This window comes from Ambystoma mexicanum, chromosome 4p (assembly GCF_040938575.1).
Source record: "Ambystoma mexicanum isolate Mex_15411 chromosome 4p, UKY_AmexF1_1, whole genome shotgun sequence".
NCBI classification, from domain to species: Eukaryota; Metazoa; Chordata; class Amphibia; order Caudata; family Ambystomatidae; genus Ambystoma; species Ambystoma mexicanum.
This window is the reverse complement of record NC_090927.1, coordinates 665,088,501-665,160,589: the sequence shown is the minus strand read 5'-3', so window position 1 is coordinate 665,160,589 and position 72,089 is coordinate 665,088,501. Positions and strand designations below refer to the sequence as shown.

Here is a 72,089-nt window from a genome sequence, read left to right as displayed (position 1 = left end):
GGGTTAATATTTATTGTTGCTGTTATGCTGTTTGTGTTAAGAGTCGATTTATAGAGGAAGAGCCACGTTTTCAGTAGTTTGCGGAAGGACATGAGGTCTTCGGTTAGTTGGATGTGGGGTGGAAGTGAGTTCCATAGAGTGGGGGCCAGGGCTGAGAATGATGATCCACCTAACCTGACTGAGTTGGTTTATGGTATCATTAGGAGGCGGGCAAAGCTTGATCTTAGAGTGCATGGTGGATGGTAGGGTTTTAGTTTGTCCTGAAGATATTGAGGTCCAGTTTTATTCATGGCTCGGTGAGAGATGCATTAGGTTTTGAAGGTCACTCTTCGGGCAACCGGAAGCCAGTGTAGAGTTTTGAGAGCTAGGGAGATGTGATCTCTTGGGCCAAGTGCTAGTAGCAGTTTGGCTGTGGCATTTTGTGCTCTTTGTAGTTTAGTCAGGTGGTACACATAGACTCCGAGGTAGAGGGGGTTAGCATAGTCCAGTCTTGACATAACAATTGAATGGACTGTGTAGAGTCTGTTGGGAAAGGAGAGGTATGGAAAAATGCGCTTAAGAATTTTGAGGTGGTAGTGGCAGGATTTAGAGACATTGTTGACTTGGAGCGAGAGGGTTAGGTCAGAGTTGAGAGTGCATCCAAGGTTTTTTCCTGAGTTTGAGGCTTTTGGGGAATTGCCCATGGCGGATGGAAGGGGGTGCGGAAGAAGTTCGGTGTTGCCACACACCATGATTTCAGTTTTGGAGGGGTTTAACAGGAGGCGGTTAGGTGTTCATTGGGTGGGCAGGTGGGGGGGGGACTGAAAGAGTGCATCAGCTAGGTCAGGAAGGATTTTTAGTTTCTTCCAGCATGGTGGTCATCCAAAGGTTTTTGTTGAGGCAGGCAGCGAGGTCGGGTTGGCAGTGGGGATTTGAGTTAAGGAGTTTTAGGATTAGTTGGGTGTCATCGGCGTAGTGTAGCACAGGATATTGTGCGAGCGGATTATTCGTGGGAGTGTGGGCATATAGAGGTTGAACAGGAGGGCTGATTGGCATGCTCCTTGTGGAAGTCGCGTATTGACTGGTCGGGCGGGGGAAGCATAGGAGGAGAGTAGGTTTATTTGGTCCCTAATGTTGAGGAAGGATGCCATCCATTTGAGAGCGTTTCCACGGATTCCCAAGGAGTGGAGGCAGTCGAGGAGGATTGAGTGGTTGATTGTGTCAAAGGCGGTGGATAGGTCAAGAAGGATTAATGCGGTGCATTCCGCAGAGTCAGCAGTGTTTTTAATGTCATCCCAGATTGAGGTTAGGGTGGTTTTGGTTCTGTGTCGGGGTCTGAAACCTGATTGAGCGGGGTCTAGGAGATTGTTGGCTTCGACAAAGGCATTTAGTTAGGAGTAGGCTGTTCGGTCAATGAGTTTAGCAAGGAACCTGGTATTTGAGATGGGGCGGTAGTTTTTGGGGTTGAGGGAAGTTTTTTTTAGAAGAGGCTTGACATGGGCAGTTTTGAACGCATCAGGTAAAATTCCTGAGGAGAGGGAGTCGTTTATGATGGTTCTTGCCTGTTCTCCTGCGCAGGTAGATGTAAATATTTCTTTGAGGGTTGTGGCTAGGCAGGGGTCTAGTGGGGAGCTGGATGGTTTGCGGGCAGAGTGAAGTTTGAGGAATTGGTCAGTTGATATTGGAGTGAAAGAGTCGAAGGTCGGGTGGATGGTGGTTGCAGGCGGTGGGATGGCAGGGAGGATGCATGGATTGTGTGGTGGGTGCAAGATGGCCAGATGGTTGGTTAGAGAATTTGTTCTTTTGAGAGCAGCGGCGTTGAATTGGAGTGAGATTGAGTCGCAGAATGATTGTGAGGGGGGTCGATTGGGTGGAGGTAAAAGATGGTTTGGTGAATTCGGAGATGATTTTGTGGAGTTCTTTGCTGGGGTTTTCACAGTTCAGTATTCGGGAGTTGTAATGTTTTTTTTTTGCTTTCTGGATTTCAGCTTTGTAGTGGCGATGGTGTCGGGCCAAGGTGGATCTGCTCAGGGTAGTTTTCTCTTTCCGCCGTTTGCGTTTGAGGGATTTATATAGGTGTTTTGGAGTCTTCAGTTCTGGTGTAAATCATCTAGGAAAAGGGCCATGGCGAGCTGATGGTTTGCAGGTGGGGGTGAGCGGGATTAATGAGGTATTGAGCCATGAGTCAAAGGTGTTGGCGGTTAGGTGTTCATTGGGTGGGCAGGTGGGGGGGACTGAAAGAGTGCATCAGCTAGGTCAGGAAGGATTTTTAGTTTCTTCCAGCATTTGCGTAGATTTGGAGGTTCTGGTTCGGGTACGGGAAGTGGGGTGGGAGAGCGAATGGTGAAAGAGACAATGAAGTGATCGGACCAGATGATGGGGGTTGGGGGGTTTAGATGGATCATGTTGTGGGAGCTGAAGATGGCATCAAGGGTGTATCCTTTATAGTGAGTTGGCCTGTTTATGTGGGTATGGAGGTTAATCGCGTCTAGGCAGTCAATCAGGGAGTGGGTCAAAGGGTTGGTGGGAATGTCAAGCCAGATATTGAAATCTCCTAGAAAGGTGAGGGTGGGATGGTTCAATTGGAGGGTGGCTATCGAGTCGCAGAGGTTGTTTGAGAATTGTCTGTCGTAGCCAGGAGGTCTGTAGATGATTAGGAAGCTGTGGAAGAATAACAGGGGGAGGGATCGTTTTACGAGAAGCAATTCGCAGGAAGGGACGATTGGCTGGTTGGCTTCATTGGTGATGGGGACAAAGTCGTCAGATAACCAGGTTTCCGTGATAAAGACTAGGTGTGGTTTGTCAGACGCGAGGAGGTCAAAGATGCTGTGTCTGTTTTTTGCTACAGATCGGGCATTAAAAAGGATGCATCTTACTTCGGTACAGGGGGATGATGAGGGCGTAGGAGAGGTGGAGGATGAGAGGGGCAGTGAGTCGGAGGGGTGGTGGGGGGTGGGAGGACGGGTGTGAGGGGAGGGAGTGGGAGCTGGGGTGAGAGAGGGTGGTTGGTGGTCGATGGGAAGAGAAGGCTGGCAGTCGTGGTGGTGGGTGTGGGGGGAGGGGTTGGAGGGGTGTGTCGGGTTGGTTGTAATTGGGTTGGGGGCGTGAAGGTGGGGAGTGGGGGGTTAGGAGTTCCAGTTGTGGTTGGTGAGAATTCAAGGGAGGGGGTTCAGGCAGGGTGAGGCAGGGGTGGAGGGTGGGGATGATCGAGATTGGGAGATTGAGGTGGTGGGTTTAGACAGGAGTGGTGAGGAGTACTGAGAGATTGAGGGAGACCAGGTATGTTTCCTCTTCAGGGTTTTTGTTGTGGTTGGTGTGTGACAAAGAGTAGGGGGGTCAGAGGGTGAAAGGGATGTGGCTACTGTTCTTGCCAGGGTGAGGTGTGCAGTTTTTAGGGAGGTGTGCTTGGGAGGCTGGGCAGGCTGTTGTTTGGGACGGCCGGGGGTGCGGGTATGATGATAGTGGGCGGGAGGGTAGAGGGGATGGGAGGAGCTGGGGTCTTAGGATGGTTGGCTCGCCATCGGGCTCCTCTGGCTTGGTGTTTGGATAGGGGATGGGTGGGGGCGAGGGGGGGGGTGGGCTAGATTGGGATGGGAAAGTTCTTCTGGCAAGGGACTTGGATAGGGGATGGGCAGAGGATGAGGTGGGGGGCGGGATGGTTTGGGGGAGCGGGGTATGGGAGTATCGGGTGAGTGAAAGGGGGCAGGTGGGCACGAGTGGGTCTCTTTCGGCATACCGTGGTGGGTTGGGTGGACTCATGGCATTGTTAAGTTCGAACTGCGTTATAATTGGCATAGGTTGATTTTGTTCACACCTTCCAAGTTCAACTATACCATCGGATGTAAATTGTTCACACTTTCTATGTTTACCTGTACTACAGTTAGGGATAGCTTCTAGTTTCAACATAAACCACAGCAAGATATTATTTGCTCTTTCTAAGTTTGCCTATTCCACAGTTATGGACGGTTTCTACATTCAATTGAGCATTGGGAAGATCTTATCCAGACTCTCTATGTTTATCTATACCACATTTGGGGACGTTTCTGGGTTCAGTTGAACTACAGGAGGATATTATTCACACTTTCAGAATTTAACTGTACCGCAGTTAGACACACTTTCTAGTTTGGCAGTAGCACAGGTTGATATTATTTAGAATTTCTAAGTTCAGTTGTGCCACTGGAAAATATTATTCACACATTAAAGGTCAACCATACCACAGGATGATATTATTCACACTTTCTAAGTTTAACTATGCGATAGGATGGGATTATTCAAACTTTCTAAATTAATTGGACCACAGTTACATTCTTAGACACTCTTTCTAAACTGAACTAGACCACAGTTACACTGCTAGGCACACTTTCTAAATTCAAACTTTGACACAGTGAGGCTATTAGGCACACTCTCTAAAATGAACTAGAGCAACAGTTACGCTATTAGGTACTCTCTCTAAGATGAACTAGACCACAATTACGCTATTAGGTACACTCTCTAAATTAAACTAGATCAGTTACGCTATTATGCATTCTTCTAAATTCAGCTTTCACACAGTGGGGCTATTAGCCACACTTTCTAAATTGCACTAGACCACTGTTATGCTATTAGGTACACTCACTAAATTGAACTAGACCATGGTTACGCTATTAGGCGTACTTCTAAATTCGATTTTGCCACAATGTGGTTATTAGGCACACTTTCTAAAATTAACTATACCACAGTCATGCTATTAGGTACACTTTCTAATTGAACTAGACCACAGTTATTGATCGTAGTTTCTAAGTTCAAAAAATCACAGGATTATATTTAACACACTTTATGGGATTAGCTATACCACTGGGTGAGGTTATTCACACCTTCTAAGTTCAACTGTACTGGAGGGTGTGGTTATTCACAATTTGCACAGTTACTCTATTTGGCACACCTTCTATATTCCACTAAACCACAGTTATACTAGTAGGCACTATTTCTAAGTGCAACTAGACCAAAGTTATGCTAATAGGCACACTTTCTAAATGTGACTAAACCACAATTATGCTATTAGGCACACTTTCTAAATACAACTAGACCAGAGTTATGCTATTAGGGACACTTTCTAAATACAACTAGACTAGAGTTATGTTATTAGGCACAATTCTAAATACAGCTAAACCACAGTTATGCTATTTGACACACTTTCTAAATGCAACTAGACCACAGTTATGCTATTGGGTACACGTTCTAATACAACTAGACACTAAACCACAGTTATGCTATTAGGCACACTTTCTAATGCAGCTAGACCACAGCTATGCCATTAAGCACACTTCTAAATGCTAGTAGACTACAGTTATGCTATTAGGCACACTTTCTAAAATCGACTAAACCGCAGTTATGCTATTAGGCACACTTTCTAGAATTGACTAAATCTCAATTATGCTATAGACACACTTTCTAAAATCGACTAAGCCACAGTTATGCTATTAGCCACACTTTCTAAATGCAACTAGAACACAGTTATGCTATTAGGCACACTTAATGCAACTAGACCCCAGTTATGCTATTTGGCACACTTTCTATATTCCACTAAACCACAGTTATACTAATAGGCACTATTTCTAATTGCAACTAGACCACAGTTATGCTAATAGGCATACTTTATAAATGTGTCTAAACCACAATTATGCTATTAGGGACACTTTCTAAATGCAACTAGACCACAGTTATGCTATTAGGCACACTTCTAAATACAGCTAAACCACAGTTATACTATTAGGCACAATTTCTAAATGCAACTAGACCACAGTTACGCTATTGGGCACACTTTCTAAATGCAGCTAGTCCACAGTTATGCTGTTAGGCACACTTTCTAAATGTGACTAAACCACAATTATGCTATTAGGCACACTTCTAAACACAGCAAAACGACAGTTATGCTGTTAGGCACACTTTCTAAATACAACTAGACCACAGTTATGCTATTAGGCAAACTTTCTAATGCAACTAGACCACAGTTATGCTATTAGGGACACTTCTAAATACAACTAAACCACAGTTATACTATTAAGCACACTTTCTAAATGCTACTAGACCACAGTCATGCTATTAGGCACACTTTCTGCTGCAACTACACAGCAGTTGTACTATTAGGGGCACTTTCTAAATGCAACTAGACCACAGTTATGCTATTAGGCACACTTCTAAATACAGCTAAACCACAGTTGTGCTATTAGGCACACTTTCTAAATGCAACTAGACCACAGTTATGCTATTAGGCACACTTCTAAATACAGCTAAACCACAGTTGTGCTATTAGGCACACTTTCTAAATGCAACTAGACCACAGTTATACTATTAGGCACTTTCTAAATACAACTAGACCGCAGTTATGCTATTAGGCACACTTTCTAAATGCAACTAGACCACAGTTATACTATTAGGCACTTTCTAAATGCAACTAGACCGCAGTTATGCTATTAGGCACACTTTCTAAATGCAACTAGACGACAGTTATACTATTAGGCACACTTTCTAAATGCAACTAGACCGCAGTTATGCTATTAGGCACACTTTCTAAATGCAGCTAGTCCACAGTTATGCTATTAGGCACACTTTCTAATAGAACTAGACACTAAACCACAGTTATGCTATTAGGCACAATTTCTAATACAACTAGACACTAAACCACAGTTATGCTATTAGGCACACTTTCAAATGCAACTAGACACTAATCCACAGTTATGCTATTAGGCACACTTTCTAAAGCAACTAGACCACAGTTATACTATTAGGCACTTTCTAAATACAACTAGACCGCAGTTATGCTATTAGGCACTTTCTAAATACAACTAGACCGCAGTTATGCTATTAGGCACACTTTCTAAATGCAACTAGACCACAGTTATACTATTAGGCACTTTCTAAATGCAACTAGACCGCAGTTATGCTATTAGGCACACTTTCTAAATGCAATTAGACCACAGTTTTACTATTAGGCACACTTTCTAAATGCAACTAGACCGCAGTTATGCTATTAGGCACACTTTCTATTACAACTAGACACTAAACCACGGTTATGCTATTAGGCACACTTTCTAATACAACTAGACACTAAACCACATTTATGCTATTAGGCACACTTTCAAACGCAACTAGACACTAATCCACAGTTATGCTATTAGGCACACTTTCTAAAGCAACTAGACCACAGTTATGCTATTAGGCACACTTTCTAATGCAACTAGACACTAATCCACAGTTATGTTATTAGGCACACTTTGTAATGCAACTAGACCACCGTTATACTGTTAAGCATACTTCTAAACACAGGTTTGTGCAGACTATCTAGAGGTGAGATTCAGCTCAATGGAATGAATCAGGTGCACACAATGATGTTATGAGTACAATTTAGATGCTGGAGTTTACAGCAGTTGGGCTTGTAGGATTGAGTGGTAGGGTAGTATGGCGTGAAGTAATTGCTTCAGTCCCCGCCCTTGCCACACTTACCTGTTGGTGGCTTCTTGCTTCTCCTGTGGATACCTGCAGATACGATCAGGAGCCGTCTCTTTGAAGCCGTCCTTTGCCTCGGGGTCCTTAGCTAATGGGGCTGTACGGGCAAAGGCTGCCCTGGGAGGACCAGTTAAGACCAGCAGGGATGGACCAATGGGAGGGGTGGAGGGCGGTACTGGAGGTTGGAAGGCCGCAGAAATCAGGAAGAGGGTGCAGGGAGGGAATAGGAAGCAATGGGGCTAGTAAAGGACTCGGGCCAACACAAAGGCTAAAACAGTCGGCAAATTAACATCTTAATGCGCATAGCACTCACCAAGCTCCAGGATGGACAATGGAGCCGGTGGATGCACGCGAGTTGATAGACTAGCAATACTACGTGGGTGGACCAATGGAAGGGGTGGAGGAGCGGGGTATGGGAGTATCGGGTGAGTGAAAGGGGGCAGGTGGGCACGAGTGGGTCTCTTTCGGCATACCGTGGTGGGTTGGGTGGACTCATGGCATTGTTAAGTTCGAACTGCGTTATAATTGGCATAGGTTGATTTTGTTCACACCTTCCAAGTTCAACTATACCATCGGATGTAAATTGTTCACACTTTCTATGTTTACCTGTACTACAGTTAGGGATAGTTTCTAGTTTCAACATAAACCACAGCAAGATATTATTTGCTCTTTCTAAGTTTGCCTATTCCACAGTTATGGACGGTTTCTACATTCAATTGAGCATTGGGAAGATCTTATCCAGACTCTCTATGTTTATCTATACCACATTTGGGGACGGTTCCTGGGTTCAGTTGAACTACAGGAGGATATTATTCACACTTTCAGAATTTAACTGTACCGCAGTTAGGCACACTTTCTAGTTTGGCAGTAGCACAGGTTGATATTATTTAGAATTTCTAAGTTCAGTTGTGCCACTGGAAAATATTATTCACACATTAAAGGTCAACCATACCACAGGATGATATTATTCACACTTTCTAAGTTTAACTATGCGATAGGATGGGATTATTCAAACTTTCTAAATTAATTGGACCACAGTTACGTTCTTAGACACTCTTTCTAAATTGAACTAGACCACAGTTGCACTGCTAGACACACTTTCTAAATTCAAACTTTGACACAGTGAGGCTATTAGGCACACTCTCTAAAATGAACTAGAGCAACAGTTACGCTATTAGGTACTCTCTCTAAGATGAACTAGACCACAATTATGCTATTAGGTACACTCTCTTAATTAAACTAGATCAGTTACGCTATTATGCATTCTTCTAAATTCAGCTTTCACACAGTGGGGCTATTAGCCACACTTTCTAAATTGCACTAGACCACTGTTATGCTATTAGGTACACTCACTAAATTGAACTAGACCATGGTTACGCTATTAGGCATACTTCTAAATTCGATTTTGCCACAATGTGGTTATTAGGCACACTTTCTAAAATTAACTATACCACAGTCATGCTATTAGGTACACTTTCTAATTGAACTAGACCACAGTTATTGATCGTAGTTTCTAAGTTCAAAAAATCACAGGATTATATTTAACACACTTTATGGGATTAGCTATACCACTGGGTGAGGTTATTCACACCTTCTAAGTTCAACTGTACTGGAGGGTGTGGTTATTCACAATTTGCACAGTTACTCTATTTGGCACACCTTCTATATTCCACTAAACCACAGTTATACTAGTAGGCACTATTTCTAAGTGCAACTAGACCAAAGTTATGCTAATAGGCACACTTTCTAAATGTGACTAAACCACAATTATGCTATTAGGCACACTTTCTAAATACAACTAGACCAGAGTTATGCTATTAGGGACACTTTCTAAATACAACTAGACTACAGTTATGTTATTAGGCACGATTCTAAATACAGCTAAACCTCAGTTATGCTATTAGACACACTTTCTAAATGCAACTAGACTACAGTTATGCTATTAGGCACAATTCTAAATACAGCTAAACCACAGTTATGCTATTAGGCACACTTTCTAAATGCAACTAGACCGCAGTTATGCTATTGGGTACACGTTCTAATACAACTAGACACTAAACCACAGTTATGCTATTAGGCACACTTTCTAATGCAGCTAGACCACAGCTATGCCATTAGGCACACTTCTAAATGCTAGTAGACTACAGTTATGCTATTAGGCACACTTTTTTAATGCAACTAGACCACAGTTATGCTATTAGGGACACTTTCTAAAATCGACTAAACCGCAGTTATGCTATTAGGCACACTTTCTAGAATTGACTAAATCTCATTTATGCTATTAGACGCACTTTCTAAAATCGACTAAGCCACAGTTATGCTATTAGGCACACTTTCTAAATGCAACTAGAACACAGTTATGCTATTAGGCACACTTAATGCAACTAGACCCCAGTTATGCTATTTGGCACACTTTCTATATTCCACTAAACCACAGTTATACTAATAGGCACTATTTCTAATTGCAACTAGACCACAGTTATGCTAATAGGCATACTTTATAAATGTGACTAAACCACAATTATGCTATTAGGGACACTTTCTAAATGCAACTAGACCACAGTTATGCTATTAGGCACACTTCTAAATACAGCTAAACCACAGTTATACTATTAGGCACACTTTCTAAATGCAACTAGACCACAGTTACGCTATTGGGCACACTTTCTAAATGCAGCTAGTCCACAGTTATGCTGTTAGGCACACTTTCTAAATGTGACTAAACCACAATTATGCTATTAGGCACACTTCTAAACACAGCTAAACCACAGTTATACTATAAGGCACACTTTCTAAATGCAACTAGACCACAATTACGCTATTGGGCACACTTTCTAAATGCAGCTAGTCCACAGTTATGCTGTTAGGCACACTTTCTAAATGCAACTAGACCACAGTTATGCTATTAGGCAAACTTTCTAATGCAACTAGACCACAGTTATGCTATTAGGGACACTTCTAAATACAGCTAAACCACAGTTATACTATTAAGCACACTTTCCAAATGCTACTAGACCACAGTCATGCTATTAGGCACACTTTCTACTGCAACTAGACAGCAGTTGTACTATTAGGGGCACTTTCTAAATGCAACTAGACCACAGTTATGCTATTAGGCACACTTCTAAATACAGCTAAACTGAAGTTATACTATTAGGCACAATTTCTAAATGCAACTAGACCATAGTTATGCTATTAGGCACACTTCTAAATACAGCTAAACCGCAGTTATTTTATTAGGCACACTTTCTAAATGCAACTAGACCACAGTTATGCTATTAGGCACACTTCTAAATACAGCTAAACCACAGTTGTGCTATTAGGCACACTTTCTAAATGCAACTAGACCACAGTTATACTATTAGGCACTTTCTAAATACAACTAGACCACAGTTACGCTATTTGGCACACTTTCTAAATGCAGCTAGTCCACAGTTATGCTGTTAGGCACACTTTCTAAATGTGACTAAACCACAATTATGCTATTAGGCACACTTCTAAACACAGCAAAACGACAGTTATGCTGTTAGGCACACTTTCTAAATGCAACTAGACCACAGTTATGCTATTAGGCAAACTTTCTAATGCAACTAGACCACAGTTATGCTATTAGGGACACTTCTAAATACAGCTAAACCACAGTTATACTATTAAGCACACTTTCTAAATGCTACTAGACCACAGTCATGCTATTAGGCACACTTTCTACTGCAACTAGACAGCAGTTGTACTATTAGGGGCACTTTCTAAATGCAACTAGACCACAGTTATGCTATTAGGCACACTTCTAAATACAGCTAAACTACAGTTATACTATTAGGCACAATTTCTAAATGCAACTAGACCACAGTTATGCTATTAGGCACACTTCTAAATACAGCTAAACTGCAGTTATACTATTAAGCACACTTTCTAAATGCTACTAGACCACAGTCATGCTATTAGGCACACTTTCTACTGCAACTAGACAGCAGTTGTACTATTAGGGGCACTTTCTAAATGCAACTAGACCACAGTTATGCTATTAGGCACACTTCTAAATACAGCTAAACTGAAGTTATACTATTAGGCACAATTTCTAAATGCAACTAGACCACAGTTATGCTATTAGGCACACTTCTAAATACAGCTAAACCGCAGTTATACTATTAGGCACACTTTCTAAATGCAACTAGACCACAGTTATGCTATTAGGCACACTTCTAAATACAGCTAAACCACAGTTGTGCTATTAGGCACACTTTCTAAATGCAACTAGACCACAGTTATACTATTAGGCACTTTCTAAATACAACTAGACCGCAGTTATGTTATTAGGCACACTTTCTAAATGCAACTAGACCACAGTTATACTATTAGGCACTTTCTAAATGCAACTAGACCGCAGTTATGCTATTAGGCACACTTTCTAAATGCAACTAGACCACAGTTATACTATTAGGCACACTTTCTAAATGCAACTAGACCACAGTTATGCTATTAGGCACACTTTCTAAATGCAGCTAGTCCACAGTTATGCTATTAGGCACACTTTCTAATAGAACTAGACACTAAACCACAGTTATGCTATTAGGCACACTTTCTAATACAACTAGACACTAAACCACAGTTATGCTATTAGGCACACTTTCAAATGCAACTAGACACTAAACCACAGTTATGCTATTAGGCACACTTTCTAAAGTAACTAGACCACAGTTATGCTATTAGGCACACTTTCTAATGCAACTAGACACTAATCCACAGTTATGTTATTAGGCACACTTTGTAATGCAACTAGACCACCGTTATGCTGTTAGGCATACTTATAAACACAGGTTTGTGCAGAAAATCTAGAGGTGAGATTCAGCTCAATGGAATGAATCGGGTGCACACAATGATGTTATGAGTACAATTTAGATGCTGGAGTTTACAGCAGTTGGGCTTGTAGGATTGAGTGGTAGGGTAGTATGGCGTGAAGTAATTGCTTCAGTCCCCGCCCTTGCCACACTTACTTGTTGGTGGCTTCTTGCTTTTCCTGCGGATACCTGCAGATATGATCAGGAGCCGTCTCTTTGAAGCCGTCCTTTGCCTCGGGGTCCTTAGCTAATGGGGCTGTACGGGCAAAGGCTGCCCTGGGAGGACCAGTTAAGACCAGCAGGGATGGACCAATGGGAGGGGTGGAGGGCGGTACTGGAGGTTGGAAGGCCGCAGAAATCAGGAAGAGGGTGCAGGGAGGGAATAGGAAGCAAGGGGGCTAGTAAAGGACTCGGGCCAACACAAAGGCTAAAACAGTCGGCAAATTAACAACTTAATGCCCATAGCACTCACCAAGCTCCAGGATGGACAATGGAGCCGGTGGATGCACGCGAGTTGATAGACTTGCAATACTACGTGGGTGGACCAATGGAAGGGGTGGAGGGCGGGACTGGAGTTGGGGGGGCTGCGGAAATCAGGTAGAGGGTCTGGGGAGGGAATAGGAAGCAAGGGGACTAGTAAAGAACTCTGGGCCAACACAAAATGCTAAAACAGGCGGCAAACTAACAACTTAATGCGCACAGCACTCAGAAAGCTCCAAGGTGGACAATCAATGCCTTGATCAGTGATGTTAAATCCTAGAAACCTCACTTCCGTGGTGCGAAACACTTTTTGTGGCTTTTGTATACAGACAATGGTCTCTCAGTCTCTGTAAAATGTTAGAAACATGTTTAACGTGTTCTGCCACAGAGGCTGAGTAAACAAGTATGTCGTCGAGGTACACCACAACATACTGGTCTTGTATGTCATGAAAAACATCGTTCATGAAATCCTGAAAGGTGGCTGGTGCATTACAAAGTCCGAACGGCATCACTAAGTATTCAAACAGGCCAAAACGTGTCTTGAAAGCAGTTTGCCACTCGTCACCGTCCTTGATGCAAACGAGATTTTAAGCCTCCCTGAGGTGCAGTTTGGTGAAGACTCTAAAATTGTCCAACTGATCAATGAGGGTCGAAATTAAAGGCAAAGGATACTGGTTCTTCACCGTCACTCGTTGAGTGCTCTCTAATTGATACAGGGGCACAAATCCCCTTCTTTTTTGGGGGCAAAAAACAGAGGTGATGCGGCCGTTTATTTGGAAGGCCGAATGAACCCAGTAGCAAGAGTCTTGTCCAGGTACTCCTTCAAAACCTGGTCCTCCTTGAGGGACAGTGAATAAACACGTCCCGATGGGATTTTAGACCCTGGTACCAAGTCTATCAGGCAGTCGTACACACGGTGAGGTGGCAGAGTCTCAGCCATCCCCTTATCGAATACATTGAGAAACTGTGAGTATTATGAAGGAAAAGGATTGCTAGATGTAGCTGTGACTGCTCTGATACAGGAAGGTAGTCCAGACAAGACCCGACTCTGGTTATCATCCACAATCCCCAGTGAAGATAGACAAGAGTAGTTACAGAAGATGGAAGGAAAATGAACCAGGCCTAAGGACCAATCGATTAAAGGATTGTGCAGCCTAAGCCAAGGAATGCCCAAGATTACTCTGTAGGCCGGGGCTTGTATAACATCAAAAATAATGTCCTCAGTATGTCCTTCTATTGTGGTCATGTAATCGGGATGGTTTGTTGAGTTACAAGTCCAGAGAAAAGTGCTGACCCATCAACAGCACTTACTGTTTCGGGGTGCGGTTTTGCCATCAAGGTTATCCCTCTGGTTTTGGAAAAGTGTTGGTCTATGTAGTTCCCATTAGCCCCGGAATCAATCACCACAGAAACTGGAAAAGGAGTTTTTAAGGCTGAAAAGGTAACCGTTAGCTAGAACAACGCTGTCTGGATTTCACAAGGGGAGTCCAGAGCTAGGTTTCCCGATGTAAGGACTCCTTTCACTGTCGACATCTGGCATTTCCTGCCTTTTTCTTTGTTTTTTTTGGTGCATTCAGGTAGAAAGTGTTCCGAGGAACCACAATACATGCATAAATTGTGGCTATGACGATATTCACGTTGAGCAGTTGTCAAAGGAACCCGAATTGCTCCTATCTGCATAGGCTCTGGGGTAGAGACCCCTGCTGTCGGGAGGTCTGGGACAGATAGCGGCATACTAGGTTGTTTCTCTCCTTTGCGTTCTGCCCTGCCTGCGTCAAATTGGAGAACCATATCCAATAGTTCACTGAAAACGGTAGGTACTACAGGCACCGTAGAAAGTGTGTCTTTTATTCCTCAGAAAGTCTTTGGTAAAAGACTGCTGATTTTTTTCTCTTCGGGCCAATCTGTTTCAGCCGCGAGTTGGTTGAACCGTGCCAAATAAAACCTTGGAAAACCTGTATCAGGAGCGGATGCCCCGGACGCTTCCTCATGCATGGGAGGAGCAGCTATCACGGATTGTATTTCGTTTATCCGTTGTTGAAAGTCGTCTTTCATGGAAGACATTTCCATCCTCAACTCTGCTATGTGTCGTAGGATCTCTGCCATGGTTTCAGATGGTTCCAGGGTCACCTCTTTCTAGGCTTCTAATTCTGTTACTCACCACTAGGCGAACAGGTCGGGCATTGCTCAACCTTAGGACACCAGAGGAGAGGGAGCTGCTCCGGTAAGTGTTCAGTCTAAGCTGGGATTGTTCAGTTTGAGGAACGTTCCAGAACCAGACCTCCTCAACCTGAGGAACTCTTTAATGCAATACACTCCTTTGTCATTATAGAAATACAATCAAAGGAATTGGTTACCCAAAAGAGCGGGGATACCCACACCGCCAGACCAAAGCTGTAAGGAATAAATGAAACACAGTTTTAGCATGTGGAATGTTAAACAACAGAAATATTTTAGCAAGATAGTGGAGTACATGAAATAAGCCTGATGGAGTGCAAGTATACCAAGATTGGATTCGGGACCACAAGACTGGGAAGAAGGAGAAGGAAGGTTAATCCCTAGGATACCTGTCTAAAACCCCAAAATAGTACAACAATGTTAAAGGCTTACACTAATAAGAGAGTGGCAGAGAGTAAAGGATTCACAACGACAGGATAAAATAACAAACAGGAAGTTAGTACAGGAGGCTACCCCGAACGACACAAGGGACGCCGCTAGTTTCGGGGTGGTGCACTGATTCAGGATAGCTTTCAGGAGTGCACTTTAGTTGCCGTGGAGCGGTAGTCCAAGATATCCAAGAATAATAGTGCAGTTCAAATTGGAGATCAGAGGAATTCTCATGAGAAAATCAATTTAGGTCTCAAATGGTATAGAGTGAAAGATTTGAATGAATGTTAGTGTTCTTTAAGCAATTTTAACAGGATAAGGTGAAAAAGGCTTACCCTTCCAAGGAAAACGGAAAGGATCACTGGTGCGGCACAGGGACGCCAATGGCAGCTTCCGCAGTGAGGTTAAACTGCTTCAAGAACGTTGGAGCCTGGTAGTTGCACAGAGATGATAGTAAGTGGCTCGTGGAACGTTGAAAGCAGGTTGCTTGTACGGCGGTGAAGGGAGACTGTACACTGATGCTGGCGGCTGTTGGGATTACCGCGGCATCTGTGAGAAAAAAACAGCGCTTTCGAAATGCAGCCGAGATAGAATGCCGAAATGGAGTAAAGGTTCGGCAGGCAGGCTGAACTGCTGCTGAACAGTTGGTTCAACAAATCCAAAGAGTATAGCGATAAGAGTAGTCAGGGGACGTTCCGTGGTCAGGAGTAAATAGCAATAAGAATAGGCAATACGGTAAGTAAACGCTAATTAGAAGCAGCGTTCTGCTCTATACAAGCTTATTTAAACCACTCGTCTGTGCGTGGGGGCGGGGCCTACCCTGCAGTAGCTGTGACTGATAGGCCACATGACCTCCATGATCTCGGGAGGCTGAGATTTCACGTCTCCACGGCAACCGCCAGCGTTGCCATAACGGAGAGGCAGAAAACCGAGCGAAATGGCCGGGAGATTAAACGGAGGGTTTTCATAACAGGTGATCTTAATAAATGAACTCAGGCGTTCTCACTCGGACTTTGATCAGGCTGCAATTATGTCATACACCTACCATCAGCCTCTACAATCTCCAAGTTCTCCATGTCTCTCTCACTCACAGGACATGCAGATCTTGTTCCCTCCTGCTGTCGCAGCTGGAACTTACTTCTCAGTGCATAGTTGGACTCATCTTCTTCACAGCTTGAATTGATTTTTTTATTTATAACGTGCATATTTAATTATTTTATTAATTTATATAGCGCTCCTAAACTGAAGGTATCTTGGCGTGAGTTTTACAAGTTGCAAGTGAAATACAAGAAGTTTAATTTACATTTGGCAAAGTCCATACAATGATGAAGCGAAGCATATTATAGTAATATAATCCAAAGTGGGAGGATGCAGCTTCCCTGTTAAAGCTGCTCAGCTCTGGAACTCCCTACCCCTCTCCCCGAGAGCAGACCAAACCTACTAGCACTTTAGACATAACATCATCAACTGGATTAAAGAAAACGACTGCTAACCTGTAGTACGTCACTCCGTTTAGCTTGCATTGTATATAACTCTATATTTGTGATTTTACTGTTTAGACTGCCGTAAAATGCTTGTATATAATATCCTAGATTGTTTTACTCCTCAACGGTACTTGTACAAATTACTCTTACTGTATCATGTTGTGTATATATAGCTTGTTGTATATATTTGTACTGCTCTGTAACCTAAGCTTAAACTGTCCTGTTTCATCTGTGCCCTGATACCCTCGGGTCTGGCGCGCATTATAAATAATAAAACAAACAAACAACAAAATAATGCAGCTACAGGGAAGGAGATACAATTATAGTACAAAGCATAACACAGTTACAGGGAGGGGGTTCATTCAGTTCCCTACATATGTCAATGATGTGGTACCCTAATCGATTATAAGGTGCAAAGCAGCATCATTACTGTTCCTGTGCAACAGCCATGTTTTTAGTTTTTTTCTTTTTCGGAAGGCCCAGAAGGCTGGCTCAGCTCTTAGGTCTAACAGCAGGGCATTCCAGAGTTTGGAGGCTAGGACTGGAAAACTCTTACCCCCGTTTTGTTCTAGTTTGTATCTGGGTATCATTGGTTGGTTGACCTGAGAGGCTCTGGTAGGTCTGTTGGATTGGTTCTTGGTGAATTCGCAATTTAGGTATTATTTCGAAAGGCATTTGTGGGTTATTGATAACATTTTGAAGGCAATTCTGTTCTTCAATGGAAGCCAATTAACCTTTTGTCTGGCAGTAGTGATGTGGTTAGCTCTTGGAATGTTAAGTGCTGCTCTTAACGCGTTGTTCTGTAGCACTTGTAATTTGTTACATATATATATATATATATATATATATATATATATATATATATATATATATATATATATATATATATATATATATATATATATATGGCATTGCAGTAGTCCAATCGCAATAATATGAGGGTTCTAGCCAAGGTGATGCAACTGTCAGGAGAGAGGAGTGGCCCACATGTGGTAATGAGTTTCGCCGTATGGGCCACCGTGGAGGCTGTAGCTTTGATTTGTTTGGTTAGTGAGAGTGTCGAGTTAAGGTACATCCCTAGAGTTTTAACCTCTTTAGCAACTTTGATGGTAATGTTATCAAAAACAAAAGATTTAAATAGTTCAGGCAATTTGTTTAACCGGTTTTGGCAGCCAATAAATAGTATGTATTTTGTCATAATTCAGACAGAGGCCATGAATAGCCATCCATGCCTGTATAACTTGATATAATTACAGAAACAAACAGGAACCTGCATCTTGGCGCAGATGTTCAATTCCAATGTCTGCTTAAACCACTACCAGAGAGAAAAACAGGAAAAATTACTGAAAGGGATGTGTCTTCAATTTTTTTAGAAAGAGGACAATAGAGGTCAGAGTCCGTAATTCAGCTGGCAGTGCATTCCAGAGGCAAGGCCCCCTGATGGAAAAACATCGGTCACCAGGAGAAACAAAATGAGAGGGAGGGACAACCAATACATTTTTTTCCAGTCGAGCAAAGTGAACGGGATGGATGATTAAGCCTGATTTTAGGGACCAGATTGCTGGGTGCACAACTTGTATACATGTATGTATCAGGCACAGTAGTCTAAATTCAATCCACTTCCACATAGGCAGCCAATGCAACTTCCTCTTATACCTGGAAATTGGTATCTTTTTTGACAGATTAGAAACCAGTCTAATGGTGGCATTCTGGGCCACCTGGAGCCGATGTAGCTGTCTCTCTGGTGCTCCAGTAAGAAGGACACCACAATAATCAAATCTGGAATTTACCATGGTTCCCAAAACCACAGCACGATCGGGTTCATAGACATATGGCAAGATGGCTTTTAACAGCCTAAATTGATAGAAAATGGACCAAACGACTTGCCATACACAGCCTAAATTTATGACCTTACATTAAAAGGAGAATGCAGCATGGAACATGGCAGGGCAGGGAGTAATCGCATGGAAGTCTCTTAATACATTTTCTAGGCTGAACACTATGACCTCGGTCTTGGATGGATTAAATTGGTGCTTACTATCAAGCATACCATTTTTTTGCACAGGCTAAAATGTGTTGTGTGGCTTCCGGTGCAGATTTTGGTACTCCACATATCAAAACAAAAACTTCCAAGTTTAACTACTTGGGTCCCATCTTTTAGGAAGGAAGAAAACCACTTCAACATGTCCTCCGAATCCTGAGCCACCTCAGAGAGTCTAGCCAGCAGTTGGCTGAAATTGACTGTATCATAGGCTGCTGATAGGTCGAGCATAACCAGCATGCTCATATTTTTTCATCAGCGGCCCTGAGGATGTCATAACACAGCCACCAGAGAGGTCTCTGCCCCATGACCACGTCTGAGCCCAGACTGGAATATTATAAATTCACATTAAAAGCTGAGAATCATAACATAAACATAACATAAACTACACATGAAACTCTATAAAATGACACTTAATGGTCCAGCAGTAACTCCTCATGATCAGTGGCATATACCAATAAAAAAGGACACTGCAACAGTTTGACTTAGTAAAGTTCACAATTTGCATTAAAAGAAGGGTAACATAGGATACCATAAAACTCTATAATAATATTTTGTTATTTGTATAGTGCTTTGGCAATACAACAGTACAAAGAACGTTTTATGTAGAGCCACTATTTCCAAAACAAAGTAGGTACTGTGATTAATCTAGCAATGTCATAATTCCCTCACTGGGGATATTCTCATCCCATATGACCAGGGAAGGGAAGCCGCTACCTGATCTCAAACCTTGGGGTGGCTGCCTGAGGGAGGACCATATGTGGGGACACAACCCTCATGGGAGAGAAGGAGATCTTTTGTTTTGCTATAGATCCAATCCAACCACTTTATACTAACAACAGAGCTCTTTCTAACTCTTTCTACAAAAGCACTGAGATGAGGAAGAGCACGAGAGTAATACAGAGCACTAAACCTGCAAAGTTAGAATCACAATATAGTGGTCGGGAGGATCTGATAGGTGCTGAGATAATTAAAACCCCTGCTCCGCGAAGAAGAGGGAGTTCCACTTTACCAGATGCAGGCCAGGAAGCGAGAAGGAAGCCAGTGACAGCAGAGAGCAAAGGTGCTTCTGCTGGCACCATCATGAGAAGCAGAAGCAAAGAAAGTATACTGTATGAAGGCCTACTGCAGGAGATGCTGCGAATAGGAGGCACAGGCACATTGAATACCAAAGTGCAAACAGGACACCAGCAGAAAGAGGGAGTGCTATGCTGAATAGACCCAAGACAGCAGAGAACGCTGTAGCAGCCCAATGCCATTGGTGAGCACAAAGCAGTGAATTGGGACACGAGGGCACTTCACAGCATATACCACTTGCCGAGCAAAGGCAGAGATATTGCAGGGTGTACCTCGGCAAGGGAGCTGGGATGCTGAATATACTTGGGAAAGAGATACATGAAAAGGGGTCGGAGACCCAGTACCTGAGTGAATTGAATTGTTGGATGAGGAGAAAGCCCTGGCAGGTGAGTATACCAAGAAACCTGTTGCGAGTCTCGGTCCCACACCCAAACATAAAGTGAACACTGTGAATGTCCTGGTAGGAGAGTATACCAGGCAATGTGATTACGAGTATGGCAAACGCACCCAATTACAAATAAACTTTGAAATTCAAGAAGAGGAAAGAGTGCCTCTTGAAAGAGTGAACGCTAGGGGAAGGGAACCATACCCACAGGGTTTAAAAGGTGAACACATTGTAGAAATCAAAGTCAAAGGTGACTGTTGTGAAAATCCTGGCAGAAGAGTATACCAAATAAAAACTTGAGGGCATCCCCAACTCTGGCCGGGGTAGTATGAACAAAATACAAAGAAAAATGTCCCACCAGGGAATATTTAAATCATCAGAAATTCATTAGTGTTACTTTTCAAATGTGGTGGAGGCAGGGGCACTTAATGACACTCTGCTTAGTAATGCCGTAGTGAATTACGGGCAAACTGACTCCAAAGACTTTCTTTAATATTCAAAAGATCACAATTAGTCACAATGTGATTGCAAGTCTGGGACCCGCACCCAATTACAAATAGGCAGTGAAATTCAAGAAGAGGAAGAGCAGCTTCTTGGAGGTATGAAACCCAGGGGAAGGGAACCAGACCACCCCACCCCTCATGGGCTGGACATTTGAGTACATTGGAGAAAACAAGGAGAGGAGCAAAACTCCTTTAGTGTGTGAGGCCAGTGGAAGAGAGCCATACCCCCCGGACTAGAAAAGGTGCATAATTCTGGGAAAGAGAATTTTGATTGTGAGTTGAAAATCAAGGAGAGAAAGAGAAAGCATTAAGTGTGTGAAATCCAGGGGAAAAGGTAACAATACCCTATGGATGAGGAAATGGCATACTGTGGCAAAACAACAAAGGGGAGGACCATATACTTTTAACTGTTGTGATGATAAACTGTAAAGTGCCAAGATTGCAATAGAAGAGAAATATCTTCCCGAGAATTGTGAAAGGCATTTGAAAGGAGGCTGGGAAACTCTGGGGAAAGGGAACCCCCTTAGAATTGTGGAACTTTAATCATTTGTTTATTTTTGCACCTTTGGAACTTTGTGTTAGAACATTGGAACTGCAGATGGCCCTAGACTATATTCCTTTTCACATGATTTTGTGTTTAGCATGTAAGGGTCCGGTTAGGATTATGGACACAGGATGGAGAACTCTTTATTTTTGGACAATCTGACACCCCTTAGTTTTGTTGAGGCAGGGAAACCCCTAGTAATGATAGGTTGAGATAGGTCTATTTTCAACCCTCTTTTACTTTAGTAAAAGTCTATAACAATCACCCGAACCACCCCTGTGTCCGAGTCTTACACTGATTCATCACAGTACACATTTCTCCGACCTTCGAAGGATGAAAGGCTGAGTTGGCCCTGTCTGGTTTGAACCTGCGACCTGCAGGTCAAACTCAGATCTCTGTAGCAGTGTACCCAGTGAGTTATCTTACCTATAGGAGAACATTTGAAATGCCCAAAAGTAGCATTGACAGAGTATACCGGCAAGTGAGGTCACCTTGAAAGTGGGATTCAGAGAAGTTTGAAATTCACCTTTAAAGCTGAATAATGTAACGTAAACATATCATAATCAGCACATAAAACTCTATAATATGACATTCTGAAATGTGGTATGTTGTTCTTCAGGTCCAGAGCTGCTCGGTGGGCATTCTTTTGAATGACCTCAGGCTTATTCAGGTTCTTGTCTGAAATCCTACAAAGTCAGTCATTGCGATAATCCAGTTTGGACAACACCAGAGCGCGGGCGATCGTGAAGTGGTTGGTAGTAGATATGAAAGGTCAGCTTGCTCTCATATGTTTTGTGGTGTAAGCTGCTGTAGAGGCAATGTTATTAGTTTGGAGAGACATGTTGAGTGAGGCATCCAAATAAATGCCCAGTGTTCAGACAGAGGTGGAGATAGGGATATTGTGACTGTCTATGGTAAAGAGGCAGTATGCTGGGTCAAGTGGAGCAGTCTTGATCATAAGTGCCTGACAAGGGGATGAGTATTTGTGTATCATCCATGTAGTTAGTGAAGGAAATTCCCATGGCATCAAGGTGGTTGAGCCGTGGCTTAGTGTAGATATTGTAAGGAGTTGAGGAGATACAGGATCCCTGTGGGACATCACAGGACATAGGTGTGGGCTGGGCTGCAGCTTCACCAGTGAAGACTTGTGAGGCTTTTTTTTCAAGGAAGGAGGTAACCCAATTGGCCGCTTCTGGTGAGAACTGTGCTACCGATGTCAGATGGCGCAGGGTTTTAAGGTCCACAAGATTGAATGTAGCAGAGAGATCACGTAACATCAGGAGGGAGATTTTACCTGCGTCATTGACGTCATCCAGTTTATTCTTTAGGTCGGGGAGGGTGGGTTCTGTTCCATGACGAGGACAGAAGCCTGATTGGTGGGGGGCTGAGGATGAAGTATTCTTCCAGGAAGGCCCGAATTTGGAGGTAGGCGATCCTATCTAGGATTATTAATAGGAACTGGGACAGTGGTGATAGGCCGATAGTTGGTGTGTATGGTTGGGTCAAGTGAGGTTTTTTATAGTAGGGGATGACCCAGGATTCTTTGAGGCTGGAGGGGATGGTGTTAGAGGGGAAGGGAGCATTGATAGTGGCTGTGAGAAGGGGGGTGGGTGGTTCCAGGCACTGTCTGATCAAGGTGGCTGGGCAAATGTCTCCTCTGCTCGTACAGAGTGGAGTTGTACGGTGAGCCATGTGTTTAGGTGGTTGGAATTCTTTTCTTTGCATGGAGTGGAGCTAGGGACTCCACTGGTTTGGATAGTAGGGAGTTATACTGTTATGCTGAGGAATTGATGTTGTAGTTCATTGGTAACTCTGGGGTGAGCAGTGGTAGTAGCCGATCACTTGTGCGGTTCCGTGTTCTGCGAACTAGTGTAGGGGGTAGGCGGCAGGTTGGGATACTATTTTTCTGTAGCGTAAGTAAGGAGAAGATTACACAGTGGTGGTCAGTCCAAGGGCAGGCAACATTGGTGTTGACTGATGTGTTGCAGTTGTGGTCAAGTAACCACCCTAAATTGCGGCCTTGGGTGTGTGTGGGGTCTAGTATCTGTTCAGATCAGCCAAGGGTGGAGCTGGCTTTTGCTAAGGCTGAGTCGTGGCTGTCTAACGGATCCTTAAATGCGAGGTTGAAGTCTCCCAGGACTAAAAGCTGTTTATTGAGCTTGCGGTAGGCAGTTAGTTTGGATAAGATCATCCTCGAAGGTGTTAGGGGGCCTGGAGGTCAGTAGAGTAGGAACAGTGAGATTGAACAGTTTGGTGAGCTTAGTGGTGAAAGTTTTGCATTTAGGGAAAATCGCAGTGATGGTCTGGCTAAGTGGGATAGTGGGATACAGGCCTGGTACATAAAGGCCACTCTGTCACTTTTGCTGTCTATCTTGTCTTCTCTAAGTATAACGTACCCTGAAGGGATAGCAATGGAGAGTGCTGGACCGGCTGCAGGGTTGAGGCAGGTTTCAGTGATGGCTAAAATGTTGATATCTTTAGAGATTATCAGATCATGGATGTCAGGTGCATGAGCAGCGACAGATCTAGCATTGATCAGGGCGCATATCAAAGGTGGTGGGTGGAGGTTGTTCTGAACAGTGCTCTGTGCTGCAGCAGGTGTCTTGCAGGTCCTGGGTTTGGCATGAGGATTGCGCGTTAGGGTACAGAGATGCAGGAATGTGTTGTGTGTGCTGATGTTGGGGTGGTAATGACTAGTAAGCAGGGACGTCTCTATGGGAGGGCAAATGGGGCACGTGCCCCGGACCTCCATCCTGGAGGCCCTGGAGGGGGGCCCCCAGGGATCCTTGGGGGTGGGCCACATGTTAATTTGTTGGACCGTTGGGCTGGCTTAGCTGTGCATGACGACATGCGCTAACAGACAGTGAGAGTATGAACACACGTGCCTGCAGCAGGAGGCCACACGGCCCTGCTGAGCTCCACACACACTCCTCGCCTCCCAAAGTTCATGAAAGTTAAACAACATCATTGAGGAGCAATTCGGATTCTGCTGCTTTGCCTGTGTGCCCCCACCCCCACAGGCATCTGTGCACTGTTCAGGACTAATGCCCCGGCCAGAGCCGGACTATCCAGTCCAGTTCATCATCCAAGAACCGTCGCTGGTTGCTTTGCTTTGGACTTCCTGTCCTGCATTCGGCCAGGTACCCCGACACTACTTTAGGTTTATGACGGGACAGAATTAATCAATATTACCAACCTTAACTGGGTAAAGGGCTGACCGCTCCATAGCGACCTGCTCCTGTATCTTCCCTACAGCTACTGCGTTAACCCATCGAGCTATCTCCCAGACAGGTTCTCACTTATGCGATATAGAATGGCTTACCCAGGATTGGTTCAGCCACATCAAATCCCAGCCTGAAAACAGACAGAATAAATGAGATGAGGAAATATTACTTGGTATTAGATGGGGATTGTGGCCCTCTGACCGATTTTCTCTCTAGGAACGGGGAGAGGGGCGGGGGGGGGTTGGTCGTGGTTTAAATTACTGGACTCTGCATTTGACAAATGTGTGATCCTGGACCAAAACATAAAAATAAATCTGCACTTGGGCGTTCCCAAATATACCAACCACATTGCAGTGTATTTCAGTAACACAAGAAGCTTCACATTTCAAACTTGCATCGGCATTGCTCTAGTGCCTACTGTGACAGACGTAGTGGTTCGAAGTTGTGGAAGTGACAGATAGTGCTATGTGCACACATGAGCAGTGAAACGAGCGCACCGGCACTTTTCTTTACAGATTTGTGCAGCAGGACATACAGAACAATGATGGGTGCAATAATTTAAACTGAGTTGGACAGTATTTATTTAGCTCCTATTAACAATCTTCAAGAACAGCCTTCTTCTAAGATGGTACTTCTCCATATCTTTAACCCCCACTACACACTATCCGAGAAACTCACCCGAGCTGGAACCCAAGCGCCTAGAGGCGCATCAGCTGACAGCACAACTGCTGCCATCCGAGAGTTATAGAGCCTTGACACTATGCCAGAAGAAAGAACAGCTCTAAATCACCATCGTAGCATGCAAACATAGTAAGGCATGTCACAGTGCCTAGAGGTCGTGTGTGCTGCAAGAGACCCCCAGCAAATGTGTTTACTCACTCAGAGCATGGCATAACATAAGCTAGCAATGCAGAACTAGACAACTTACCATACATACCACACAACCCATACCTAGCATAGCACAAAAGTGCTATTAAACAACAGAGAACAGCATAAAGATAGCCTAGCAAAGCATCATCACATTGCATATCATAGCACAGCATAATGTAAGCTCATGTGTAGTAAGATGTGACAACACAATGCATAGCAACACAACACAGTACTGAGTGTACAATACAAAAACAGCACAGCTTCCCATAGGGAAACAACATAACATGACATCTTTTAATTGCTTCAATCCTACATCCTTACGCTGTAAAACGATTTGCATTGCTTTGAAGTGGACGAGTAGTGGACCAGGCGCTATTGAAAGAGCACAGTAACTTATGGATTGCTCGTTTAAAGCTCATGAAGAAAACAACGGTGACCTGATGAGATCGAAGACCAAGTGCTGGGTGGCAGCTGTGAATCTTCTGCGGCGGCGGGGACTGCCTGGAGCAGCAGCAGCAGACAAGCACACAACGCCTTAGGGCATGTGCCAGTTCCGTGGCCTGGGGCAGCTGCCTTTAGACCTGCGCGCAGTGCAGCGCGCCAAGAGCAGCCATGAATTACTGGGATGTAGCAGGAGCTGCTTTGGCCACTATTAGTGGTGCTGTTGTGTTGACCTTCAAGTCGTGGAACTAGAGGTGGTGGATTTGCAGGTGGGGGTGTAACAGGCAGTTCTGCTGTCATTTGCTCAGGCAGTAGTACCACCACGGCTGATGGTGTTACAGGTGGCTTTACAGGTGATGTGGCACTGGCAGGTCCTGCTGGCTGCCAGGTAGCGGTGCTGCAGTTGGTCCTCGCACATGGTAACCCTCATTACCCACGGCCCGCCAGCACGACCATACCCTTCCGAAATTCAGTCCACTGCACTGGCCTGGAAACAAAAGAAGTGGAACCCCACTAGCCCCACAGTATGGCCATAACCTCCCTTCTGAATAACCACGCTCTTATTCATGCTGTGGTGCACGCGTTGGCCACAAGAAGGCTAAGACACTATGGGCCTCATTACACGGATGGCGGTATTAGCAGATGGACCATGGCGCTATTACCGGCACCGCCTTGGTGGAAAGGGGAATTACCACCCCATTCCAAGGTTGGCGGGGCGGTAATTCCCCCTTCCACCACTGCCCTTCCCCATTCCCATTTTTGCCCCATAGGGCATAATGGGAATGGGAAATGTGCTAATTACGGCACCGCAATTTTGCGGTGCCGTAATTAGCACCAAGGTCCCTTACCGGGTTGGTTTTTAACGCCTGCAAAAAGCAGGCGTTAAAGCACCAACCCGCTAAGGGACCTCGTAGTAAGGCGGTAATGGTTAACGGTCACCGTTACCATTAACGGTGACCGTTAACCATTACCGCCATCCGTGTAATGAGGCCCTATAACTACCTGACCATCCCAGTAATTGCGGTGCACGTTTACATTGGATAACACACGGCGTTCTCCTTTGTTGCATACATTTCAACCTTTTGCTCAATTAAACACGTTGCAGTCCAGATCTTACAGAAATGCGGATTGCATTTTACTATCCAGATATCTTTTCTGGTACTGGCAAATCACTCACCCAGTTCAAAGCCCTGAAGCCACGAGGCTGCTAACACCCTAGGCACACACCCCGATGTCGTGTCCCACACGAAAGGCAATGCGCGCCACTCCCTTGAACGCAAACCACAACACCCACAATGAACCGGAAAACATACCCTGGCCCTTCTCGAATGCCCACCCCTCTCCTTCACGCGCCCTGCAAGCACTTCCCCATATAAGCATCGTAGTGCGATACATTAGTTATTCTACACTTTAGCTGAAATGCACGCAAATACAACTGAATTACTTAATTATCAGTATGCTGATCGCCTAACAATTGTATTACCCAGCACGGGCCCCACAAAATGTTGTTATTTGTAGTCTGGGCCATTTAGGCCATAACAGCGCTGCAAATGGTACTGAAAATGTTGGCCTCACTCTCAGCCCTTCCTCCAGACCAGGGCTGTCAGAAGATGTGGTGAGGCCCGGGGCGAAACATTTGGTGAGGCCCCCTTACAATTGTTTGCACTCAGCCAGTGGCGGCACCTCCGCAAACAGGAGACTCGAGAAATCTCCCTTTGAATTTGTCTGCAGGATCCCAAATATGGTTTATTAATACAGCTCCAAATCAACTACAGCAAAGTTTGATTTCTCTACTGAAGAAAGGCTTATGCCGGACTAACTTTTTTATCATATGCATAAATATATATAGGATGGCATGAGCTCTCCACTCCTCCACCTCCAACTCTCTGAGAGTCTGTCACTTTTCCAAGAAAAGAGTTGAGGGCATGAGAGCAGATTTTTGTTCGGCTGGGGCCTCCCTCTGAAAGCAGCCTCCCTGCCTCTCTGAAACTTGAGCAGAACCATCTCTGGTTCCGGAAGCAACTCAAGGCCTGTCTCTTTGCTTCTGCCCTCTCTCTTCCTCTCCCTTGCTGATCACCTGCCTGATCCATGCACTGGTCACCTGGTCAAGCTCTGAATTCTAACCCAAGTGGAATCAAGTGGCCTGGCTGTTTGGCTGGGCTGTATGCATCGCTGCACTTCTGCTGCAGTGAACGCTGTCTGCAAGAGGAATCCTGCTTTCCACCTTATCAGCAGAAACACAGACTTTCACTTACTCACGGACTACATTTCCCTTGCGCCCCTGCGAGCTTGGCCCTGCCCCCCTTGTTCATTATAAATATGTCATTTTCTCGCATCAACGAGATCACAGATAAACACGCAACTACACTTGCATTTGATGCGGAAGAAGCTAAACGCATATTAGCTCTCATCAAGGATACAGACCAATCTTTACAGAGTAAAGTCAGCCCAGACAAAATAATCTTTCAATTAGAAAAACTCATTAGACGCGAGATATCGCAGAAATTACATGCCAGTACCCTAGTGGAATATTACAAATCACAGAGAATCCCTAGAGGATTGAGGGTATATTTGAGACCTACACTCTGCAGCGAGAGCAAAGCATTTGTTGCTAAATGGGATCAAATTCTGAACAAGTGTTCACTTGACTTGATCTTACTTACGATTGAGGAACTTTCCAAGTCATTGACATCCATCGACAAAGACATAGAAGCACTGACAATACAGCTTTCAGAATTCAAGTCAAAAGAGGATCTGACACAACTTTTGGAAGATATCAATTCCAAATTGAGCAATTACAAAGCAGACATAGAACAAAGGAAACTTCGTAAGTTTAAACGCGATACGTTCGATTATTTGAACGATATCGTGTATACCTGGCAGGAGTTTTACCATCACAGAAACGCCAGCAGAAGTCGAGCTAATAATCTTAACAACTCCAACTCAGGGAGTGATAGTAGTAGTAGCAGTGTGGGAGAACCAATACCGAAAGACCAGTCACAAGAACAAATTCCACAGCAAGTACCAACACCTGGGACCACAATTCCCCACCTTACACCATCTCAATCTGGGACAGTTGCTAGTACCACAGGTGTTTTTTTAGGCCTGAGAGACAGACAAAAAGAAAAAGAAAAACACGACGAGGCAAGAAAAACACAAAAAGGAAGATACAAATAAGTGAAAATCTAGTCATCAACCTATCAAGCAAAAACCTGACGAGTGGCCAACTTGATATCTTAAACCGTGGTCTTTCCTTTGTTCCTACTTGCAACACATCACTATTTGAAGAAAAAATCTGTCTTCACAGATTGTTGAGGAAATTAAGATTGAAGATGTTTTTCGAATCCGATTTGGATACAGAATCACAGGCCCTAGAGGATGACATCCTACAGATGCGCCCCAAGAGTACTTTCGACCCTCAGATTCAAAATTCGATCTTGGATCTCTTCGAGAAGAGTGTCATTAATGACCTCAAAAGAATTAATTACCATAGCACTAAACCAGTTAATATTAAGAATAGCCAACTTGAACATGTTGAACAGCTGGCTAAAGATGAAGATTTAACTATCAAACCTGCGGATAAGGGTGGGGCAATCGTGATCATGGATTCATCCTACTACACACGGAGATGTCTGGAACTACTTAACGACACCGTTACTTACACAAAACTTGATAATGATCCACTACTTAGAATCAAAGCCATCATCCAGAAAGCTATTGACAATGCTTTGGAAAACAACTGGATTGATTCAAAAACAAGTCAGTTCCTTATAAACAAATATCCAATCACGCCTGTGTTCTATGGCTTACCAAAGGTTCATAAAGACAACATTAATCCGCCACTCAGACCAATAGTTGCGGGAACTGATAGCATATTTGACCCATTGGCCATCTATGTGGATCGTTTACTTCAACCTCTAATCCAGGAAATACCAACCTACCTGAAGGACACTACAGACTTCCTCAACTGTCTACAAGAAATCATAGCCCTGGACACTAGCTGCATTCTCTTTAGTATGGATGTATGCAGCCTTTACACCTCTATTCCCCACATCGAAGGGGTTGATGCTGTACTCTGGCTCCTGTTGAATCATGAACATATAAGAGGGAACAAAGAATTTATTGTGGAATTACTGGAAATAATTCTTCACAACAGTTACTTTAGATTTCAGGGCCAATACTATGTACAATCATCAGGTACTTCAATGGGGTCGGCCATGGCTCCGGTTTATGCTAACACCTACATGTATAAATTTGAAAAAGAAAACGTGTTGGATCACCCATTTTGGTCATTTAAAATCTTGACCTGGAAACGTTATATAGATGATATCTTCGGTATCTGGTGTGGTACACGAGATGAATTGGATCTTTTTTTGGAACATCTGAATTCAGTGAACAACACAATCAAATTCACAATGGAAGTAGGGGACCCTTCATTACATTTTTTGGATGTGAGCTTACAGATCAAAGAGGGTCACATCGACACCACGGTGTACCATAAACCAACAGACGTGAATAATCTTTTACATTTCAGCAGTTTCCATCCTAAACCCATGCTCAAAAGCCTACCATTCAGTCAAATGTTAAGATTGAAGAGAATTATCTCAGACCCAGCAGGCCTTGACTCAGAATGTTCATTTCTAGTTGAACGATTTGGATCTAGGGGGTATCCAGATACTATCACAGGAGAAGCCCGCAACAGATCAGAGACCTTCACGAAGGAACAACTACGCATCCCTAAAGTCAAGGACAAGTCCACACCGCTACTCTACATTTCAAAGTACTCACGACAGAGTTTCCAAATCAGCAAAACTCTGCGTAAAAATTGGACCATACTACACAATGATCCCTCTCTCCTGAAATTATTTCCCAAAGCACCAATGATGGCCTTTAAACGTGGACATAATCTCAAAGATAAACTAGTGAGAGCGGAAAGACCTCCTAAAGACAAACAACTTGTACTGAGTACCATAAAGAAGGGTACCTTTCCCTGCTTGAACTGTACGAACTGTAACAATGTTATAAAAGGTGAAACGATATCTCACCCACAAACTGGGAAGAAATTCAAGATCAGAGACTTTTCCACCTGCCTCTCCGCAGGTGTCATCTACTCATTGAAATGTCCCTGTGGTAAATTATACATAGGACAAACCACAAGACCCGTCAAAGAAAGATGGTCAGAACACAAATCCACCATCAGATGTAAGAATCTCAGATCCCCAGTGGCAAGGCACTTCATCGAATTCCAACATACGATTGCACAAATTAAATTTCAAGTCATAGAAATTGTCAAACGTCCACACAGAGGTGGCAATTACCAATCCCTGTTGTCACAGCGAGAGAAGTACTGGATCCACACACTTGACACTTTGCAACCTAAGGGTCTGAATGATGAATTCTCTTTGAGTTGCTTTCTATAGTGAATTGTGAAACTCACATGTTACATCGCCAACTACTATACACAAGTGTCAGTATCCCGGACCTTAAAAAAAATTTTTTTTCTTTGTCATTACAAGTGTTGTGACTTTGATGTTTTCTTCAAGGGAACTGTATTTTCCTATGTTTGACTTGCCTATATTCACTTAAATGTTTGCACCTGTTCACGAATGACCAATTGAACCATCTCTCCATTCGTTCGAACCTTGTATGAGTAATAGGCTACATCGCAATCTTTTATCCCCTTGCCATTGAATTATACTTGTCTCACTATATAATGAGTAGCCTCATGACTCTACATGATTTGTTTTGGACTATTAAGAGTAAACTGCATGTACCATTTGTGTTATCTATCATGACTGTAACGATTATTGTACTATTCACAAATTTCTGTTCCATTAGAACCAAAATTATAAAATGCGTTGCGATGGTGAACACCAGAATTCTTATGTTTCATTATGGAACATATTAACTCTACTTTTCTTATTTATCCTGATCTCTGGTCAGTCCCTATGAGTACGCTTGCACTATGCGCCATTGCATGATGGCCTCCATATTCCTCACTCACCGGCTTCTATGCCCTTTTCTATGTTTATCATTTAGTTTCCTTTCTACGTCTGACGGCGTGTCCCCAGCACAGCTCGTTCCCTAGGTTACGACCGCGCGGAGCCACTGCCTGCCGGTTTCAGTTTCCACTAACAGTGTTCCCCGCACTGTACAGGTAAGCTACCGCTACTTGGGTCCCTTTGCCCGGTTGGGAGACCCCAGGTTCATTTCTCTCCAGTATAACAGAAATGTATATGTCCCCACTTAGGTGCCAGCAGTACGTGTCTCTTTGCAGATGCCCTGCATCGTATAATTGTTTCGAATACTTGTTGACCACACGGATGCCCCTGTTGCCTTGGCTACTCGTCCCGCAACTCGAGTGAGTGCATTCTTCAAAACCAATTCCGGTTTATTTTAAGTATTATTTATTTTATTCAGTAGCGCTCTTTTGGAGTTATTCTTTCTCCGTCCACAGGAGGGGTATGGTTTTTTCTTAAACACGCTCCCCATATTGACTCAGCTTTTTCACTATTCAAGGGTGGTCCTTGTTATTTAGAACCCACTACCGCTTTTGGCTTATCTCGATCTGTCTGACTCTTCATCACGCCATTTTCTAGATCCCACCATGTAGGTGGATCTCACACAATACATCTCCTTTGTTATGTGTTTAGCTATTAGTATAGAGTGTTTCTCTTTGATCTGTTAGTTCACTCTTTTCACCATACTAGATCTCCAGTATTCTGCTCTTCACCATCTCGCTAGCATCCCGAGTTATGTACAGCTTGTCAGTCAGTCCTTGACTGTTATGGAAATAAAATAAAAGATTTTACTTTTTGTCTCCTTGAAATGTTGTCAACAGTTCAATTGGGCCCTTATGAAGAAGAGGTTACCCTCGAAACGCGTCGGCCACTCCACAATTGGACAGCATCACCTCTCCATCATTTATTGCTTCTTCGCAATTTGTTTTAATATGTTAAACGTCACGAATTACTTTGTACAACAGAATGTGCCTTTTGGCAAATTTTGTTTTCCTCTTTGCCAAATAAATTGTTATATGCTCAACTAACAAACTGCTGTTATATATCTATATCCATATATTTGAAGGCCCTATGTGGCATCAGTAAACAGTGTGCAGGGGACGGGAGGGCCCCACTTTTTGGGTCCTCTTCTATTTTCCCCTGCCCCCTCTGAGCCCTGCAGCCTTTCAAAACAGCCTCCACTAGCGCACCTGCGCGCGCACCAAGTGGAATCAAGTGGCCTGGCTGTTTGGCTGTTCGGCTGGGCGGCGTAGGCTGGGGCGCTGTTTCCCAGGTCCCATACAGGTACTCTTTGGGGATGAGATTCGTTTTTGGCGTATGGATAAACTGCTGCCAGGCTGGTAGAGCTGATTGTTAACTGAGCATAGAAACATTCACTAGAGGACTGTTGTCAGCGCATTGACCTACTTAAATTGATATTCCTAGGGCGTGAGGTGCAGGGGGTCCGCAATTTGATATGCCATGTTTTGTCTTTTTGGGCTACAAAATGAGGTTTGGAGGGTATGAGACCAACACGAGATATATAGGGGCCAAGAAGCTGTAAAGGGATACTTGTGGATGTCTGGGTACCGAGCAAAACAGTGACCCGGATTCCAAGTAATACCTAGAGGGGCTCCTTGGGGGTTTTTGCACTTAGTGTAATACGCAAGCCCAGTACTTTATACCTGGATTCATACTCTTCCCCTATTTCTATGTAGCTACAATTCACTGCATGAGTTGAATGTGATGCCTTTCCCTGGAATAATCAAGAACTTCTTTTTTTGAAGGTTTTGCCGGAGCATGGTCGTCATTCTCCGTAATGGTAAGACAGTTCGTCCCACACAGCGAGTAAAGAAATTATATTCACTGGCCAAACCGGTGTTTGTGTTCAACATGGACAGTATGCAGAAAGGAGCTCATTCTGCTGAACTTGATGTATCAAGTAACGTTAAAGTAATACATGATCAATTTCCACCAGGGAAGGACAACATGAATGACTTAGGACTGCTTTGTATACCTCAGGGGCGATTGAATACGGGGGATAGAGCCACAATCACAGATGCAACCTCGGGCCCCTCTCTGGAAAGCATACTAAGTGTACAAGAAAATCATGGTAGCTCTGTTACAGAACAAACAGGGGAGGGAGCAAGAAGGAAAATAGGGGCAGATACCTCTCCCCTTTCACCTGTGGTATTTGCTGAATTGAATAGAAGGGTGTGCTTATCAACTGGGCCATCGACTCCAGCCAGACCCAGAGCAGGTGGTTTTGACAACGTTCACCTGTATGAAGCAACCGATGAAGTAACCCCCTCCTTTCCACTTAACCCCACATCGGATGTTCAACCCTCTGTTATCAATTCTGGAGCAGGGGAAAAAGGCCCTCTGAATAGGGATAGAGAGGGGCTGGATAGCCAGGCCATCAACCCCTTTAAAACTCCCAGCCCCCCCTCCTTCCTCATCCCCCATACAATACCAGTCCTTTGGGCAAATGATCCGTTTACGGGTCCGGTTTTTGAAGGTATCAATCAGGAGGACATGGTTTCAACATATGCCACTTTTCCTGCGTTGACAAGGATTCTTAATCTCCTGGATAAGAGTCATGAACGAACTCACCTAGATATCCAGGAACTTAGATCCTTGATAATAGTTAACTCAGAGAAAACGTGTAAATTGGAGGGTTACCTTATGGCCATGGATAAATTCACAGCGGCAGAGGTACAAGGTAAAGCGCAATCCAAAATGTTCTACCACGATCAGAACTTGCAAACTGAGTTGTGCCCAAAATCATATGCAGAGATTCTCTCTTAAGGGAATAATGCATCCGACCTGCCGGCTATCCTGAGCTGTCTGTCTGAATTGAAACTTATGGTGTCCCTAAACGGCACACAGATTAAAAATCTAGATGAGAACATCGGAATAGTGCAAACTAACCTCACACGATTAGAAGAGAAGCTGGTTATTAGTGACAGTTTCTTTGAGGATCCGCAGATAGACACCAATTCAGACAGCCCATCAACACTCTTGAGGGTGCTGGAGGAAGGAGGCGTTCCCAAGGGGGAAGAAATGGGATCTAGGGCAGTGGACTCGTCTGTAGAGTGTACAAATAGCACTTACCTCCCTATCTCCCGTAGGGAGAAAAAAATGAGGGCTAGGGCCATCAGGCGAAGAGCTGCCAGGACGCAAGCGTCCATCAAAAACCCGGCAAAAAAAAGCAAGAATCTCCCCGCATGTAAAATTGCCAACACTTACACCAACAAAAAAGACATATGTGGTCTTTCAAAAAAAGGTGGCATAGATCTTTCACAATTAGATGATGAAAGCAAAAAAGCCTTGGAATTGAAAGAACAGGGTACACCAAAAAAAAATTAACTTGCCCCTTGATAAGGATATTAACATTCCTCCATCAGTATGTAGTGAACAGAAGGAGGGTGATTATGGGGACGCCGCTGACACACTGGTGGAGGCCATGAGTCACAAGGGCTGCACACAAACATTTAAACTCATAAAAAAGAAACTGCACAAAAGAAAGCCCTGATCAGAGAAGAAGGCAACATGGGGAGTAAACATCTGCAGAGTGTAAAAGAAGACAATGAAGTCAAATCCGTGAAAAAAAACACCACAAACAAAATAAAAAATAACAAAAAAATTCTTAGGTCGAGTGACAACACGGATATTAAGCTTTTTTTTACACCTAAATTAACACATAATCGAGGTAGTGGAGAGGAAACCAATGGTGACCCACACCTCACACCGCCGGCTAAGGTGTTGAGAAACAACACCCCAGTATCTCAGGAGAAGGCTGAGCTAGTAGAGCTCCCCTTGGGAGGTGAACGTACACTAAATAGGGGGGAAGCTACTAATGCAGGGGAACTCAACAACAAAGAAGCGCCCAAGGGAAGGAGGAGGGAGGTGGATGGGTTATTGCCAGCGGTCTCCACTGTGATCCCCAGTGAAGATATCAAAATTATTGTAAAACAAGCAGTGGAGAACTTGTCAGAAAACTCTTACAGGCAGAGTGCCAGTTTACCCGGCACTTTTAATTGGACAGAAACCGGATACTATCCCAAAGATAATAGTGAAGAGCCCTCCAATGCCATACAAAAACTTTGGCTCCCACAAGACTGTGCTGGGATCGAAATATCTCAAACTGATTTGCCATCTAGGTTGAGACTAGACTATGATACTCCAAATAGCCTTCATCATCTCCCAAGTCAGGGGGGCATCAGTATAGATCCTCCTCCTGTGCCTAATAACAAAACACATCTTGGGGATGGACCTGAAGCAGGTCTTAAGCTTCAGTGCCCTGATCCTCTGAAGTACAAGTTAAATGCGATGACTGAACAACAAGACATGAGAGACACTGTTGAAAGAATCACTTATCCCCAACCGTTTAAACAATGGGAGAAACTGGCACAAGCTGTGCACTCAAGGGAAGTGGAAAACCCTAAAGTGTACAGGGCCGAGGTAAGGGCTTGTGGCCACTTTCTTCAGAGTAAAGATGAGTTTAACGAAGATCCAGTACACCAAACAGGGGGAGAGAAATGTAACTCTTACAGAACACAGAATTATATATCATATCAAATTGATTGGAGAACACCCCACTTAACTGATTTTCCGAGTGTTATGTTACATTACATGCTTCCTCAGGGCGGTCCAGCCTCATTAAGTCGCCCAATAGTGTTATCTCTTTTTAGTGAAATTCCTAGACTCTCAATGATTGCATCGGGTGACATTAAATTGGTGGACTTTATCCATCCTTTGAGGTTTGATTGTGTTAGACTTGTATTTTACTCTCACGCCATCATGGAACTAGTAGTCTCTGAAATAGATTCTCTCCATTACTTCGGCTTTAACTTAGAGCCATTCAACAACAGATTGATTAGCTGTGGGGTTGAGGCAGAAGGGAATAGCCTTTTTGATGCCTCCTCTCATGTACTCTCAAAAAAGGCTGAGGAGGCGAGCACAAAGACCTCAAGCTCAGAAACTGATTTAAGGTTGTTGGTGCAATCATTGAGTGAATTTGTAGCCAAAATTCAAGCTCTTAATGTAAAATCATAGACCTCCTCAATTTTCACAGTGGTGACGTGGAACTCTCGTGGAAATAATTCTCTTAGATTGGCGTCTGACAGCGCCATCCACCTACTTGAAGCAAGTATTTTTTGCCTCCAGAAGACATGGGCACTATCTCCCCTAATGCTGGATGGGTACTATATTCACCAAGTACCTGCAGTTAAAAAAGCTAGAGGGAGACCGGCGGGAGGTTTGCTTACAGCCATCAGAAATTCATTGCCATTTAAGTGTCTTAAGCATTTTTCCCTGGATAAGGGCTGTATTGCCATGTTGGTGCATTTCTCTCACCCAATTCCATTTGGTCATCTGTTGGTTGTCAATGTTTATTGGAGTCCGGAACTTGACCTAAGTAAATTTATTGATCTAATTGATGGTATCATACAGGAATGCCAGTTGTTGAGCAAAGTTTTGAACATAATGATCATGGGTGACTTCAACTCTGAAGCAGGTCTGTGCTGAAAGGGGTTACCGGGAGAGGAGACGCGTGTCCCAATTATCCTGGTTCCTATAGAAAACAAGTACAAGGATTACAGTGGAATCACTTTCTGAGGAGTTGGGGATTAAGCTGTGTAAATAATTCCCTGAGTAAGGAAGCTATAAGTTACACCTGGACAAATGGTACTGAACTCTCAACCATAGATTATATATTTGTAAATACGTACTAGTTAAATTGCACTGCTGACTTCACCATAATACCTTCGGCGGTCAGCGATCACAATGTTCTCAAATTGTCCCTTCAGTTCCCGTCAGTGGCAGTTTCTAGGGAGACATATCCACTGACGATGGAACCCAATATCGCAGGAAATAGAATTAATTGCCATTGTGATAATGTTGAAAAAATAAACAAGGTTTTTTTTTCCAGGATTACGAAATTAATGGTTGTGAAAAAAAAATTACTAGCATGTATACTCATGGGGATTTTAATAATTACGTTAAGGGTGTCATTTTAGGGCCCAAAGGGATCAGGAGGACTAAGACACAAGGTCCCGCCCATACACATACTTTTGACCCAACTATGCATCAACTCAAAAAAGAGAGGAATCGAGAAATTTGGCGTTTAGCAAAACAGCCTTACACTCCGAATATAGTGGAAGCGTTAAAAAAAACAAAAAATAAGTGGAAAATAAAAGTTTGAACACTAAAAGCAAAAATATGGCAGCAGGATGCCGAAAGTATACTGAGGTTTTAGTTAAAACTAATATGAGAAATATTTGGTCTCTGGTTAATGGGAGAAGTGAAAATCAAAATAGAGAACAAGGTGGGTGCATATCATCAGCTGTCTGGGAAGGGCATTTTGGCTTGCTATATAGCCAACCTTCTACAAACTGGCCAGTGCCGGCACACCTTTTGACATGCAACCGGTGTTTCCCTTTTACAACCCTGACAATTTGAATTTGGCGCATTGTATCTGCAGACACAATTATTGACCAGGTAACACCGAGTATTTGAGAAATGCCTGGGAAATTGTCTAGCTGCTTTAGGGCATTATTCCGCAGCGATAGACAATCTTTGGAATTTAGCCGTCCGGCACCACAGGAGGGGTCACCGGCATGTACTATGTACTGTAAGCATGGCATTGGAAGTGTAGTATTTAATAAAATTTGGCACAGACAAACCAGACATGCCTCCGAACTTCAGTGGCCAGTCAATGGTAGTTTTGAGATCCCTCGTATTGAATATTTAGAGTCAGTCTTGTTAAAAAAGAAGGCCAGACCTGCAGCATTTGATGTTTTGCAAAATTGGAAAAGAGAAGCGTTGCAGCAGCTTAAAGGTAGGGAAAAACATGTGCGCCGTCATAAAACAAATGCTGAAAAGGCGTTGTTATATGATCAGGACAAACAGTCTGAGTCGGTTAGGAATATGGACAGGGCTTTCTCACTCGGTATTCAGAAAATCTATCCTTCTAAAGATCTTCATGTTTCTGATGAGTTTATCGACAAATTGTTAAATGAACGAAGGCCTGGTGCCTCTGCACCACCTCCGTATGATCCACTTCCTCCTGCTGTACCTCTTCCTGCTGTTATTCCTGCTCTTCCTGCTCAACCTGTTGTTCCTATTCCTCTGGTTGTTGTTCCTCCACATGCTCCTCTGCCTCTTCCCATTGCACCAGTAATAGTACCTCCATTGAATTTGCCTGCACCCTCACTCCCAAGTAGTTCTGTACCGCTTGTAGTTGATCAGGGTACGGGGTCGAGGATTGTTACTCGTAATACTGTTCCTACAGAAAAGAAACAGGATTTGTTTGCATGGGCTAAGCATTGTATGGAGAGAGATGATGTTCGAGCTAATGTTCTTGCCACACTATCTAATATGGATAATTTTCCTGAGAAAAATGTTTTCATTGAAGGTTTAGGGATTCATTTATGTGTAATGTGGGATAAATTAAATAATGCAGACCTCCCACAAGGGTTGAGGGACCTGAATACTTTAGCGTTTTCAAGAGACACTGTGGAGAAGGTACATGAGCATGTTGAGAGGATATTTGAGTATAGAAAGGAGTTGGAAAGGTTACGGAATGAGGAAGACGAAGAAGAAAGTATGTATGTACAGAAACGATTTCTTCCGTGTCGTAAATCGACATCTGAGGAGGCACGAATTTGTACAAAAGATGCGATTAGATGGATTTCAGACATATCGATAACTCCAGTTGAGGTATATGACACATACAGTCAATATACGCTAGAAATGCAGAGGAAAGTGATACAGGTAATGGTAGAGTACCTGCAGGATGAATGTTTAAAGAGAAAGGTTAGTTGTCCTACAGAGTTATTGAGCATTTATAAGAGAGCTTTTTCACTTGACACTTCTTCAACTGCTTTAGCGCTCGACTTAGCTCTGTTGCTTAGTAAGCGTTCGGAGTTGCCTACATCTCAGTTGCCTATGAGAGAGGTTCCTCCGACATTTGTCCCAAAGGTTGAGATTCCTGCTAATGCTGCAGCAGGTGCACCTGCTGTGGACATTCCTGCACATTATGTATCGCAGTTTGTTCACATCCCGTTTTCACGACAGGAAGTGAATACTATTAGACAAACTATTCCTGACATTAGGAAAAATCCAACAGGGTTCTATAAAGAGATAGAGTCCGTTTTGCAGTCCTCAGTGTTTACCCTAGGGGACATTGATTTGCTATTCCCTGTGCTCCTGCCTGTAGATTTGTGGAAACAAGTTAGAACTATAGACGATGTACCAGGGTTGGGAGATACATGGGCTAACATAGTTAGGCTTGATGGGGAAAGGCCAGCTGGTGAGAGACCACCTCAGGTGATACTAACTTTGCCTGACAGAATCATTGCAAAACTGAAAACTATAATCCCCGAAAAGAGAATTATTTGGGACAAGTTTACGGCCTGTGTCCAAGGAAAATCTGAGGGTGCTACCGAGTTCTTTAATCGGTTCGAACAGGTATTCTCGGATTTCAGTGGACAAGACTTAGGCACAGAGTCTGGGAAAAGATTATTTGTGGACAAATTTGTACGTGGATTGCTGCCTGACATCCAGTCACAAATTATGTCTTCTGAGAGCGCTTGGCAGGCGAAATCCCAATCAGAAGTACTGCACATGGCTCAGTACTACGAGAACCGTGTCAATAATGAAAAAGATAGAGTCGAGAAGAGAAAAGGTGATTTGAAGACTAAAGTATTGTTACAGCAAATTGTTAGAGGCCCCAGAGGGGGTAGTTCGCAGATTAGAGGTCAGTATGTTCCACAAGGGAATGTGCCCTTAGGTCCTGTGAATATTAACCAGTGTGCCTATTGTCGCCAGGAGGGTCATTGGCGTGCACAATGCCCCGTCCTTCGACAGAGGTCGAATAACACATTTGGAAATATGGGTAGACGATCCAGAGGTCGCCCGGGTGTAGGGGGCCCTGGTAGAGGCCAGTTTTCGCAGGATCCCCAACAAACCTTTTTCACAGGATAATCAGACTTCAAGTGTGGATACTAGAAACATATTTGATCATCCTTCTGCTGCATATCTATCTGAAGAGCTTCCTTTTGATCATATTTTGTTTCGTTAGGATTGCCCGAAGCAGAGTTTAGAACCTACACCTATTCCCGTTAATCAGAAAGGTCCCTACGTTGAAATGGTAGTGGGAAATAGGAAACATCAATTTTTGATAGACACTGGAGCACAGAAGTGCTCCATTGATCATTCTCGGGTTCCAAATATTCCACTGTCAGGGCAAACCAATGTTTCTGTAGGGTTTTCTGGCATACCAGTTGTTTGTCCGGTTTCTTCACCGGTACCTATTTCTTTGGGTCCCTTTACGGACCACTGTCCATTTCTCTTGACTTCAAATTGTGGAGAGAATTTGCTGGGGTTGAATCTGTTGAAGGAATTAAATGCGGTAATTCATTGTTCTTCTGATGGAGTGCGTTTGACGATTTCATCACAGCAAGGTTCTGTTTCGCAATTCTTGACTAGACCTTTGCCGCCAGAATTCAGTAATGTACCAGAGTGTTTGTGGGCAGTTGATGACAATGATGTCGGTGTTTTGCAGATTGAGCCTGTTAAAATAGTTTTGAAACATGGAATTAAGCTGCCGCATATTCCACAGTATAAGATCTCAGTTGAAGGCGAGCGAGCTTTGAAGAGCATTGTTTCCGATTTTGTGCATCGTGGGGTGATTGAGGAGATTGCAGGAAGTTTGTGCAATAGTCCGATTTTACCTGTGTACAAAAAAGGTGATAATGCAATTCCATTTCGTTTTATAATTGATTTACGTGCCATTAATAAAGTCGTCGCTCCGCAATTTCCAATTGTGCCTGATGTGACGACAATATTAACCATGATTCCAGCTACGGCTACTCACTTCAGTGTTGTGGACCTAAAGAATGCTTTCTTCAGTATTCCTATACATGAGGATAGTAGATACTTGTTCGCGTTCACCTTAGGGGGACGCTCATTCACATTTACTCGTGCACCTCAAGGTTATACTGAGAGTCCTAGTATTTATAGTAGGGCTTTGAAAGAGCAGCTTGATACCCTTGGATTGCCCCCTACTTGTACGTTGCTTCAATATGTTGATGATTTGCTTTTGGCCGCTGACTCTGAGAGCTCTTGTAAAGAGGGCACTGTGTTGTTGCTCATCCATCTAGCTAAGCATGGTCACAAAGCTTCGCTTAAAAAAGTTTCAATATTCTTGCCAGGAGGTCGCCTATTTAGGCTATCTCCTGTCAAAGGAGGGAAGAAGATTGACACCTGAAAGAATAAAACACATTTCTGGCATGTCTGTCCCAAATACACAAAAGGAAGTTAGAGCCTTGATAGGTATGGCTTCTTACTGTAGGTTATGGATCCCAAACTTCTCACTAGTGATAAAACCGATGTTGGCCTTGCCGAAGAAGGGTATTTCTTCGCCATTGCCATGGAATACGAAGCATCAACATTCATTCGAGTTGCTCAAGACTGCATTATGTTCGGCGCCAGTTTTGGGCAAACCGAACTATGAGAAGGCCTTTGTGTTGTTTGTGCATGAGTGTGATGGATGTGCTTTGGCTGTATTAACGCAGGAACATGGAGGGAAGAATAGGCCATGCGGTTACTACTCTTCCGCCCTTGATCCTGTTGCATGCGCTTTGCCAAGATGTTTGCGCGCTGTCGCTGCTGCTGCTGCATCTGTAAAACAGAGTGAGGGAATGGTCCTAGGCCATGATTTAACCCTGATGGTGCCTCACTCTGTAGATATTCTATTGAACAAAACCCAAACGCAACACCTCACCTCCGCACGACTGACAAGATATGAATTAATCTTGTTTGCTCCCCACATTCAAATTAGGAGGTGCTGCGTTCTTAATCCGGCTGAACTCCCACCTTTCCCGCAAAATACTGTTTGCGGTGACGAAGAGTCACATGACTGCCTGTATACTACTCAACAAGATACAAAAGGCAGAGTTGATTTGAGGGACACTCCTTTGGATAACCCACAAGGTAGTTTGATAGAGATTATAGCATTGACTCGAGCTTGTGAGCTTTCCGAAGGGCTAACAGTAAAAATATATACTGATAGCCAGTAGGCCTTTGGGGTGGCTCACAACTTTGGGAGACTTTGGTCAGAGAGAGGGTTTTTAACTTCGCATGGCACCAAGATCCAACATGGCTCCCTGATAGTACAATTGCTTTCAGCACTTGTGCTCCCTAGTCAGTTAGCAATCATTAAGAGCGCAGCACATCGCAAGCTTATAGATGATGTAGGGAAAGGTAATGCTTTCGCTAATCAAATGGCTAGACAAACTGCCTCTGATCTCTTCACAGAGATGTATGTTTCAAGGGAGACTGTAGATGCCTATGCAATGGATGAGGGTGTTGGGTCTGTACGGGATATCCAAGCCGATGCCACATTAGAAGAATCCAAGAGGTGGGCTGAGGGCTTGGGGAAACTCGATGCTGATGGGTGTTGGGTGGACATGGTTGAAGGGAAATGGTTGCTTCCTAATGCCTATATAGTAATGATGGTTACCATGGCACACAGTCCCACACATGTGTGCGCTCAACAGATCACAAGAATGTTAGAGAAAGTCTGGATAAATGATAAGATTTCAAAAATTGCCCAGCATTATGTCCAAAATTGCATGATTTGCCTACAACACAATGTGGGAAAGGGGACAGCAACTCCAAGAGGTAGCTTTGGGCCTCCTTCTGTCCCGTTTGAAGTGATTCACTTTGACTTTATTGAGATGGAACGGTGTAACAATCTTAAATATGTTCTTGTAATTATTTGTGCCTTCAGTAAATGGGTCGAGGCTTTCCCTGTTAAAGACGCTACAGCCATGACCACTGCAAAGACCATGTTAAAGGAATTCTTCCCACGGTTCGGTTTGCCGAGAGTTATCTGGTTGGATAATGGTCCGCATTTTATCACTGCTGTAATTCTACAGATATGTACGGCATTGCAAATTGACAAATGATTCCATTCGGCCAGACATGCTCAGAGCGCCGGATTAGTGGAAAGACACAATGGTACCATAAAAAACAAGCTCGCTAAGACATGTGCCGGCACCAAACTAAAATGTTAGTCTCAAACTAAGACTGGGCTCTCTCCCTTTGAGGTGGTAATGGGGAGACCTGCTAATATTTGGGGTTTGCCTAAAAGCTGCGCATTGCGCATTGTAGAAAATGTACTTCTCTCCGACTATTGCAACCAATTGACTAAAAACCTGTTTTCAATTTATCACCAGGTGTGAGAGGCATTGCCATTGAGGTACGAGGGCCCCGGTCACAGTCTACGACCAGGGGATTGGATCCTCGTTAAATCCTTCGATAGAGCATCTTGCCTCGCACCACGTTGGAGGGGCCCCTACCAGGTGCTCCTGGTCACTGAGACTGCGATGCGGGTAGGAGGACGTCGCCACTGGATCCACGGCAGCCACACCAAACGGATCCCACACCCAGTGCTATACGATACAGAAGACCCAGAACCCCTTTCCGACATTGAAACCAACGTACCCATGACGGCAGACGGTGGAGAGAGAGTATCGGAGGCCGTTCCGGAAGTTGTAAGGCCCGACAAAACGGCCATCTTGCCTCCTTGCTCTCCCACTGCATCGTTTGTGGATCATCCATCTTCTGATCCAACTTCCGTTCACTCGCCACCTCCTGTGGGAAGTGACGACATCCTGTCTGCTGATTATTTTGCACCGGAAACTGTGAAGTATAATGTCGGCCCAAGGAGATAGGTTTGCAATACGGCTCTTGCTGTACAATTGAAAGAATTTGAGGGCTTGCCTTTTTTTGGCCCAATTGCATAAAGGGTTCTGCTGGCTAAGGGTTGTGGGAAAAGACATTAAGAAGACGCGCGACCGGAGTCGCCAGCAAACGAACAATTGGTGTTTCTCAATTGAAGACGACAATGCCCGCATCCGCTACCATTCGTACTGAACTTTTGGACAAAAATGTGACTAGGAGAGACAATGAGCAGATATGTACGGAGGCCCCGAAAACGTTTTGTTGTCTACTGGTGATAATCACGGGACTTTTAGTAACTGTTGGTTTTGGGTTTTGGTATTTGGAGAGAATGTACCCTTTTGAATGATTTCCTACCTGTTGAAAATATAACTGTTGTTCCCACTCCTTCTGTGCAACTACATACCTTGTCACCTAGAGATCTTTTGCATAGACGGAATTATCAAAATAACACTCTACTTCTAATTATGAATGCTACCCATGCAATCTTTAACAGAACCAATTGTTGGATCTGCTCGCATTTACCGCAACATGGGGATAAGGGGCTAGGTTGGTATATTCACCCTTTACCTTTGACAACTGCTTGTTATGCTTCACTTAGAGCACTGTTCTTTGGCCGATGGAACGATAGCATCTCGGGGAACTTTGATTGCACTAATTTGAATAATTTTGAGAAACGTGCTCTGACTCCCCTGGGATGCTCGCTTTTCGCAAATAGGAGTAAGCTCAATATTGCTTCTATTAGGCCTTCTGATAGACTGTCTCGTCCTTTCCAATCTTTGATTTCCTTTAAAATGGCTCCGATAGGCAATAAGGATGCCGTGCCTCCTTCTTATACTGTTAACCATAGCCCCGATTCAGTTTCTTTCTGCATACAGAGGAATGGCACCCGGTCAATGGGAGATTTTAAAGGTTGTGCCAACGTTGCAAATTTGACTGGGGAAGACAGACCTTTGTATGTAGGCGAACCCATCTATTTTGTTTGCGGTAATGTAGCATTTCCATGGTTGCCCAGGGATTGGCAGGGAACTTGTTATCTAGGAATCCCGTTACCTGTTACCTGGGGTGTTTATAGCAAGTACTGTAGAAGTTTCGAAGGCTCGTCCACGGCGGGACGAGAATGGCAACACTCCAGCACAGGTTTTAGGAGATGTAGCGAAATCATTCCTTCCATTCTTTGGGCAGATAGCGAATTCCGAGGATATCAGGAAACTAGCGAGAGTACTGGAGAGAACCATCAACCGGACCACAGATATACTCTATAATATGACTTTAGAGCAGAAAGCAATCAGATTGGTAGCGCTTCAGAACCGGATGGCATTAGATGTCATTCTGGCTGAACGTGGTGGAGTATGTAAACTAGTGGGGTCCGTTTGCTGTGTTTTCGTACCGGATTCCTCCCCAACTATTTTTAAGGCAATACAGAATCTGCACATGCTTAGTTCAGAAGTGCATGTTCCCGAGGGAAATTGGGATCTTCTTGCGGTCTTGGGGTTGGGAAGTGCTTTCAGGCTTGCTGATTATTTTAGGAATTCTGCTATTTCTTTGTTGTTGTATCCAATGTCTACCAAGTATATGTTCAAAGCTAGGGGGATGTTGCGCTCAGGCGATAGGTACAATAGGACATAAAGTGTATGCCCCGGATAAAACCTCTAAGGTGTATGTACTGAAAGAGATCTTAGTAAAAGATCTAATGGCGATAGATATTTCTGACAGCTATTCAGGGTGTATGGACGATGACACATGGAGTTATTTGCAGGGAGATCAGAAGTAGTCTAGCACTTGGCATAGGCCAAAAGGTGGGTTTTTATATCGGTTTTATAACTAGAAATTATATTGTGCCTCCTATTGCTATGAATATATGTATATTGGCCTACGCCAAGCTGCTAACAAGCTGCTTATAAACTACATGTGAATAAACTTACATTGCAAGGTCCTGACCATAGAAACCATGTAAGCTGTCATTTTGGGTCAAGCCGCCATTTTAGGTTTCCTTGCTCTATAAAGTCACCATGTGAGCTAAAATGGTAGCCTATGTTATTCAGAACAGAACTTGATTGTCATGACCTCTGTACAGCTAATGTATAACTTGCCTGCAGGCCACTTGTTAGGGTCATGAGCTGAGACCTTGTCCTTCTGCTGACCTGTGTGCAATGGATTACCTGTATCACCGAAACTGATCTATAATTGAATGAGAACACCTGCTTAACTATATTGTATAAATTAAGTCCCGCATTGTAATGTTAGGCCTAGAGCATACATTATTACCATTTCTTCTTGTTAATGTATAAACCTAAGATGAACTAGATTTGACCTGGCAAGGGACCCTAGAGCAGTAACTTATTTATGGAATGGTTAACCCAAAAGAGGGCTGAACAGCAGGCTTGAAATGTATAAAAGCCTGACTGTTTCAATGAATTTTTGCACTCACTGAGCACACCGAACCACGCCGGAGTTCGCTGTGTTGTACTGAGGGTCAACAGCTATCTGAATTTTGTTCTGTTCTTTTGTAACTGGATTCAGTATAAAATAAAGTGCTTTGTATGTTCCTTTGTAACCTGTGTTTGGTGTGTTTCCTTTTTGGTTACCGTGCCTCATATTATTTCCTTGTTTTCACACACCAGGGCCAAATTTGTTGGCTAACGTAGTGTTCAAGGGGAATTTGTTTTTGTGGGCCAAGATCTTGTATCTGTTATTTAAGGATATCGTTATATCTAGGGTCCTCCCAACAAGCTGGCATCTGTCATATGTGGTACCAATCTATAAAAAGGGCGAAAGGTCCGTACCTTCCAGTTACAGACCTATCACTCTCCTGGACGCAGACTCGAAAATCTTTGCGTCCGTGGTCCTGGAACATATTCATTCCTGGATGGATAAAGAGGCAATATTATCTCCCCAGCAATTCGGTTTTAGGAAAACGGTGGGCACCGATGCTGGGGGACTGCTATTATCCATTATGCAGCGCCAGACCAGGCCTATAAACAGCCAACCTATATACTTGGCATCAATAGATTTGAGTTTGGCTTTTGATTTAGTAAATAGAGCTACACTGTGGTCCAAACTGTATGCCCTTGACATGCCTGCCCAGCTTCTATCTATTATTTACCATCTTCATGTGGAAACTAAGATTAGGGTTTGCTTAAACATGGAAGGTACACTATCAGAAGAAATCATTACATCAAATGGCCTACGTCAGGGATGTATATTCACTCCAACCATTTTTAACTTGTATTTATCGGATGTGGGTCCTGTTCTGGAGGAAGCATCATTTGCTGCGCCCAAAGTTGAGGGGACTAAAATTGTGTGGACCGCTTATGCCGATGATGTATTACTCTTTGACCTGACTCTCATTGGTTTGCAGCGTGTGATCTCCGCTTTTAAGAAATATACGGGTGAAAACTCATTGGCTGTTAATCATGCAAAAACTTTCATCATGAGACTAAGCGACAAGAAAAGTTCAATCAGATTCTTTTGGTTCTTAGATCATGCTAAACTTGTTATATGTCATGCTCTCCATTACGTAGGATACCCCATTTTTGAGTCTGTAACCAGTACAAATCTATGTTCCTTCCTGGATCAGAAGATTGGGCCACTTAGTGCGCAACTGCGTAAAATTGACAATAAATACGGAAAATTTGCCATGTTGCCGTGTTTAAAAGTGTACCGCAATAAGACCGTGGCCCAGCTATGCTACGGAATGGAATTGGTCCCCCTCTGGTTTAAAAATGAATTTCCAAGTATGAGGCGCGTCTGTTGAGGTCCCTGGTCTGGTTCCTCCCCAAATGTGTCCCATTAGCAGCTATACGCTATGAGCTTGGGCTTTTCTCATTATCCAGTATAATACTTTGGCGGAGAATATCACTGTACAGGAGAATACTTATGGGTAAGATGTCCACCCTCTATGGAATTATCTGAAGATCGCTGGTTGTAGGCGAGGGGTTATCCATAGTTCTGCATGAACTGGAAAGGGAGGCTAAGGAAGCACTTACAGAAGTAGGGGTCTCCAAAGATTCACTTATCAACAATCCTCTGGAAGTTAAGATGCTCTTGCAGCATGCGGATTGGAATCTGACGGTTGGTGTAATATCTAGTAAAAAACTGTATGCACATCTTGTAAAGGAAAAAAAAAAAATGGCCACTATGGAATTATATCTCATTAAATTCCCTTGCAAGTTGCTTAGACAGGGATTCATGAGATTCCGTTTTAATGTACTGGTCACGGGTCAAATCATGAGCATAAGGCAAGGTACGCAAGTGGTAGGGTCGAAATGCAGATTTTGTCATTTGGATTCTAGGGATGTTACACTAGAGCACCTTCTGACCCAATGCGTGGGATTTAGACCAGCACGCATTGAATACTTTCTGAAATATGTCCCCAACCCAGAATGTGTTAACCTGGAAACTCTCTGGATGGAAATGCTTCACGGGTCGAGTGTTAAACTGCAACTGGCGTTGCTGCGTTTTAAAAAAAACAAATGTCAATTACTTGGCTGAGGTATGATTATTATATATGTAAGATATGTGTAAGAATTGTGATGTATTTGCGACAGGTGTTGATTGGGTTAAAGAAATGTAGAACGAAACATCATGGGTTGAGGAAAAATCATGTCTTAAATTTCAAATGTACCATCGTGTCAAAAAACAACAACTCAAGGACAAAGATGCTAAGACTGTAGCAACATTTTGCAATTTTTTTTTTGGGGGAAAATGAAAAGTGCCCGAGGAAGAAAATGTTATGTTACTTGTATTTGTTTTTAATCCATTGAAATTCTATGTATTTTTACTAAGATGTTTATTTTTTGTAAAGGTTACTGTGTAGCCAAAACAAATAAAAAAGAAAAATAAAAAAAAAAGAATTCGAGCCCAGGTCCCTGTCTGTCCTGTTGCAATCTTGCACTGCCTCTTGGCTCCCCTGCACCTGTGGTCTGTGTCTGTAACCCTACAGTCTCTCTCTTGCACTTATTCTCCAACCGTTGGCTGCACTTAGGAGTACCAACACTTGCCACCCGTTGGCTGCACTCTTGTTTCTCCTTTGTTCCTGCACTTCTGCATCCTACCCCATCCTCCGCACTTCTCCCCTCCCCCTTTCCCTGTTCTTGTGCGATCTGAATGGCACAAGGCCTAGTAAGATCTGTGTTTTGTCCTACTCTTTTGTTTCCCCATCCTTGCCTTGTCGTGCCTAGAAACACTTGTGTACAGGCACGTTATAAATGCCATATCATTAAGGAGCACCCTGCCCCTGTGTGCGTATTTGCAAAATTGGGAAGAAAGCCATTCAGTTTGCAATTGGTTGTGTATGGAAGAACATGGAAAATCCCAATAGTTGCAAATCACAAACTGTGCACAGGAACATTTTTTAATACATTTCATGCTGCCTTTCCGCGCAAGATATGCTACTATAAAAATATATTCATGCTGGTTGTTCTCATGTATGTCCATGCAGGCTGCATCAATATATGCCATTGTTACCATGAACGGACTCCCAGCCAGTAAAAATGCCCTGCCACAGAAAGTATATCCAGGCTGACTGTGTACCATAAGTGTTATTACAGACTAGATTGGCCTACATTCAATGTGGGCCAATTTAGCCAAGTAGTATGTTTGCTTTAACCTTGATGCATGGGGTAAAGCAAAAAGAGCATTGGCAATTCTAACAGTTTGTGTAGGCATGGAAAGACACTTCTGTATTGGTATTAGCTGGCCATTGATAGTGCCGGTGCAAAATGGTTTGAGTACCTGAGCAGCTAATAGCAGTGCCTGGCAAATGCTGGATACTTATACACAAGCCAAAACTGTTGGCTTTGCCAATGCATGTTTTTAAATCGAGTGTCCAAAGGCAGACCTGATTAAGACATTTTTATTGCACCAGTTCCATGTTTACAACTCCAATGAAGTCATGAACTCTCAGAAGACTCCTTTGAGAAAACACTTGTAGGCACATTGAGGGCAAAGTTTGATGGCAAGGTGTGTTTAAAGCTAGCTCAAAGAGTTCCAGTGAGGAGGTGTTTTGGGTGGGGAGGGCAGGAACTGGGTGAGAATTGCCTTAGGGATTAGCATGGCCATGAGAAGTCAATGGGTGGGCAAATAACTAAACAACATCTACAAGTCCCTCCTCATATTGCATTTCTTCCTTTCTGTACTCAATGCTATCATTGGGATGGATCTTCCCAGACCCAGGATCTGACAAATAATTACTCACCAGATTGGAACTACAGCTCCTCAATCTGGGAAATCTGTGCACTATGTTTGTTTTAGAATGCTCTGGTGTGTTCATGCTTTAAACTATGTTGGGCAGGAATTTAAACCGTGACTGCTAGGTTCCAAAGTGAGACACTTCCCCACAAGACCACTTGAGGGTCTGAGCAGGAGCCCTGTGAAATCCCTTGTCAATGTTGCACTGTACTGAAAATATTGATGTGCATTTTGTAGGTTTAAAAGGGGTGCAGATTTTGAACTTTGCTGACGATAAATCCTTTGAGTGGAAGAGGCAAATGTTCATGGGGCGACTAAAATACCTGCCCTATACCCTTCTTATCCTCCTGTCGCTGGGCCCAGCCTCTTTCACTGCGGTAGGAGGGATGCCCCAGAAAAAAAGTCTATTTCCACCGCTGTCTGTTCGCTAAAGCAATAGTTTTGGCTTATTGGTGGAACACCTAATAACCCAAACAAAAAGAATGCCATGCAGTGGGGCAACACCATTGAGCATATCGGGATCAAGCCCCTTCCTGAAATGTTGGGCTTTGTTGACTCAACCTGGCACCATGGGCGGTGCCAGCCCCTGGCCACTTTGAGGCAGAAGGCCTCTTTCGATGTGTCGCCAGCCCGTAGCACTCGTTAAGGAGCAGCATCATCATCAAACACGCAGGGTACAAAAACCTATCCATGTGATATCAACAGACTCACTTTGATAAAGCCAGTCTTAACTTCTGGTCTCAGCTTTTGGATGGCCCACCTCTCCAGAGATTAGCATAGCACTCTGAATTGGGGTGTAAGGTACGACTGGTGGCCAAAGGGAAGGTGAAATAACTTTTCAGCTTCTTAGCTGGGCTCAGGGAATTCAGAGGGAAATGGGAGCAGGGCTGGCTAAAGATGTGTCAGGGCTGCTGGGCCCCATTTCTTTTTGATGTTTGGGGCAACCCTTACTGATTGGAACAATGGTCCAAGGCACCTGTGGATTGCTTACATCAATAATGAAGTCAAAATAATGCAGCAAGGAGGTTCAAAGCTGCAGATTATCAGTAGGTTTCTTTGTCATAAGACTGCCAACATGGGGGCAGATACTTGGGGGGGTCCATTTCAACTGTAAAAGGTGAAAGGCCCGTATGCCATCCCTCAGGGGGGAGACCGAAAGTGCAATGGGTTTATTGGCCCCACTCACTATCCGCTTTCAAAACGGTCATCCAGCCCCTGCCGGGTTGACTGACAGAGCCATGGTCAGACCAAACAGGACACAAATGTTAAATGGTGCCTTGGCTTCGCTGTTAACTAAGGCCCTGCAATTACTAACCTAAAACATTTTACTGTTAGCACCTGCATTCATATGCATATATTTTTAGGTAATTGAAATCGTGATGTGGGGTTAGCACTTGCATGCTAGGGGAGTGATTAGAAAGGAAGTGGTGACATGCAACATCTCATTCTTACAGCAGTCCTTAAGTGTGACATTTCAGAAATGAAGGTGAGAGGTAGCTGCTTGTAACATTGAAGCTTCACCAGAATAGTCTCATTCGGATGTGAAAAGATGTTAGATGCCCCCACACAAGGAAGTTTGCCCCTCCCTCACAGCCTCTGATGTTAGCGCCTCTCCCAACATTTGAAGTGTTAGTCCCCAACCCCCATCACCCTCCTGACATTTTAGCCTACGAGCACCTCTGATGGCATCAACCCATCCCTTATTGAAGTGGCCCCCAGGGCGGCTAAATTTAGGGGTGGTGCTGAACACACATTCACATAAAAACGCTTTCATCTATGCATTCATCCACCAGTTACACAACTCCATACATGCATGCATACATAAAACAAAACAAACACAGCATTGACACAAACACCAACATGCATTCATACATACACACTCATTTAATTTAAATACACATATATACACATTTAATTTAAAATAAAAAACACGTACCTTACCTCCATTCACCCTTCAAAAGCATCCACGCAGCCGACATGTAGACAAGAGAGAACTCCTCTCCCATCAGTCAGCGTGGTCACGCTGAGCAACGTGAACAAACTGACTGACAGGAGAGGAGTCCTCTCTTGTCATTCAGCATGTCCACGTTGTCAGCTGAATAACAGGAGGCAGCAGAGCTCACTTCTGAGCCCTGCTGTCTCCCATTATTTTGCAGTTTGTTGCGGAGCCAAACGGCTTTGCAACAAACAACAAAATCTTTGCAGGGGCAGAGAGCAGACAGCACAGTCCCCCGTGTGAATAAAGGACACGGGAGACTGTGCTGCCTTCTCCTTAGGAGAGGGGGCTACGAGGACCCGCGCAAGTGCGAGGCCCAGGGCAGTTTGCCCCCCCTGCACCTCCCCTTGTGATGGCTCTGCTCCAGACTAGGAACAGGGGCGGGCAAGCAGGTATGCAGCACACTACCAAGTGAATATTTAAACGTTGCCCTTAACGTGGCGCAGAACCCCTGACCATCGCCCCAATGCACACATGCTAAACTATATTCTCCCATAACATTGCAAATGACGCAACCCTTGGACCGCATGCACTTGGGGTATCGAACATTGCGCAGCGACCTGCCCCAACATTGATAGGTGCAGTGTTCAGTGCTGCAAGTGGTGCTGTGGCCTGTGTGGGTGGGATTGTTATTACTACAGGTGCTTCTGCCAGTGGTGGTGTGACAGGGGCAGGTATTGTTGTCAGTGCTGCAGGTTGTATTTTACAGAGGCAGTGCTCTGCAGCAGCAGTAGCACACATGCAGTTCTCTAGTAGAGGTAGCAGTGCTGCAGGCATGTGCTATACTCTAGTGCACTTGTTAGTGCTGCAGGTGGTGTTTTACAGATGCAGTGCTACATAGTGGTGCTCTAGTGTAAGCGGAAGAAGTGCAGTGGTTTTCCGCAGATGTCAATGCTGAAAGTACTGTGCTCTAGTGTAGTTGGTGTGTCTGGTGTTGTTCTTCAAGGAAATAGTTGTGCTTCAAGAAATGCTGTTGCATGCGGTACTGTTGCAGGTAACACAGCGTTGCTCTGCTGGATGCAGCAGTGCTCCAGGCACACTGCTCTACTGCAGGTGTCAGTGATGCAGCAGATGCAGACAGTTTTCCAGGAGTGGTGCTCCGCTGTATATGGCTCGATGGTGATCTCTGGGCACAGCGCTCTGCTGCTGGTGTTCGTAGTGTGTATGTGCGGTGCTCTACTATATGCCATTGCTGCAGGTGCACCACACCCCTACAGGTGTCATTGGCGATACGTTTTCTGCTACAGGTGGCAGTGGACATGTGCCATTACTGTAAGTGCAGCACCCTCTTGCCAGTGATGTAGGTTCAGCGCCCTGCTGCGGGTGTCAGTTATGGTCTAACTGCAACTTTCTTTTCCAAGTGCTGCAGTTGCTGTATGCTGCATTGTCAAGACTGCGTGTCGGTCAGTGCTTCAGGTGCCTCACGCACCAGCTGTGGCTACTGTCAGGACACGCGCTCACCTGTCAGAGGTAGTTTAGAAAGTTGCCAGGTTGGGCTGTACCACTGGGGTCAACTCCCATACCTATCTAAGATGGTGTGGGCTTCAGTGGGAGTCTCTGGAGATATATGGGTGCTGCAGGTGAAAGAGCCACCATCTATGATATAGCAAGTGAAACGGGTGACATCTCACAAGCAACTGAAAGGGGTGACACAGCAGGTGAAAGCCACCATCTCCGAGATGGCGGGCAAGTGTAAGGGGTGGCATCTCTCGAACAGCTGAAAGCGGAGACATCTGAGGTGGGGCAGGTGAAATTGTGGCTTTCATTAACTGTGTCGCTCTTCACTTTGGGGCTGGGGCTTGTGTGGCTCTACTTATTCTGAAACACACGTTGTAATTTTGACCTCCATTTTACATGCAGGGACAGGGTGCACGTTTCCCAGAACGATTTCAAAACATGCTGATGGTGAAATTAAGTGAAATGTCCTAAATAAAGCATTCTCTTGGGGAAACAGATCACAGAGATGTATAATGTTTATATTTTATTAACAACTAGATAATCCAATTAAAGCTTAGAGGGGTATCTGTTGAATTGGACTCGAGATATAGAATCCCTTCATTTTTCACATTGGGAGGGGGCATGGATTTCAGGGGGGAAGCGAGGAGGGGGGAATGGGTTTGGAGGGGGTGGTAGTAGAACATGGATTTCGGGAGGGGGCCCCAAGGCTTTCTGTGCCCCGGGCCCCCAAAACTGTTAGGATGGCCCTGCTAGTAAGCGTGTTAAGGGTCGTTGATGTCTGTCTATTACAGTGACTAATGCATTCTGGGTTGGAGTGAGGCATAGTAGTAGATGCGTCGCGGACATGGTCAGACTTGCGAGTGGTTTTGGATGTAGGTGTGGTGGTGGTATGTTTTTGTGGTGCATATGTAATTGCAGGGTGTTTTTTGGGCATTGATTAGGCCTTTGGGCACAGGTAGGGTAGCATTGCAGGCTTTTGTCACAGGATTGGCACAGGCTTCACTCTTGGGCACAAGGCTGGGACAGGCGTGACGCTTGGGCACAGGTACTCTAATGTTGCAGGCTTTGGGCCCAGGATTGGCTCAGGAGTGACCTTTGGGCACAGGTAAGCTCATATTGCAGGCTTTGGGTGCAGGATTGGCTCAGGAGTGACTTTTGGGTGGTGGTAGGCTAACAATGCAGGCTTTGGTTGGGCACAGGATTGACGCGAGCGTTACCTTTGGGCATAGGTGAGGTCCCGTTAATGAAATTCTGGGTGAAGCATGATGCAGGCAGAAATAATGTGGGTGGTGGGTCCGTTTTGGCTCCCAGCAACTGTAATGTTAGTGCAGCAGCGTTGGTTGGAGTGGTCGTTGAGGGCATTCGGTGTTTTGTCAGTTGATCGGGTAGCAGGTATGTGCTGTGAGCATGGTGGGGGCATGTTTGCGTGGCTCTATTGCACCACTTAGTTATTTGGAGGCAAGATCGTGCTTGGAGCATTGCATGGAGGTGTGTGCTGCTGCAAAGCGGTGCCTTGTTCAGCGGGCATAGGAGTGGGGGGCAGGCAGGTGGTAGTGCGGAGCGGTGCTAATCGGTGAGGCCTGGAGTAATGCATTGGCACACGGGAACGGTTGCTATCGCAGTCAAAGGGGGCATTACGACCCTGGCGCTAAGGGGTTAACGGCGCCGTAAAAGGCTGCAGCACCGTTAACCCCTTGGCGCCTAATTACGAGGTCCCTTTGTGGGACCCGACCTGAACGGCTGGTCTGGACCAGCCGTTAAAGTAGGGACCCGCAAATGGACTTCCGAGGTAAGTACGGTACTGCAATTTGCAGTACCGTAATTACCACCTTCCCCAGTCCCATTGAGCCCTATGGGGCAAACATGGGAATGGGGAAGGGCCAATGTTCAATGGGGAATTACCGCCCCGCCAACCTTGGAATGAGGTGGTGATTCCCCATTGAACGTTGGCGGACTCGTTACAACACTGGCAGCAACCATGTTGCTAATAGTGCCATGGGATTACCGCCAGTGTTGTAATGAGGGCCAAACTTTTTTGGTGATATATGCGGTGCTGGCTGAGCGCGAGAAATAGTAGTGGGGTAGATCAGTGCAGGCAGGAAAGGGGTGGGAGAGCTTGTGGGAGAGCACTATTAGATAATTTAACGTATGGCAACAGGGCGGGCTGCAAAGAGGTTAGACTCTTCTCACCTGTACCTGCAGGAGAGGTGGCTGTCGGGTATCTGAGGGTGAGACTGTGATCAATTTGGCTTCCAGCGTGATCCGGCGATGTATGCTCAGGGGGAGGCGTCAGGTGGCAACAGCAGGGCGCAGGGTGGCGGGCCCCTCAGGCCACGCGCAGACAGGCAAAGACAGGGTCAATGGCCATTGAAGCCAGGCCTTTGAGAAATACTCTATACTAATAATCCATTATTCATATAGTTCTTTGGCTAAAGTGCTGCACATAGAACATTTTTGTGTACAATCGCTATTACCAAACCAAAGTTGGCACACAATCATCAACTCCGGAAGGATGAAAGGGTGAGTTGAACTTGCCGGGATTTGAACCTGGAACATGCAGACCATTCTCAGATCTCAGCAGAACCCACTCCACCCGAGGAGCTATCTTCCCCTCAATATCAACGGAGTAAACCATGTGAAAACGGAAACCTTAAAAGTGAGATTCGGCGAACTTCAAAATGTGCATCTAAAGCTGAATAACGTAGCATAAACCTAACATTTGCATCCCATGAAACTCCATAAAATGTAACATAAGGTCAATAACAGAAACAACTGTATGTTGTGTCGAGTTCATATGTCCGACTTTAAAGCTCATGAGACAAATGATGCTTCTGTGTTGACTGATTAGTTGCACAAGAACAAATGGTGCAAAGTAGGCTCTGATTGTACTTGTGCATCTTTAATAAATACGTAGGGTACTTTATTCACAGCCCAGCGACCACGTGGGGGCTGGGAGTCCATTTCAAAATGGGAACGGTCATTATGAACTGTAAACAAAAAGAAATTGTATGACTTTTTTGGAGGCTAGAAATGCGGGTGTGACAGCAGTGGTTCAAGTGCACCCCTTTGTGATTTTGGGATGTGCAACGAAATGGGCAGACACAGACTGTAAATTGCACAAATGTGCAAAGGGGAGAAACAAGGGAACATAGCAAAGAAAAGTTCCCCAGATACCCTGTGTGCCATAGTTGTCACACACACTCATTTATAGCATTGAAGGCCACTGAGAGGTCTAAAATGGCAAGAATAAAAACACAGTTCTTGTCTACGTCTATGAGCAAAACAAGCTGTTGCACAAACTGGGGTGGACTTGCTGGTGTGACAGGTTGCAAACCAGAGTAAGTACAATTGACAAAGCCATGTGTTTACGGACAGGTATGCGGTTGGCACAGAGTACATTTTATCCCGTCTTACCCCAAGGTGGTCGGTTGGATACAGAATGATGTTTGGTAGCAGCAGCAACCTCTCGACCAGATGTCTTCAGGATTGGTGAAACCAATGAAGAGGCTCTGGTGGAAACATTTAAAAAAAAAAATGATCTGTTGGTTACTCCTGCAGCACCTGGAGCCATTATTCCAAGTGTTTCCATAAGGTTCCAAGTGAAACAAGGGGTTAAGTAACAGGCTATCGCTGCAAAAAAGGACGGAGATACAGTTGTAGTCTTTGAAGATCAGGGGAATATATTGATTGAGAAGGATAAGGAACAAACTTTTAGATGAATTGCAGCCCAAATGTAATCATTTTTACCTCCACAGAACTGATGAAAGTAACTGTGCTGCTTCTCAATTGGATGAACCGTAATGGCCATGCAGCCTATTCCATATCCGGCAGATCTCTGAAGGTTAAGGTCATATCCAAGTTCTGTGTTAGCGTGCACCGGCATGACAAGTGGCATTCATCTCAACCCCCTCTCCAGACACCTCCCTGGCTGTGCGATCTAGCAATGGGCAAGCATATTTGTGCTTGGGACATCCATTGAGACTCTGCATCCATAATCAGTGTGTCCTACTTGACCTGATAGCTTGAACAAGTATAATGACCAAATGACCTCAAGCATTGACTAGACTTCATGTGACAAGTTCCTGTCAACTCTGAGTGATTGAAAAATTATGACTACTCATTTCATGACATTGCTACTATCCCCTACAACTAACCCAAAATCTGGCAAACCTCCCAACAGGCCAATGTGTTTCATTCATCATGAATGAATGCTGTAGCCAGTATACTGGAAATGTAATACAAAGGTAAGCAATATACATTCCAGTAACTTCCCGAAAGGATGTATGCTAATCAAAGCCCCACTTTCATAAATCCTCCATGCCAAAATTATAGTGCAAATACATGCCTTTGCTGAGAGAACTTACAGGTGCGCCGAGCCCCAACTCTGCTGTGGCACAGAGCTGCTTCAAAAGTCACATGTGCATCACTGGCAGCTGCACAGTTCCTGCTGACAAAGGTGGCTTTTTAATCTTCTGTGCCTCTGATGTAAATAATAGTACTTTTAAGCCTTAGTTAGTCCGGTAGTATGTAAATGTTTAAACAAAAGCCAGGCCTGGTTGTGGCATGGTGATTGCTAAGTGTACACAGTTATTAAGCCACATCAATTTGATATCACTTTAGTGTCAGATCGGTGAGCTGATGAGAGAGCTGTATATTGGCTACATATTTTGTTTCTCCTGCAGAAAGAGTAATAGCGTTACCCAGGGAGGGAGAACAATATATCCCAGGAGGTCTCCTCAAAACCAGTTATTTAAAGACAGCACTGACATAACAATGCTACTCTTACACCAGGCTGATCACTGGAGTCACTTTGAAGTCAGCATGCCTGCAAACGGGGTGGAGGTAGAGTACCCAGAGTCGAGAGGTGGGTCGCACCATTTGGTTTATGTTAGGAATGAATTGTTTTTCCAGTCCCTTCCATTTCTTGCAGGACATGTACTCTCTGTGATACTATAAGAAAAGTGCACTTGTTACAACAACCTGGATTGGACCCCTTACAGCAGGTCTGTTTTAGATCAATACTGTGTGATGATTTTCCCTTACAAGGAGAGGGAACCCCTAGTTCTTTCATTAATCTTTGGATCATTAAAAGAAATAGGAGGATACACCTTTGGACCACTGTTGGGTGTGCAGTCCATTCCAAGGTCTTCTGTCATAGAAAATAACTCAGAAGGAATCTAGGACAGAGGAGAACTCTGTCTGCTAACCACCCCCAGGGAGCAGTGGTGGTGACTGCTGCTGTACCAAGGCCTCACTGCTGGCTGCACTAGAACAAGGCTCCTGTTCACTGGTGCTGAGTGGACAGGGAAGGCGCCAGGGCATTTCATCCATCTTTTCAAATTAGAAGTGCCTGGGCATTTCAACTTTTTCATATCAGGGGCCTTCACTATGCCTGATAATCCCAAAATTCTCTATAATTTTATGCAAAGCTGCATTTTATTTTTACAAGGTTATTTTTTATCAAGTCACTTAACAACATTAAGGTCCAGCTTTGATAATACTTCCCTGAAGAAAATGCTGGCATTAATGACTGGGTGACGCAGCCTTTTCTGGCAGAGGAGGTGGCGCATCTTCCATTTGATGCCCAGGAGGAGCTGATTGAGCTTCAGTCAGACACTACTCTGCAATCTGAATTTAGGAATATTACAGTGGGTGACTTTGGCTGAAGGTAATCCTGGAGTATCCTACATTGGCAAGGTCTGCTATACAGTCTCTCTTACCCTTTGGGTCTTCCTACTTGCGCGAAATACACTTTTCAGCATTGGCTGTACTGGAAACTAAATCCCGTACAAGGCTGGAAGTGGACGACAACCTCAGTGGCGCTCTCAAAAATAAAGCCACCCATTGGCTCACTTTCTGCAGAGAGACAGGCCCACCCTTCCCATTAGTACTTGCTCTGTAAAATCAAATTGCCTCCTGCTGAATATACCAATAGGAATGTATTTTGAGAAAATAAAAGCCCTACTGGAGAATTTTGTGTTTACTTGCACTGCTTCTATGTTTGGATTGGAAGTGAATGTCCTACTGTCTTGGAATGTCTCCCCAACAACATACCCCTTCAAAATTATGGCACCACACATCCTGCAGCCATCTCTATAAAAAAAGAAAAATAATAACACCAACACATAGTGGTGGGCAGGGGGGTCCCGAACAATAAATGTTTTGCTTAGGGGGGCCTTGACATAAAAAGTTTGAAGACCACTGGTATAAAGTGATGTTATAGAGGTCCAGAGTAGCCTTTCCCTATCAGTGGAGTCCATTGGTGAGTAAGGGCACCTCCAAAGTGGATTTCAGTGAAGTTTGAAATTCGTTTTAAAATCTGAGTACCCTAACATAAATATAAAATAATTATGAGGGTCAATATTTTCATTAATTGCTGAGTAAGATGAACATCACCTGCAACTCTACACGTTGAAATTTTAAAGGTCCGCAAATAGTCCCTCACAATCAGCATTGTATGCCTGTGAGGAATGATTCCTTAAAATGTGATTTGGAGAAGTTCAACATTTGCATGAAAAGCTGAGTAACTTAACGCAACATAAACAATACATGAATCTCTATAAGATGGCATTTTCGTTGTCCAGACGTAGCCCATCACTATCAGCAGTATATACTGAAGAGGAAGGGCACTTTAAGACTGTGATTTGGTGAAGTTCAAAATTTGCAATAAAATGAGTAATGTAACATTAAATAAAATGAATAACACCTACAACTCTCTAAGATGACATTTGAAAGGTTCAAAAGTAACCCCTCACTCTCAGTGGAATATACCCGTGAGGAAGGATGCCTTAAAAGTGGGACGTGCTTAAGTTTGAAGTTTGCATTTAAAGCTGAATAACATAAATCACCATAAATAATGTCTTTAACACTATAGGATCACATTTTAGAGGTCCAAAGGTAGTCCCTCAGTATCAGCGGTGTATATCCACGAGGAATGATACCTTAAAAAGGATGTGATTTGGTGAAGATAAACCACATCCTTACAGGGAATGTGTTACCGAAAGCGAAAATGAAATTCACGTCACATGTCCGGGAAGATGTACATCACCTAAATACATAGAATCACATAGGGCCTCATTACAAGTCCTGCAGTAACCCTTTGCTGCTACCAGCGGGTAGCAGCTGGACTGAAACACTGTTTCTGCCGCCTGACATCCTGGTGCCACTGGCACATTACAAGTCCCAGCGGCCTGGGATATATGGCTGCGGAAAATGTTAGTCCCCATTCCCATAGACTCCCATAGGTCTCCATGGGAGTGGGGACACAAAGCACCGGCACCATTGATGACGGTGCTGGTGCTTCTGTGACAACTCTGCTTTCTGGGGCTGTTGCGCCCGGCCGGTCAGACCTTCCGGGTGCACAGGCTCAGGAAAACAGAGTTGTAGACTGCCGGTCAAGGAAGGGTGCCGGTTCATTGCTACCAGCACCCTTATTTCCGGACTGACACTCATAATGAGGACCATTTACAAAGTCCTCAAATTCTCCCTCTCATATGGACCTTTCATAAAAACCATTCATTGATCTTACAGAGCTAATACCTATTATTTTAGAGTAGAACCATTGACTTAATTGGTAAGTGTAAGTTTTTGAGTGATCACGAGTGCCAGATTTTAAGTATATGTGATGACCACTAGTGTCGTCATTATATTGCACAACCTCTTTTTTAATTTACATGCATTTCATGACTTCTTTGTACTCTGGGCCCCGTTTCATATTTTTGACCTGGGATGTCTCAGTATAGTATAATTTACATGTGCGTACATATACTTGCTCACATCAAGCATTCGCCGTATGGTTGTTGCATTGAGTTCGCACAGCAGTTATATTATGCCAATTAATTAGCTCTGTATCTCCAACATCTTGCATCAGTGAATTCACCCTTCTATAGAGGCCATGCACGAATGGCTCTTGTAGGGTAGTTTCTACTACCTGATTCTTTATTCCCTTTAGCTGATTGTGATTTACCCCCACCCACCCTTCAGCATTTTACACAGTTTATCCTTGGCTCTGTCACTTTAGACAGTTTCTTGGCATTCCCGGATTACATATCTGGGATTTTGGGGCAGGTGGCTAAAAGATGCTACCCAACAATTCTGTCCTCCACATTTCAAGGGCTTTCCGTGCACATCTCAGGGGCATTATATAAGCAGGCTTTTACTAATCAATTAATTAATTAATTAATATACAGGGAAGAACAATGCTCTTTGTATCACAAAACAATGCACAGTAGACAAGAAATCAGATTTGACGGGAAGCAATGAGCATCTAACAATGGAGACAGTTTGAGAGACATTCTGACCAGGTTGTGGAGGGCAGTAAATGGAACAGTCACTGGGGCAATACATAAGTCGACATACATATATTTAGGACAACCAACATTAGACAGTTTTAAGTGCAGGGAGTCAGTACAGCCAGCTGGGCTCAGGATGTAACTATGAAGGATGAAACATGGGAGTGGAGGTAGAGAAAGTGAGGGACAGAGGAAGGTTAGCGGCGAGGGAAAAATGTTAACTAGAAGGCAGATGAGAGGGATGTTAATTCTAGCGCTTCTCTCACGGTACCAGAAATCGTCACTAGTGGGAAGTGTGAACAAAAGATTGTTTCCCTCTTTTTAGGGCAGAATTCCTCCCGATCCACTGCCTACCATTACACACACATGTCTACATATGCAATCCCAATGCCTCATCCTCAATCCCATTGTATCTTTCCAATTGGTTAGCTCTGTATTTCCCTGTCCTATCCCTGATTCTATCTGCCCCACATTTTGCCATTTTCCTTTCTTTGTCCTCCCCAGACCATTGTTGAGAAATCTATACAGAAGAAGGATGCAAAGAAAAGCACCATATTTAAAAATAAACATGTGAACTGTGTTCTGCATATAACATTTGAAAAAGACACATGCAAGGAAGTATTGTGATGCTAGCAGCCTATCTACAACAAGAATATATGTTCACAGTAAATGAAAAGGCAAACCAATTTTTTCAGTGAGTATCCAGCAACGTTTTGTTAAATGGAGAACTGCCAATCTTGTTTTCTAAAAGCACAGCATGTTATAGAAGAGTAAAAATAGAATTTGGGTCTACTTCATTTCAGTTTATTTCTTTACCGGGCTAAGAATCAACTTCAGAAAATGAAACCTACACATACTGGAAATGGAAACATTTAACAGGAGTTTGATCGCAAAGAAAAGGCTATAATGTTGCCCTGTTTAAAGGGACAATTAGAGTGGGGAATGGGGAAAAGAAAAGCATGCTACATTTTGAATAAAACAGAAACTTTGACTTAGAAAGTAAAATGCAATTCCTCCCCCAACAGCTAAAGACTGAGGGATGGATTTCCTAAGAGAAGAGAAACTCAGGCTTTGATTCTAGACGGTGTCCAGTCAAACGATCGAAAAAAAGGATCGAATGACCTTTTGCTCGAATGCAAAAGGATCGAAAAAAAGGGTCGATTTTTTTAAAATTTATTTATGTATATTTTTTAGTTTGGGTTGGTAAAAAAATGTATTTAATAAAGAAAGCGGGTGGCTGGGGGGGGAACCCCCCATAAAAATAAAAAAAATCCACCCTTTTTTTCGATCCTTTGACTGTCGATCAAAAGGCGTTCGATCCTTTTGTTTTCGACCCTATCACTGGCAACCATTCTAGACTATAACATTCTATAACGCTGCTTGGATCCACCAATCACCAAATGCTCTTTATTCTGGTAACACATCTTGGGAGGCAAGCAAATGCTACTCATTAACAAACCCCACCTGTCAATAGGCCTACCAAGAATTCCTTACAAATACAAGAAATATGTTGCTGTGCTCTTCCCCCACCCCAAGCAATCAGACCTTCCCATCAGCCAGGACTTCCAGAAAGATGTGATCCACACTTATGGAGACATGTTGTCTGGCCTCTGCAGCCAGGTGGTGTAATTATTTGAGAGGGCAGAGCTTTTCTTCCCTCCAAAGAACATTTGTCATGACAACCGCCTTCTCCTGGGTCATAAATGGCCAGCTCTAAAGCCTCAAAAGAACAGATACCAAATGATCTGCTGCCAGGCCAGGAACCTTGAAATTCCATTATTTTGTTCAAACCCTTACTTGTAAAGCAGGTTAACTGCATTTTGAAGAATTACATATGGGAACACATTTTCTTTTGAAAGGAATACCATAGAAACTTACTTTTTTAATTGTTCAGGGTGAAAAACTCTATCAACTGAATGTAATTTTTTTATATTATGCAAATTAGACAAATGTTATTTTTGGGCAGGAACATTGCACACTAGTGTGTCATATCTCCTAGCATTCCTGCCAGCAAGGCTGTTATGTTAAACTGGGAATAGGATTTTTGTGTGAAAGTATCAGAGAGTAAAAATTCAAATCTGTCACACGCACATCCCATTTCGGGCCAAAATCAAATCAGACTAGCATCATTGAGTGAGAACAATCTTAAAAACTGGTTAGTAACATGATCAAATATGAGGAACATGATAATGTAGAAATATCCAAGATGTCATCTCATTAAATGGGGGGAAACTGGTTTAAGACGTTACTCCCATTAGACTGCTCTCTCCCTTAATATGCCCAATAAATACAAAAGGGATGGTTTAGAGTGATGCCACTTTTAGAACATTAGCCAATCACATACACTGACCAATTAGATTAAAGAAACGCTACGCACTTTGGTGACCTGAAATGAGAAGTCTGACCAGGACATTATGGTTTTGGCCATAAACTTTTATTTAACACAAAATGCCAATCCTAGCTATCCCTAACTGGAGATGGTTTCCCCTACCTCAACCAAACTAAAACTCTGTCTGTCAGGAAGTCTGTGATGTCCAAATAAAGGGTATACATCATGGCCAGAGCATCTAAACTATCCTTATCACTGAAACACAAAAGTCCAAAAGCAGCAAAACCATATCCCAGGTGAATGTCTTCCTTCTACTGGGTCGAAATGTCTATGGATAGGAAAATGACTCCCCGTCCCTAGCTTGTAGGTTATATTTTGGCTGCAAAGTATTTTCTTCTTATTCTGGTCTCTCTCTCTCTCTATGGTTGCTTCCCTTAGAGTTACTTTTAAAAGTTTCTCCTTTTTGCATCAGCTTTCATCAGTTCCCTTTTCCTCTCCTGTCACTTACACACATATACTAAGCTTCCGGAAGAGTTATTATTCTAACCCAGGAGAATGACTCCTTTCTCCTGGATAAAGGTCTCTCAGTGTGTGTTTCACAAAGTTCCACAAATATCAAGGGACTGTTTTTATCAGGCTTTTCTTGACATGAACACTGTCTTTCAACTTGCCCCACCGGGACAAGGGAGAGACTCCCCGAGTTCTCCTTGACTCTTCAATGTTTTCTTCAATTACTTCACTTTTATATCCTTCATCATTTTTTTAGTTATCTCCATAGATTTATTATTCTCTCTATTTGAACACTGTCATTCAACTTGCCACCACTGGGACGAAGGAGAGACTCCCAAATCTTTCCTTGACCTTTCAACACTTTACCACTCTTCTTGAAACGGCCCCCACCGGGATGAGGAAGAAGCTCCCCGAGTCCTTCTTGACTGTTCAATACCACAGTCTTATGGAACTGACCAGGGAGTTGCCTCACAAAATTATCTAATTCTCTCTTGTCTTCTGGTTTCCCTTTTTCAAGTGTTCCCGGCCCTCTCCTGGATTTACTGTCATTCCCAATTTCTTCTCTCTGGGAACTCTTCACTGGTTTCACCAGGGGTTGCATGTTTGTTCTTTCTCTTCCTTCCACTGCTCTTCTTCAGCCTGCATGACTTTGCAGCCCGTTACTGCTGGTGATGTGGATGCAAGTTTCGGACCAAACAGTCCACCCATCACAGGTTGCACAACCACCACAGTCCCTCATACTTCCCATGCAATCACCTCTGTGGCTCCACAAGAGGCTAGTGATGGCAGTCTCAGTGTAGTTCTTGGAATGCACAGTCCACCTACCACTAGTCACATCACCACCACACTGACTATCAACTTCAGGGTATTCGACTCTCGGGCAACGGATGAGATGCTTTCTTGGTGTCCCTCTGTTCTTTCTCCTCACTCCACACTGCTGCTTTGATACAATGTTCAAAATCCCTATTTCCAAGTCACGGGCACTTTGGTGTCCTACTAGCTAGCTGACTTCTACGAGCAGAGGTTGGTTGCTATCTTTGTCCTTGTTTACTGTTTAGCTTAAGTAGCTGGGACTTCCCCAGTGTAAATTCAGTTTGATTGACAGCAACTGATCGAGCACTCATCATACTTCATGGTAGTGTTCCTGAGTTATACGTCCTCCCAGTGCCTATCATAGTGAGTCTGTCTGACACATTACAGTAACACGACGTTCCAGACTTTACCATAGGTAAGGAAGAGTTGGGTATTGCTTTTACCCTCTGGGGTGGGAGATAAAGGGACCATCACCCAGATGCACATCCTTCTCCCCAGGAGGCAAGTCCATCCCCATGAGATCCTCCCCACATGTTATCACCCCTAGGGAGGCTATTGGTTAGCAGCCCCACCTGCCTAGCCACATGCTTCCCTTTAGGGAGAAGTGACATCATCTGAAGGATCGTCACACCACCTCTAAAGGCAGTGGTGCTAGCTACAAAAGTCCAAGCACATAGATTCAAGGAAACTGATTCACTCACTCACTGACTGGGATGGACTGACTGACAGACTGACAGGAAGAAGAAAATAGAATTTACGACAACAGAAAGGAGAATGGAATAGATGGCTTTCCTGTAGACCCATTTTGGATTATCATCAGTGCACAGTCAGAGAGGCCCACCTGGAGTTAAAACCCCAGGCCTTTTTCACTGGAAAAGGAAACAGACATGCCCAGTACAGAAGGAGAGGAGCCTGGCTGTGTAGGCAAGGTGACCCCATCTTGCTGACTGATGCGCACCTGATGGCAGGGGGGAAAATGGAACCAGTCCTTAAGAGGGTGCCCATCTGTCTGTGAGATAGTCAAAAGTAATTCCTATGTAAGAATGATGCCAATGGGGAAACATCATTCTGAGGGGAAGTATCGGAAATCGATTAAATCCTAGCCCTTTTAATTTGTGAAAGTACTGGGGGTTCCATATATATTGACTGTACACTCTGGGAAATTAGTGAATATTTCAGAATCATATGTGCTTTTGGAATTATCGATTTGATCAAATTGGTCCAATGGTGTGCATATTGTGAGATCCCCGACTCCTCCTCTTTGCAATGTACTAGCACAAAATGGAAGCCAAAATATTATCTGACTTTGTACATATCTAGAAAACTATTGCAATTGAAGTAACTCCCTGGTTATACCACCAAGCAGAGCCTTGTTACTAGTGCTGAACCACTCAAGACAAATGGGGGAAATGGTTATTAACTGCTACCAATTTTCCCACCTTTAAGTTGCCCATTTAAAATAACAAATGTACACGTTTACAGAACTGGCAAACAAAGTGTTTTAAACATGCATTTTTCTTTTTGCAAGCGATTTACATGGGTGAATGTCAAGTAGTCTGTCTTTCCTTGAGTTTTCTAGAATGTAGTTTGAGATGCTCACTTATATATTTGGTAGAGGAGGTATTTATTCAAAATAAATAGAGATATTTAGATGGGCAGGGATGCTCTCATTTAGTTTTGTTTTTATCAAGTGAAAGCTTTATCCTCAACCCTCATACACTTGTCAACCCATGGTGAATGTTCGCTCAAGGTATACCAAATGTACATATGGTGAGGCCTGTGCATTAAAAAGTTTATATTCAAGTTAAAGCATCTTTGACCATTCAAGTGACCAGTTTATTGATCATTTTTCATCGCAGTAACCTTTGGCATTGGGATTTCATAGAGAATGGAAAAGATGTACAATTTGTTTATATTTTAAAATTGTTTGACTATTTCTATTTCATTAATAAATATACCTTCTGTGCAACCTTGTGTGTTCTTATTCCCAAAAGGGAATCAATACTGTTAAACTGGCATATGCCAGGTTCTTAAAATTAACTTTGTTAAATAAAATTGTGCATTCCTGATTTGTGGTGGGTGAAACATTTCCCCAAAATAGTTATCTGATTAAAACATCCTACAAACTGGAGGTCCAACTGAGAACTGATTTCTGGGGTTACCTGTGTCATTGCAACCGAAACCTTTTTAACTAAAGTTGTGCAACACTCACAAATGTGAGTGGAACCTTTTGATGCATTCGAATTTATATCTTATTGATACCAAAGCCTAATAAACAGATGCTAAGGTGTGCACAGAAGTATAGAATTACATGGAAAAAGATTAAGGCTTGAATTAGAAGTTGAAAGTGACTGAGTGGCAGTGGTAATATTTTCATTTTTCTGTTTAGCAAGAATTGTGGAGGTCGGTTGCTACATTTTAAACAGAGATGTTCAACATAGAAATACCGGTGGTTAAAGGCCATGCTCTTTTAAAATTATATCTGAAAGGGGATTAGGCAGCTACAGATATTGAATTCTGGAAGATAGAAATTATGGAAATAGTAGCATCTGTGGGATCAGATCTTTGAGATGAAAAAGGCCTGTCAGAGGCTAGCAACAGTCAAAGAGGAAAACATTAAGCTGACATGACTCTCTGCACATCTGTATTTCCACCTTCAATTGGTGGAGGGCAGGTTGGAAGACAGGGATGTTTGAGCGCCAAGCAATTGTGTAATGATAAACTAGAAGACTTTTTGGGGTTGCAAGAAACACTGAAAGTCAGTTTCCATATTGCAACAACAAAATTTCATTTTTCAAATGCAAGGTGAAATTAAGACATATCATGATGAGCTGTAGAACCAAGAAACAATGTTTTCAAGTCTCCATTGCATTTATAACCAGTGTTTGGAGGCACAAAATAATTTTCAGGGAAAATATAATGGCCAGTCAGATTGAACTAAATAGTCTTATTGAGAATAACCATTTTGATGTGCACTAAAATCTGCTGAGTGTATGTAATTTGAGTTCAATGTTATACAATTACCTGTCCAGAATAACTGGGAAAGGTCATTGTGTTGGAAGCAGCCTTAGGTGCATGTTTCTAATTTATTTATTTATTTTATTGTAAAGCACATAGACGAGGCCAGCAGGAATAGCAGCACTGGACAAGACAAACACAGAAAGGAAAAAAATCAAGTCAGATGGGACAAGTGTTGACTCAGTCTGAAGGGACTGCTGAGGGAAGGTCAAGTCAGTGGAAAAGTGTGGTTTTTAAGGTCATGTTTGAATGTCGAGAAGCTGGAGCATGCTCTTAAGTCAGGACGCAGAACATTGCACCATCTAGGTGCAGAATGAGGAAAGGACCCCAGTGAAACTATGGACAGTTTCAATTTAGGGGATTGCAAGATGTATGAGTTGTTAGAGCAGAGGACTACACAGGGAGTCAGGAGATTCTACCAGCCAAGTAGCTAGGAGTCTTACCATAGAGGCCTTATGGGTGGTACAAAGAGTTCGATAGGTGACTCTGCTCTCCACTGGAAGGCAGTGCAGAGACCTCCTTACATTAGAGACATGATCCGTCCACCACAGGCCTTGCACCAAGCAGACCGCTTTGCTCTGAATTACTTATAGACAGATACTTTCCCCTTTACCAATGCCTTGCAAGAGACTTGCACAGTAGTCCAGGCGAGCCCCAATGATCGCCCTGGCAATGATGGTGCAATTGAAAAGGTTGAGAAAGGGCCTGAGTTGTGCTAAGAGCTTCAGGCAATATGCCAAGCTAGATACGAGGCAATTAATGTGCGACTTCATGGTCATTTCCTGATCCAGGAGAACACCCATGGTTTTAACCTTCGGCAACATGGCAATGGTGCATCCTGCAATAGCGAAGGACTGTCATGCCTCGTCAAGCTTCCACAACTGGGTTGCAGTACCCGCAATCATGAGCTCTGTTTTACTGTTAAGAACCAGGCAGTTGTCAACCATCCATGATTCAATCAGTCATAGATGTTATTAAAAGTGTTGGAATCTTTCTTCTAGCATCTCAAAGAGGGGGATTGTGAAGATGTTGAAATGTGTGGGTGAATCACACTTCCCCTGAGGTACACCACTCAAGATCAGGAAATCATCAGCCACAGAATTGTTGTAAAATACTTTAGCTCTCCGCCCCGACAAGAAAGAGTTGATGCACTCTGCAGCTTCCGAGGAAAAGTGGTCTGAATTCTGTAGTCTTGGGACAAGAATGGCTTTTGGAGAACAAACAAGAGTATATTGTAAATGACAAGGATGTTTTTAGTGTGGATTATTTAAATAATATGAAAAACAATGATGGCCAGCAAGCTATTAAGTTTACCATGTATTTTATTGATTGTACTTTTATTGTTATAATAGAGTGTATGATACAGGCAGATATGAAGGCTTTTATCTTAAACCATAATTACACAATGAAATGTGTGTGTGCTCTTGTCTGTGGAAACACTGGCACTGTGAGCATTGCATAGCAGAAAGCAATGGTTTGCCCAACGCACCAATTACAGAGTGAGTGGCCGATGAGTGAAATATTGAATCTTGTACCATTTTAGCAGCATTTATGAAGGTGTGCAGCACATTTGAAAAGTGCACATTTTATGCTCAAAATCTCTTTAAGGTTGATGGCTTCATGCTTCTTTAAATGGTGGCAAAAATTGATTATCAGCCCACATAATAGAAATCCAATCCGTTCCCACTCAAAACTGTTACTTGTGCTAGCAGCGTGTGATCACCTGATTTGCTCCATAGTCACAGACGTAGATTTTGCGTTAACCCTGTGTAAGTGATAGATTGCATATATTGCTGCACTACTGTTTATAATCTGTAAATACATAAAACTTAACACGGTTTAAAGATTCCAATGCTAAAATGTGAGAAGAGCATGACTTAGATCTATTGCAGTAAAATAAATGTTGCTCATTTTACAAACCACTTCTTTGGATTTTTATTAGAAGGAAGTGAAAGCTACTGTCCTCTTTGACATTAGTCAGGACATGCCTACATAGTTTAGTAATTATTTTGATTATGCTTTTCGCATGATTCAATAAATCGCTTTTCTCCTTGTATCCTTTAAAAACAAGTAGAATGAAATGTAGGATCATATTTTTATTTTTTGTTGTCCTTATTCTCAAGTTCTCACTCCGGTCAGCCTTGGCGAAGAGATATATTGCTCTCCATCATCAACTTACCTCCAGCGCGAAATGTTTCTCAGGTCACAAGTAAGTGTTGTTTCTGAATCAAAGATGTGTTGAGAAGAAGATTTAGGTCCGCTCCTCATAACGGGTATGCCATCTTCACCTGTTGAACAGCGTTGAGGTTGCGTAACTTTCTTCTTCACAAAATGTACATAAAGGGATTTTGAATGGTGCAAGTTTTCATAGTTTTTTCTGGCTTCATCTGGTATACTCGTTTGAATGTTATATAAAAAATATATTGAATGGCAAGCATCCACGATATTCGCCAGCTTCATCTAATCTAACGGATATAAACATTGAATGAACAACTAGGGGCATCTTGTTACTTGACTGAAGAAGTACATGGTTTAATGAACATGATCAAGGCTTTTTTCCCATGATAAGCACGATGTATAGAATACTCATGCTATTGGTCACTTAGACCTGGCAAACTGTCATTGTCACACAGACAAGTCTCCCTTAGCAATGCTCTGATGCCCACTTTCATGATGCTGCTGTCATCTTTGAAATAAAGCACCTTTCTCCATCAATACATTTCCCCCACGATGTTGAGATGACCGCAACTGTAATACACTTATTTTTGAGACATT

At 43.6% G+C, this 72,089-nt stretch overlaps 1 long non-coding RNA gene across 1 annotated transcript; it reads left to right on the top strand.

Moving 5' to 3' along the window:
- The first annotated feature begins 31,029 nt into the window (after window positions 1-31,029).
- LOC138453399 (uncharacterized) lies at window positions 31,030-32,996 on the top strand. The gene is made up of 3 exons (XR_011260417.1): window positions 31,030-32,115; window positions 32,209-32,319; window positions 32,800-32,996. It is a non-coding gene; the product is annotated as an uncharacterized lncRNA (long non-coding RNA).
- The last annotated feature ends 39,093 nt before the right edge of the window (window positions 32,997-72,089 follow it).